This window comes from Vigna unguiculata, chromosome 11, assembly GCF_037176805.1.
Source record: "Vigna unguiculata cultivar grain cowpea cultivar isolate G323 ecotype 2 chromosome 11, ASM3717680v1, whole genome shotgun sequence".
Taxonomy (NCBI): domain Eukaryota; kingdom Viridiplantae; phylum Streptophyta; class Magnoliopsida; order Fabales; family Fabaceae; genus Vigna; species Vigna unguiculata.
In genome coordinates, this window is record NC_140802.1 from 40086092 (window position 1) to 40149548 (window position 63457).

The 63457-nt window shown below is 29.7% G+C and overlaps 3 protein-coding genes across 3 annotated transcripts; 2 read left to right on the top strand and 1 right to left on the bottom strand.

The window, feature by feature from the left end:
- The first annotated feature begins 16277 nt into the window (after positions 1–16277).
- LOC114168695 (GABA transporter 1-like) lies at positions 16278–22982 on the top strand. Its single transcript, XM_028053603.2, has 8 exons — positions 16278–16405; positions 16530–16662; positions 18516–18746; positions 20652–20749; positions 21259–21445; positions 21548–21678; positions 21757–21990; positions 22551–22982. Exons 1-8 carry the CDS (start codon positions 16340–16342, stop codon positions 22929–22931), a joined length of 1461 nt encoding a protein of 486 aa, XP_027909404.2. The 5' UTR covers positions 16278–16339; the 3' UTR covers positions 22932–22982.
- Positions 22983–24959: 1977 nt separating this feature from the next.
- LOC114169093 (Transmembrane amino acid transporter family protein) lies at positions 24960–32126 on the top strand. The gene is made up of 7 exons (XM_028054115.2): positions 24960–25236; positions 27234–27464; positions 28706–28803; positions 30021–30207; positions 30317–30447; positions 30912–31145; positions 31730–32126. The coding sequence occupies exons 1-7, from the start codon at positions 25128–25130 to the stop codon at positions 32108–32110; spliced, it is 1371 nt and encodes a 456-aa protein (XP_027909916.2). The 5' UTR covers positions 24960–25127; the 3' UTR covers positions 32111–32126.
- A 3478-nt stretch (positions 32127–35604) lies between these two features.
- On the bottom strand, positions 35605–39935 carry LOC114168233 (AT-hook motif nuclear-localized protein 3-like). The gene is made up of 5 exons (XM_085668448.1): positions 39417–39935; positions 38117–38169; positions 37874–38005; positions 37161–37325; positions 35605–36320 (listed from the first exon to the last, which is right to left on the bottom strand). Exons 1-5 carry the CDS (start codon positions 39820–39822, stop codon positions 35757–35759), a joined length of 1320 nt encoding a protein of 439 aa, XP_085524574.1. The 5' UTR covers positions 39823–39935; the 3' UTR covers positions 35605–35756.
- Between the last annotated feature and the right edge of the window lie 23522 nt (positions 39936–63457).

A 63457-nucleotide genomic window follows, 5' to 3' on the forward strand; every position in this document is an offset into this window, starting at 1 on the left:
CTTTACAAACATGTTGACCCGACTCATTTAACATATAATCCACAATAATTTTTCTAAAATGTGAAATCAATATACCTTTATAAGTTTGTTATTTATTTTCTTTTTCCAATTTTCTGAAGAAGAAATTAATGTCTTTGAGAAGATGAAATGACATGAAATTTTCATATTTATTTAATTAACGATATAATCCATGTATTATACGAATTTTATAATTTTAATTAACATTTTTTTAAGATGTATTTTCTGATGTGATAAGCATTTATCCTTTAAAATTTTAATATTACGTTAACAAGATTAACATAAATTTTTTTTATTTATAAATTATTAAAATTATTTTATAATTTTTCTTATTAAAATATTCTTCTTGATAAACTTTTCAAGGAAATTTTACTATATCGTATATTTATTATTTGATTGATCTTCTTCCCACGAAAGCTTACACCTTGATTTGTATTTTTTTAATCTGAATATTAGATAAGGTTTTTTCCTTTTTCTCTCTATTTCAAATAAATAAATAACATTCATTTGGGCTTTCATTTTCATATTTTTGGTCCATTTCAATTTGGCAAGACTTCGTGTACTATCCAATTTCTTCGGCTATCAAATTTCTTAGTGCACCCCCTCATAAACTTCTGGAAAATATTATTGACACAGGCTGTAACATCCTATTATGAGAGGGTGCTTATATACCTGTTTTGTTCTTCTTAATGTTTGTATTTTTTTTCTTCTATTTTTATATTAAAACTATTTTTTTTTTCAGGAACTAACTTTCTGTAATACTTTATGGAAGCTGAATTTTTTAATGCAAAATTTTCAGAAATTAACTTTTGTAATATATTAGAATGTGTAATGAATATTAGTTTTGATGGAATCTAAAAAAAAAAGAAATAAAGAGGGGGAGCGAAGATGAAAGGGAATAAATTATCTTGAAATATAAAAAATAATAATGGGAGTATAAAAAGCAAAACATCTGTTATAAATATCACTGGACCAGTCTGTTAGCTTTGCCACTATGGGTCCACCGTTTGGGTCCAATCCTTCGGCCCTGGAATTTCAGGCTTAGAATATGCTTGCTGCACCCCCCATAAAATTTCTTGCTGCACCTCTCGGTACAAGAAAAATAATCAAATATCCTTTGCCATTGCCTAAAATAACTCATTCCAGAGATTTTTTTTAAAAATATTTTATGTATTCCGATAAACTATTTCCAAAACACATTTGATTAAGGAGTGTTTTAAAAATTTCATTCCAAAAGGTGTTATCGTTCTGAAAAGTTTGTTCTTGAAAACGTGTTCAGAAATATATTTTACGCATTCCGAAGAAATTATTTTGATTTTTTTTTGAAAATATTCTGTTTCAAAAAATTTTGTTTCGGAAATTTTATTTGAAAAATTCAAGAAATTCTGTTGCAAAACTAATAATCCGAAAGTCACTCTTAGAAAGGTAAAATGGTGATTTCACAAAAATTGATGGGGTGTAAGAAATAATTGATAGGGTACAGGAGGCAATTGGTTTCAGGCTTTTTTTCCATTATACTTTAATAGACCAAAAACAATAAAAGTACTACTTTGTTAAATAAATAAAATAAGGGTTATTTTTTTCACTTTCACAAAAAATCTTGAACATCTCGTGCTGTTTCGGAATTCATTTTTCAAAATATAAAAATATTTTTGAAAACCCATTCCAAAATAAATAAATAAAAGTCCAAGAATTTCATGGAATGTTTGAAGAAACACCCAGAGTTTTAAGGACAAACAAGCTATTCAAGGTTGAATTTGAATGTATTATACGAGACTCCGAAAGAATTTATTTGTACTATTTTGGATGGTTTTTATGTTAAAAATAAATCATAAAAAGAAAGTAATTAAAAATAACGAAAAATTACTATTATTTTTCTTTTCCGTTTTCAGAAGTTCCAGACTTCTTTCTGTGAATGAAATTGGAAAAGACACTGATAAATTCTTAAATCCAAAAGGAGTTTTTATTTTTCAGTTTTACCTTAACGTAATTTAAAAAGTAAATATGAACGTAGACTTGTTGGTTTCAGAATAGAGTTTAGAAAGTACCTTTCAGAAATTCTATATGAAATAACAATTTTTTTGCATCAAACAAAGAATAAGTAAAAAGTTATTATCTCATAAATTTAATTTAAACATGACCTAAAGTGAAAATTCCGAGGCCTGGCCTTCTTGCAACAGTAGTTAGGATGTGTCCCAACTCCATTTATTTTTTAGTCGAAGGAACATGAAAGTGTAAACATTAAATTTTGTTGAAATTACATTTACTTCACAATAAGTATATTAGATGATACCTACATCATCTTCGGGTGGCAACGTGAATTCATTTAGACCCGTCAAATGTGGATCGGTATAATCCGTTCCACTTTCAAAATATGAGTTCAAAAGTTTGGTCTATCCTACATTGATTTTAGACCGAAGGTTTGTGACCAATTTTTTTTTTTATATATATAAAATTTTCAATACTTTACAAATTGAAAAATATTAATAAGTTCATCAAATTGAACAAAGACTTTCAGGAATTGAATGATAAATTGATAATTCAACATTTTTATCATGTACATATTCGTACTTTGACATGCACAATTAATTCTTGAAATTTTAGTACATTCAAAAATACATAACATTTGTCTTTTTCACTCATATAAAAACTTGGAATGTTCATACAAAAGTTCGAAAAAAAAAAGTAACTAACATATACAAGTGTAATTTTTTTTTTGCGGGCCACGGACCGGCTCATCCTGTCACATTTTTTGCCCGTGCAAACTGCTTGATCTTTGTAATTTTAAATTATAAAGATTAAGTTAAATAAAGAATAAATTTTTTATAATTTTAAAATGTATTTTCTTTTTATTTCTAGAGTTTAAGGTTATTTTTCATCCATTCTTTTATTAAAATGCAAAAATTAGTAAGTGATAAAGAAATAAATTATATTATTTAATAAAAAAAATTGCAAGGTTTTTCTTTTTATATCTCAAGTCTTTTTTTTTCGCAAAAGCATAAACAATTTTCTGGTTAAATACATTATGAGATGTTTTTCGGTACTGTTTGTATTCAGTTCTAGCTGTTTTTGTGCATTGTAATCGACCTGTACTCTCTTATTCAAGATGAGAATAGGCCCCCAACTCGCCTGCATTGACAATAAAGGAAACTAGCAGGATAACTATCAATTGATAAATATCTATCAATAATTACTAATATATTTTTTTCATTGGTAAATTCGTTGATAAATATCATGAGTTGGTGGTGTTCTTCCTCTCCTCATCCTCTTATTCTTTTTTTTTTCTTATTCTTCCTTCTCTTCCATAGCTGTCGTTCATCGACTCCTCCTCTCTCTTATTTTTTATTCTTCTTCTTCCTCCTCCTCTTGCTCCTTCTTCTCCCTCATCCTCTTTTGTTTTCTCCACCTCCTCTTCTTTTGTCATGGTCTCCACTGTCACGACCACCTCTTATTTCTCTTTCTCCTTCTACTTCTTATTATTTTCTCCTTCTCATCCATCTTCATTTTATTTATCAATGAATTTAAAAAAATACAATTATAGCCAAATTTTCAATTCAAATTATTGGCTTTACTAACAAAGTTTAAAAAGAATTCATTACCAACAAATTTCAATGGATTTTACTATCAAAATAAAAGTCAAAATTTTAACACTCATTTTACTCACAAAACTTACTCATAAAAATATCCGCTGATAATAAAAATTTTACATTATTGATAAATTTTACAGATAAAAATATTTGTTGATAATTAAAATTTTAAAATATGTCGGTAAATTATATTTTACCAATAATTTTTTTCATCAATAAAATTCATTGATAATTATTATTTTACCGTTTTTTCACGGTAAAATATTATTCATAGTATAGTATTTTCTTGGATTATGTTAAAGTATTTATATAATAATTATATCATTTTTAGGCCTACTTTCTAAAAGTAAGTTATAACATTTTTGACTTTTTTAAACATTTGAAATAATTATTTGAAAAACATAGTTTTAGGTGAAAAAAAGTTAACGTGAAGGGTGAAAGTAGTTAGTTTTGACATGTTAGAAACCTTTTAAGCTTCGTAGGTTGAAATTGATATTTTTATATTTTTTGGATATTGAAAAGTAGTTTAAAAGGTATAATTGTGATTATAAATGTGATTTTTAATGTTAAGTAACGAAATTGAATAAATAATTATTTTGGATATATGTTGTATGCTCAAGACCTAACCTATTTCTATTACCTAAACATATTAGATTCTTGACGTCACATGTAAAAAATACTTCATCCTAAAATTTGAAGGAAGAATTTCATTAACAAGCAAATATTATTAATAAAGCAAAGGCTACAATAATTGACACAAATAAAATATATTGCAACTAAATTTTGCCATGAAACTCGTACTAGGCACTAAGTCAATCAAAACTATTAATGATAATTTTATATACAAAATTGATATAAAAGTTAGGCAAAACAGATTTAAAAATAACTTCATATTTCTAGACTTCATTAATATATTCTCAATTATACTCAATGTGTTTAAAATTCAAATTGATGTTCAAACCGATAAAATTAATAGATCAAATAATTGTTATTTAAGTTAGTAAATTACTAATTATACTGCATGAATTAATATAAAAGAATATACTCTCTCGCTGTATTAATATTGTCACTTATAAACTAATTAAAATATGTGTAAGAGAGAGAAAATGTGAGATTAATTGGAACAACTTCTAAGATTAATTTGATGATGTAAATATCAGATGAGTTACTTAACATACATTACATTATCAAACATATATAATATTTGGCAAGGTTTTTTTTTCTTCTCAAACTAGTTTAACAAGTAAATTCAACTAAAGTTTTAAGATATCATGTATGTAAGCATAAATGCAGAATATGATCCTATTATTGATTCTGACAATCAATCATAAACAATATCCCATACTATACTGATAATCATGCTGTAAAAAGTAAACGAAGCGTACCTGAATTGGCCATAAGGATAATATTAGAGAGCACTAATGATACACTACCTGAATTGGCCATAACATAATATTAGAGAGCACTAATGATACAATGATCTTCCTCCTGTAGAGCATATTTATTTCCCTTTGATTTTCTCTCTTGATGGGGATAGGGAGAAAGGAACAGGAAGAGTACGTTATGACTCTGTGTGCTCTCAGAAGGGAACCACGACCATTTATAAATTGAATTACTGAGTTTTAGTATTTTTAATTTGACCCCTCATCAAATTAGAAATTACTAAGTGGTCTCTACACAATATTTATTTTCATGACATATGCATTTAGCCAAATCTTTAATTTAGTCAGATCACTTTATTATTTGACTTTATAAATAATGGCCCTGACACATTTAATTATGTATCATATATATGCATGACCTAAAATCACTAACAATCTCCCACTGGTCACAAATATATATGTCCTTACAACCTTATAAACGTGTTAGACTTTATGAGCTCAAACTTGCCATTATATTACTCGAGCATACTCCAAAAGTCCTGTCCATTAATTATATCAGTATGTAGAACCAAACCAGTTTTTCATTGCATCAATCGCAACTAAAACCAACAATGATCACTAATCCTGACACAACCAAATGACATGGATTCATCATGAAATGTGTAGCATGAAAAATTATGTGAAGGTGATTTGTATATACACATATATTTTTAACTAGTCCAAACTTTAACTTGATGAGATCAATATAAAAACTTAATGTACAAAGTGTAAAATTAAAACCACATATATAAATAACCAAATATGTTTGAAAGTTTAATGTATGTATACAAGAAATTAAACATAGAACATAAAAAATATAAAAATGACTATCTCCCACTAAACCTCAGATTCATCAAACTGTAAAACACTCATGTGAGCAACATGCTAATGAAAGACCTTGGGTGGAAGTCCTTTAGTTAGAGGATCTGCAATCATGGAGTTTGTCCCTAAATGTTCTATGGAAATCTGTCCACTCTGTACTCTTTCTTTAACAACTAGGAACTTAATGTCGATGTGCTTCGACTTAGTCGAGCTCCTATTGTTGTTGGAATACAATACAACTGATTTATTGTTACAATATAACTTAAATGGTCTTTTAATGCTTTCCACAATTTTTAGCCCTGTGACAAAATTTCTCAGCCATATCCCGTGATTAGATGCCTCATAGCATGCTACAAATTCTGCTGCCATGGTGGATGAAGCTGTAAGGGTTTGCTTGACACTGCGCTAAGAAACCGCACCACTTGCCAACATAAAAATGTAACCTGAAGTAGATTTTAAGCTATCTTGACATCCTGCAAAATTTGAGTCAGAAAACCCAGTGATCTCCAACTGGTCTGACCTCCTATATGTGAGCATATAACTAGGGATGGCAACGGGACGGGGCGGGTATGGGTATCATGATCCCATCCCCATCCCCATAATAAAAATTCATCCCCATCCCCATCCCCATCCCCAAACCCAACGGGTATACAACTTTTGACCCATCCCCATCCCCACCGGGTAACGGGTATTTTCTTATACCCATACCCATACCCATTTTTTTATTGTTCCATATATCAATTAAATATTTTTTATAAAAAAAAATTAAAAATCATACCAACGGAATCATGATACTATCAAAATATTCAATATTAAAATAACATACTCTTTTTGATTTTCATGATGTCAAATATTAAGAAAAATATTATAATAGTATAAATCTCAAATTAAAGTATCAAATAACAACTAAATAAAATTCAAATAATTATATAAAAGCTAAAAAATTACACATTACTAAAATTTTATAATAACCAAAATATTTATTAATTTTACAAATGATCAGTGGTTTCATTTGCATTCGATCCACCTACACATAGAAAAAAAATGAAAAATTAGATATGATATAATAATTGAAATTGAAAATTTTAATTACTAGAATATAATGTACCTTCTTCATCACATTCATTTTCACTCATGAGAACATCTTTTCCTTTTAATTTTTTAACACCTACAAACACCAAATGTAGAATATTAGATGAGAATTCACAAAAAATACTAACAAAAAATATTAATAAATTTGAGTAACTTACCTAGATGGTTTGAGTTCCATATCCAACTTCTTGTACACATCAAAGCCTCTATAGTAATATGATGAAGTCGACTACGGTGAGAAGTTAATATCTGACCACCAGTACTAAAAGCAGATTCAGAAGCTACAGTTGTTATTGGAATAGCTAAAACATCCCTTGTAATTGCTTGAAGGGTTGGAAACTTTAACCCATTTGTTTTCCACCATGATAGGATATCAAATTCTTGTGTAACCGGCAAATTATCTTCTTCCAAGTAATAATCCAACTCTGTTTTCATAACTGTAGTTCTAGATTTTTTCTTTTTTGCCATAAACTCTAAAAATTCATTTGCATCATTATCAACATCCTTTCCCAACTCCAATGATGTAGCTCTATAAGAAGAAGTTTCATTCTTTTTTGATTGATATTCCAAAACCAAATCATAGCACATTTGACGAATCCTACTAAGTTTCAGATCAAAATCATTACCATACAATTTATAAAAATAATATTCTAACATGTTCATCTTGTACCTTGGATCTAAAACTGAAGCAATTGCCAATATATCATGAATAACACTCCAGTAACTTTCAAATTTCTTTAACATTTGTATTGCCATATTTTGAATGGTTATCTCAGGAGATTTAACCCAATCATTTATTGCAATCTTGATCTCACAAATCTTTGGGAAAAAGATGTTGGCAGTTGGGTATTTGGAGCCAGAAATGATTTCTGTGATGTCATTAAATAATTTTATATGTATATATACTATATTATATTATATTATATTATATTATATTATATTTTATGTGTAAATATATTATTTATTTATATATATTTTTTAGATTATTTAATAAATTATAAATAGTTTAGTAATTTAAGCGGGGACGGGTATTTGGGCGGGTATATATATATCCCCATCCCCATCCCCATCCCCAGTTGAAAATTTCGGGTATTACCCATACCCATACCCATACCCAGTCAAAGCGGGGATTCCCCGTCAAAACGGGGACGGGTTCGGGTGATACCCACGGGCACGGGTTTATTTGCCATCTCTACATATAACCTCTTGTTCTCTTTAAATATCTCATGACCCTTTTTGCTGCTTTCCAATGGTCCATTCCTGGATTGCTTAAGTATCTGCCTAGAACCCCAACTATGTATGCTATGTCTGGATGCATACATACTTGGGCATACATCAAACTCCCTACAACTGACGTATAAGGAATCTTCTGCATTTCCTCAATTTCCAAATTTCCCTTTGGGCACTGATTGAGACTGAACTTGTCTCCCTTAGCAACTGGAGTATCCCCGGATTTACATTCATGCATGCTAAACCTTTTAAGAACTTTATCGATATAGTTCCTTTGTGATAATCCTAGAATACCCCGAGATCGATCTCGGTGTATCTGAATTCCTAATACAAAGGAGGCGTCACCAAGATCTTTCATTTCAAAATTCTTTGACAGAAATTTCTTAGTTTCGAGCAATATGCCTATATCATTAGTGACAAGCAGAATGTCATCAACATACAAGATCAGGAAAATAAACTTGCTCCCCTTAAACTTGTGATACACACAATCATCAACAAGATTCATCTCGAAGCCAAATGAGAGAATTACTTGATGAAATTTATGGTACCATTGACGGGATGCTTGTTTTAGTCCATAAATGGATTTAGTTAATTTGCAAACCATATTCTTTGGGTCTCCCGACACAAAATTTTCTGGTTGCACCATATAGATCGTCTCGTCAATGTCACCATTGAGAAACGCCGTTTTGACATCCATTTGATGAAGCTCCAAATCATAATGTGCAACAAGAGCCATAATTGTCCTAAAAGAGTCTTTTGATGAAACTGGAGAAAAAGTCTCTTTAAAGTCAATCCATTCTTTTTGAGTAAATCCCTTAGCTACAAGACGAGCCTTATACCTCTCCACATTACCGTTAGAATCCCGTTTGGTCTTAAATAACCATTTACAACCAATGGGTTTCACACCTTCTGGTAATTGGACAAGTTCCCAAACCTTATTGTCTTGCATGGATTTATACTCTTCCCTCATTGCTTTAATCCATTTTTCTGAATTAGGATCCTGTATGGCTTGACGGACGGTGATTGGATCATCTTCCATCACACCATTGTTAGGATCTTCATTTTCTTGGAGAAATACAACATAATCATCTGAAATGGCATTTCTCCTTTCTCTCATGGATCTCCGCAAAGGTATTGGCTCATGAAGCATAGGTTGTTGAGGATCTTGAGTTTGTTATTCACGAACAACCAAATCATCTTGAGTATGGGGTTCATCAGCAATATTTTGTGGAGGTTCCGAACTTACTTCATCAAAAGTAATTGTTTGAATCGGTTCTGGAATTATTACTGATTCTTCCTCCAAAACAAATTTCTTAATCTGATTCTTCCCCCAAAACTCAATATCCTCAAAGAATGTAGCAGTCCCTGTCTCAAAAATTGTCTTTAATATGGGATCATAAAATTTACATCCCCTTGATCTCTCAGAATAACCAATAAAGTAACTACTTACTGTTCAGGAGTCCAATTTCTTTTCATTTGGCTTATAAGGCCTTGCCTCAGCTGGACAACCCCACACATGGAAATGGTTTAGACTAGGCTTTCGCCCAATCCAAAGCTCATAAGGTGTTTTAGTAGCTGCTTTAGTTGGTACTCTGTTTAGAATATAAGCTGCCGTCTTTAGTGTCTCTCCCCATAGTGACTCTAGTAAGGTGGAATGACAAATCATACTCCTTACCATATCCTTAAGAGTCCGGTTTCGTCTCTCAGCTACACCATTCATATTGTGTGATCCCGACATGGTGTACTGTGGGACAATTCCACACTCCTCTAGGTACCTGGCAAAAGGTCCTGGACGTTGTTCACCTGATCCATCATACCTGCCATAGTACTCACCACTACAGTCAAATCTAATAGACTTAATTTTTTTGTTGAGTTGATTTTCAACTTCAGCTTTAAAAGATTTGAACACATCCAAAGGCTGTGACTTTTCATGAATAAGAAATAAGTATACATATCTTGAGTAATCGTCTATGAATGATATAAAGTATTGTTGACCATTCCAAGAAGTGTGGGAAATGGCCCACAAATATCCGTATGAATCAACTCTAAGACGTCTGAAGCTCTATATGCACCTAATCTCTTCGCTTTGGTCTGTTTGCCCTTAATGCATTCAACACAAACATCAAAGTTTGTGAAGTCAATGGACTTTAAGATTCCATTTGACACAAGTCGTTCAACTCTATTTTTAGAGATGTGACCTAAGCGCTTGTGCCATAATGCTCCAGATTGAGTATTGTCAATTTTACGTTTAGTACCATGAGATTCTGTATTGAAGGTTTCATTATAGGTGGTCACAGTATCAAGTAAATATAGATTATCATAAGTCAAAAGTGAACCAGTTCCAACAATATTTGAATTAAAAGACAAACTAAATTCACTGTTTCCAAATGAACAAGAATAACCGGATTTGTCCAAATAAGAAACTGAAATTAAATTCCGTCTAAATGACGGCACAACAAAAGTGTCTTTCAAATCCAAATAAAAACCAATACATAATAATAATCTAAAATGCCCAATAGCCTCCACCTCCACCGATTTGCCATCTCCAACATATATCCATCTTTCAGAATCAATTGGCTTCCGGTAGTTTAGGCAACCCTTCATAGAAACACTGATGTTAGTAGTTGCATCTGAGTCTAACCACCAAGTGTTACTAGGTACTAACGCTAAATTGACCTCAGAACAGACCAAAGTAAGAAACATACCTTTGTTTGCACGCCAAGCATGATATTTGACACATTGCTTCTTTACGTGTCCAATCTTATTGCAAAAGAAACATTTGCTTTCCTGAGATTGTTTCTTTTGTTTTGGACCCTTAGCAGCTTCCTTCTTGGGATCCTCCGATATCTTTCTTTTGCCCTTAGCCTTTGAGGTGCTTGCAAAATAAGCACTTTCTGTCTTGTCTTGCTTTTGTCTTTCATCTTCTTGCACACAGTATGAAATGAGCTCATTAAGAGACCATTTATCCTTTTGACAGTTATAAGATACTTTAAACCGATTAAACTGTGCAGGAAGAGAAATCAACACCAAATGTATGAGTAAGTCTTCTGAGATTTCAAGCTTTAGTGCCTTGAGTTTGAAGACAATATTAGACATGCTCATAATATATTCCTTGATATTTCCTTTGCCTTGATATTTCATGGAGATCAAGTTCTGAAGAAGAGTAATTGCCTCCGCCTTACAACTTTTTGCAAAGCGCTTTTCAATCTCAGCAAGGAATTCTTTGGCAGTTGTAATGTCTTCAGAAACAGTGCCCCTAAACACCTCTGGGATGTCGCGCCTAATGATCATTATGCTCATGCGGTTTGAGTGATCCCACTTCTCATGATCTCTCCTCTATTCAGGAGTACTCTCCACCGTAGGAGTAGGGGGTTCCTTAGTCCTTAACGCAAGATCCAGATCCATGCAGCCAATAATAATTTCAATATTCTCCTTCCAGTCCTTAAAATTTGTTCCATTGAGGATCGGAACAGAATTCACATTGGCAGATACAAAAGCAATTGAAGCTATACAAAAGCAATTGAAGCTATATATATATATATATATATATATATATATATATATATATATATATATATATATATATATATATATATATATATATATATATATATATATATATAACAAGAGGAATAACTTATTATGCTCACATAATAAAATAAATCATTATAAAAATATTCAAATAATGGCTTAACCCATCCCAAAACACCCAATGCACCATTAATATCAAGTCTTTTGACAGAAATATCAACTGCTAGAGGTATCTGGTTGTAATGATCAAACATTCATAATAAAGCACGTCCAACAACAAACTAATCTTAGGATTAATTTATCATCGACAAAGCAAATCCTTATAATTATCACATGTTTATCATCACTCATCACAAGTGTGTATGCAATACTCGCATGAACGTACATAAACACCAACATTTAACATTTTTTCACGAACTATCTACTCAAGAGAGGTCACTTTGGTGACTTCTTGATTCAATTAATTTATTTAAAATATTAAACAAAACCAAAATCTGATTATATATTTATTCCAAAACCAAATATATTTATTTTATATATTAAACAACCAAAAAAAAAATATAAAATAAATAAAATTATTTATATTCTAAAATATAAATCCTTATGTTCAAATGTCTTGAACCCAAAATTCAAAATTAATTAAAATAATTTACTTCAATTAGGGTTTTAAGAAACCCTAGGATTCTCAATTTGGGGTTTTTATTTATTCCAAAACCAAATATATTTATTTTATATATTAAACAACCAAAAAATATATAAAATAAATAAATAAAATTATTTGCATTATAAAATATAAATCCTTATGTTCAAATGTCTTGAACCCAAAATTCAAACTTAATTAAAATAATTTACTTCAATTAGGGTTTTAAGAAACCCTAAGATTCTCAATTTGGGGTTTTTCTCCCAAAAACAAAATTGGGATTAAGGGTTTCAGAATTAGGGATTTAGGGTTCTGAATAGGAATTAATTAAATTAGCCAAAGACAAACATGAATCAAGTATGGGTGGCTCTGATACCACATGTAAGCAATAAATGCAGAATATGATCATATTATTGATTCTGACAATCAATCATAAACAATATCCCATACTGATAATCATGTTGTCAAAAGTAAACGGAAATGTACCTAAATTGGCCATAACGATAATATTAGAGAGCACTAATGATATACAGTGATCTTCCTCCTGTAGAGCACCTTTATTTCCCTTTCCCTTTGGTTTTCTCTCTTGATGGGATAGGGAGAAAGGAACAGTACGTTATGACTTTGTGTGCTCTCAGAAGGGGACCACGACCATTTATAAACTAAATTACTTAAGTTTTAGTATTTCTAATTTGGCCCCTCATCAAATTAGAAATTACTAAGTGATCTCTACACAATATTTATTTTCATGACATATGCCTTTAGCCAAATCTTTAATCTAGTCAGGTCACTTTATTATTTGGCTTTATAAATAATGCCCCTAACACATTTAATTATGTATCATATGCATGACCCAAAATTACTAACAATGTAATATTAAATATTAACAAGTACTTGAGTATAACTACAAAATGTGAAACAAAATTTACTAGATTTTTTTTTTGTAAGTTATTATTTACTTTCACTCTTAAAATGCTTCTTCTTATCAAAGGTCTTGTGATAGTTGTAAAAAAGTGTGTTAAAAAAGTATTTATTAAAAGAGGCTACGATTACTTCCATGGTTTCTTCATGCTCAAGGAGAACTTTATTTGTTTTTTAATTAAGTGACTTTTATTTCACGTGTGCACACTAAAAAAAGAACTCAAATATCAAATAATTTTATGAAAAAATTTTGGTTATATTACTTGCTCCAAATTGAAAAATAATAGAACTCGAGATTCATATTGGTTAACTAATTTTCCAATGTGATTTTCAACGAAACATAGATGACTAAATAGGGATTTTAATTAACTTCAATCGTAACAAGCGTGTAACACAATAGGCAACCTATTCTCTTTCACTTCAACATTTCTTATATCTAAACATCAATAAACACATTAACGAAGGAATCATACGACCGACAATGATGACTTTATATTTAACTTAAATTAGTTTGTAAGATGAGAAAATTATTTCTAACTTAAGTTTACAAAACCAATTTGTGAGAAAGAAAGATTGTCCCTTACTTATATATTGTCATCTAACATAATTTTTAGTCGAATGTATAGTGAAGGATCTTAAGCAATAATTTTAAAAGTGGGCAAAATAATAAATTTAAATTAAGGTAGTGTGAACAAGTCTATATAAAGGATAAGACACCACTTTCAACCCAAACTCTTAAGACAATGAGTTTATGGGTTATTCTACTTATATACTAGTCATCATTCTCATTTTTATCCAATGTAGAACTTCAAACTTACATTGAATTTCTAACAATCTCTCCCTTAAGTGGGAATCTCTCCACATTGGAACACCTCCCTCTCAAGTGAGTATCTAATGGTGATCATTCCTTTGTATTGTCGTTCTACAGGACATGCTTTCTTGAAACAGAAGACTTTCGATACAAGGAACCTTTAAATTTTTAGGGTCCTTCACCTACTTTACATTGTACACGTCCGAACTGTCAACATGATGATCCATCGGTTCTAATACCACTATGAGGTTTTCATGAGGGGAGACATTAGGAGATTTGGTGCCAATAAGTTGTGAACAAGCCTGTATAAGAGATCAGGACATCACTTCCAATCCAAAACTTTAAGGCAATAAATTAATGGATCCTTCTACTTATATACCATCTTCCATTATAATAAACCTACTTTACATTGTACTTTAAAACGGGACACGCTTTTTTGAAACAAAATACTTTCAATATAAAGAACTCTTAAATTTGTAGGGTCTTTCACCTACTTTACATTGTAAACGTCTGAACCGTCAACATGATAATCTATCGGTTCTGATACCACTAGAGGTTTTCATGAGGAGAGACATTAGGAGATTTAGTACCAATGAATTGTGAACAAGCCTCTATAAGAGATCAAGACATCACTCCCAATCCAAAACATTAAGACAATAAATTTATAGATCATTCTACTTGTATACATCCTTATATACATATTTTTTATTTTTATTCAATATAAAACTTCAAACTCACTTTAAATTCCTAACAAAATTCATTCCTAACTATGTTCTTAAAGATAAAATTTAAATAGCGGTAGACGTCGCAAGAGAGTTGGAAAACCAAGTTCACTGTGTTTCTTAGAAATTCATATATTATATATATATATATATATATATATATATATATATATATATATATATATATATATATATATATATATATATATATATATATATATATATATCAATATGTTATCCCTATCTACAAAGTACGGATGATGAAAATATAAATATTTTAAGAGTACTAATAAAAGTAGAAATTGACTTTTTTTTTGTGGTGATCTTTATTCTTTTTAATAATCTAAGAAATCATAAACAAATACCACTTAAATCCAAAATTTTGATTTATGACTACCTAACTCTTGTTGACTATAGCGTAACAACGTTGAACTTGTTTACCTACAGTACGACGCAAATCTGTGAAAGGAAAATGAAACTCATTCATCCAACTTTCATTAGGTGACGTCTTCAACTTGGAATCTCTTTCTCCAATTTGGATTCCACAAGTTGCTCGAACAAGTTTTCTTTTTTCAATAAAATAAAATAAAATACTGAATTTGGTACTCTTGAACATGCTTTCCTATTTTAGTAACATATAATAAAAGAAAGATCAAAGCATCCATAATTTGTGTAAACATTTTTCAATTGCATTATATATAACAATAGAGTTGTTAAATTAAGTGTTTAATCTAATTTTTTGGTTGATCCTACGTATTAATTTTATTTAAGCTTGAAATTCTGTTCTGTGTTGTTTTTCTTGCCAATTTTTTAAGCCATACAATTAACTTTATAAAAGAAAAAAGTTGATAAAGGTTTTTTTTTCTAAATTGTTCGTTTTTTTGATAAATTTAAATCATCATTAAAGTTAAACTTTTTCCAAGAATAGTCAATCGACGTTTAATAATTTTTTTTTGTTAAAAAGGTATTTTATAAATTTTAACCATTAATAAAGTTGTAAGTATTCCGTTTCAACCTAGTGCAAAAAAAATATGAGATAGCAACACAACATATTCAATAAAATTTTTATTTATCTTTTAATTTAATTAAGTTTTAAAGACATTATAAATTTAAATGTTTTTAATATTTTGGAATGCGTGATCAAAATATTTGTTATTTTCACCTAAGTACTTATTTAATTTTGCCGTCATGGAAATATTGTGATTATTAGTTTTATCTTTTAATTTTCAATTCGTTCAATCAACATGCATCTCTCTTTTCTAAGTTTTTAGCGATTAATTAATTTCATTTGTTCTTAGACAGATAAGGAACGAATTGACTCACAAGTCAAAGAAAATTAAAAAGAAAAAAAAATATCAACGAAAAATAAAAAATATCAAATACATCATTCATTAACAACAAAAATTAAATATTACAAAAAAAAAATACAAAATATTTAAAACACTTAAGAAAACAATTTTTGAACAAAATCTTACCGTAAATGTTAACGAAAAAAGTTTTTTGTCGTATTAGCATTTGCATATTCATTCTCACTGTGGTGATATATGCACACGCTGAAGCCATTTTTGTCATCTGAACTAGGCTTGGGTCATAATATCTTCTATTTCCAAGTTGGTCATTTCATACTTGTCAAAATTCACACTGCTTTTTCTGTGAAAATACTCAGAGCTTCTGCTATATATATGCATATTGTGTTATATACTCTGTTCTCAATCACTCTCTTCTTCTGTTAAGGCCTTCACTAAGAAGAAACAGAGAATGGGAACTCTGTTTCCTGATGAAAAATCTGAGGACCCAAATGGTGTTCATCAACTTCACCACCAACATGATGCTGATGCAGGAGCTCTTTTTGTTCTCAAATCCAAAGGTAATAATAACCTTTTTCTTCAAAATCTCTTTCTTCTTCTATGCTTCACCTTTTATGGAACACGTTTTTGAACCATACATAGGATTCTGATTCTTCTTTCTTTCCCTTCTGTGTTGCACGGTTTTAAAAGTTCTGGTCCTTCCAAAACCTTAGTAAGTTGTTCAGAAGCAGAACAGCAGATGAATGAATTTAACTTTTTTGAAAATATGTTGATACTATGATATAGACTAAATTTAAGGTTAAATATGTGTAATAATTAAATTTTTACAAAGCAAAATTAAAATTTGTTTCAGTATCAAACTTTAGTATGATTTAACTTACAAAATTTAAAACTAAATAAATATAATCATTCTAATCAAATTATTTTAAATTTTTTTTAATGTTATATAATGTTTTAGTTTATTGTTTAAACTGTTTATGTATCTCTAACACGTTTTAACTTAAATATTAATATATAATATCATTTAATATGTAAAGAATTTTAAAAATTAGATTGATTTATTTTTAAAGTCTAAGAATTAAAATTATAAAATTGAAAATAAAGATAAATTCTAATCTTCTGTTTAAGTCTACGAAACAGGTGAGTTTTTAATCCATAAATTTAGTTAACAAAATTTAATTGTTAGATGAGTATTACCTAATTGATCTTGTTTTTAAGAGTTTTATAACTAAACCAACACTGTACATATATATATATATATATATATATATATATATATATATATATATATATATATATATATATATATATATATAACCATTACTACTGTATAATTTACGAAAACAATAAACTTGATTAAAAAAAGTATTGATTGATGATATATATTTAATAAATATTGTGCACATGGTGTACTGGAATCTCTAAACTTTTAAGCACATTAACATGTGAGAGCTAATAATAATTATATAAAATTGCTGAATTGAATAAGATAGTAACCATTTCAATAAATTAAGTGGAGGTTTAATGATTACCAAACCCTAGCTTTCAATGAATTAATGATTTCATAGTAGAAATCATTTCGTTGTTGTTAATGCTTTCCCAGCCGACTTTGATGAACCAAATGGTTGACTGTTTGGCTTTTCTTTTTTTTCTTTTACAACCAATCGTTGACTATTTGGTTTTTAGTGATGGAAGCACATGGCACGAACAACAAGCACTTAAGATAAGAAAAAAATTCTTCACACCATTCAAAAATGAATATTATCAGTGTTGAAAATTCTAAATGGAATGAATTTATAATGTATGGACGAAATTTTTATCTGATTAATTTTGTGAAGATAGTTAGATTTATATTTTAAGATTTTAAGTGGAGTAGAATCAATTTATAATATTAATATATAAATAAGTATAAACTATATCTTATTTTTATAGAGTTAAATTAAATTTAAAGTTTTCATCTATTGTAAAGTCATTATTATATTTAATCACATGTTTGAGACATGTATGTTTATGTTGGGAATCTAAGTGTGAGTTTAAGTCTCACATTAAATAAAAATGAGAGAGTTGAGTATAATATAAAGATAAAGACTCGTAAATTCATTGTCTTAAGATTTTGACATCAACCCATCCTTTTAAGGTTTTGGATTAAAAGGAATGTCAATTTCTTATGTATGGATTAGACTCATATATCAATGATGTTAAATCTTCCCGGTAATTTTTTTCACGAGAAGAGTGTATTAAGTATTATACATCTATGAAATCAATTAATATTAAGTAAATGTAAATTTTATCCAATAAATCAATTTGATAATATTGGATTAAATTTAAAATCTATTTCTTTTAGTATATTTATTTCCTAATAATTAGTGTTTTTATTATTTGATGAATTATGATATTGTTTGTAATTTTGCAGGTTCTTGGTTGCATTGTGGATACCATTTGACCACATCGATTGTGGCACCACCTCTTTTAAGTCTTCCTTATGCATTCACATTTCTAGGATGGACGGCTGGGATCTCATGCTTGGTGATTGGGGCATTGGTGACTTTCTATTCATATAATTTAATATCTAGGGTTCTTGAACACCACGCCCACAATGGAAAACGTCAACTACGCTTTAGAGACATGGCTCGTGATATTTTAGGTAACTCACCTTAACACTATACTCTTATGTTGTTTCTATTACATCTCTTCAATTTTTATTTATTTTTTGTTTGTGTCTGTTATCACTATAATTTGTAAAACTAAGGATATTGAGAGTGACATGTGGGTTTTATTTAAGGTTTATTACATTAAAGAAAATATAGAATTTCATGAGATTATAATTTATGATTAAATATGTTTTTATTCCTCAAGTTTTCGTGAAATTTAGAATTAGTATTTTTTTAAAAATTTTGACCAATTTAGTCATTTATCTCTAAAAAATGTGTGAATTTAATTTTTTTAACCAAATTTTTTTAAATTTATCTGACGTTTCAAACATATTCTATGATAGTATTTAAATTATTTACACTGTTTGACATATGTCAGATAAACTTAACAAAATTTGATAAGAAGGGTTAAATTTACAAATTTCTAAATATAAAAGACTAAATTAATATAAAATTTCAAAAAAAGACCAATTTTAAAATTCACAAAAATTTAAGGAATAAAAACATATTTAACCCTATAATTTATAAACAAGTGTTCTTAATTTGACTCACCGTGTGCTTTATTTCGTTATTTAAAGTTAGCTGTATTATTACGTTAGTCATTTTATGTTAGTGTGCATATGAAACTTTGATGAATTATCACTCCAGAATAACAACTCAAACAAAAAGTAAAGAATGGGATGAACTAATCAAGTGGAAAATTCAATCTTTAAAAAAATTATTATTTTTATTTCTGCACTAAATAATTAATTAATTAAAGGTTAGATAAAATGAACGTATAAATGAAAAAAATAATACTTAAATAAAGATAAAATTCTAAAAGGATTTCAGTAAAAGAACTGAAGGAATGTTTTAAACCTAACGCCCCCACTTTTCATTTCTTTTTCAATTAGCCAATTAAATTAAGAGTATAATCGTCTTTATTTAAGTTGCTTAATTCTTTTTACTAATTGGTAGTACATAAATATTTATTTTATACAATTAAAATTTACATTAAATAAATGTTTTGAATAAGAAGTCTATATTATAAATAGATAACAACTTTTTAAAATAAAAATTCAGATTTTTTGAAAAATAATTTATAATATGATACTAGTGTATTTTTAATTATAGTTCATTTTCAAATATTTAAATTTAAAAAAAAATAGACTATAAGAAAATGCTTTATTAGTAACCAATTTTAGTGATCAAAAGTTGTTAGTCACTATAATGACCAATTTAGATACTAATTTAAAAAATAAAAAAAATTATTGGTTACTAAAATAGTAATTATTATAAATAAAAAAATTATAATTGGTCACTACATTGATCATTAATTAATTAAAGACCATTTTAAAAATTAAGTCATTTTGGTAGCAAAAATCTAGGTAGCTAATTTTTAATTACTAATTTTTTTTTTTGTAGTTAAAATCATGGTAGCTAATTTTAAAGACCACTCTAGTGATCAATTATATTTTTGTATTCATAATAGTGACTATTTTACTAACCAATATTTTTTACTTTGTGAATTGATATCAAAATTAGTTATTATAGTGACTAACAATTTTTTGTCACTAAAATTGATTACTATGAAATATTTTTCTTTTGTAGTGATAGATGAAAGTACATATATATATATATATATATATATATATATATATATATATATATATATATATATATATATATATATATATATATATATATATATTTGAACAATAGATCTTTAAAACATTCTCAGATAATTGTTATAGTTAGTTCATAAAAATGACTTTTTACTCGTCTAAATAAAGTGTTATTGAGAGAGTGTATTTTTTTCTCTGAGACTATAGTAAAAAAATATTTGGTGCATTTAAGCTTTTATTTTCGTTTATAATTCTTCGTTCTTGGTTTTAATAATGCAAATCCAAACTTGGCAGGTCCAAGATGGGGTCGTTATTTTGTTGGCCCAATTCAGTTCGCTGTTTGTTTTGGTGCTGTAGTGGCTTGCACTCTGTTAGGAGGACAATGCATGAAGGTTTTCATCAACTTTTCATCCCACTTATTCTTCTCTATTCAAGTCAAAAACTATATTTAATATTATACACTTTTCTGAAGAGTACAAATCCTGTCTTATTAATAAATTTTATAAAATTGAGTTAAATTTAAAATATATTTTTTAATATATTCTTAAATTAAATTAATTTAACTTATTTTATTTTAATGAGATTTTTTGTTTGTTAGTTTATCAAGTTACCTATTATACGATCATCCTAGTCTCAAGTTATATATATATATATATATATATATATATATATATATATATATATATATATATATATATATATATATATATATATATATATATATATATATATATATATATATATATGTCTTTAAGGTTTTGATTAAGGTGACATGGATCCCTTATTTATATTAGGCTTTTATCTTTCATTATTATCATGTCTTGGCAAATTCTCTCTCAAAAAAAATATATATTGTTTATATTCTTTGTTTTTACAAAAAAATCATATTGATGAAATGCAGGCAATTTACTTGTTGTCAAATCCAAATGGGACCATGAAACTTTACGAGTTTGTAATCATATTTGGATGCTTCATGCTAATTTTGGCTCAAATCCCATCTTTTCACTCACTTAGACACATTAATCTATTGTCCCTCATTCTCTGCTTAGCCTATAGTGCTGGCGCTACGGCTGGTTCCATTTACATTGGTAATTTCTCAAATCTTCTTTTGGCAATTTAACAATTTACAATTTATGCTTTTAGCAATTGAATCATACCTTTTTGGTTTGGAATTCACAATATTGTCTCAGGAGATTCATCAAAAGGACCAAAAAAGGACTACTCTTTAAAAGGTGACACTGAAAATCGCTTATTTGGAGTGTTCAATGCAATTGCCATCATTGCCACAACCTATGGAAATGGAATTATTCCAGAAATTCAGGTGCTTGATTGTAATAAAAAATAACCCCATTTTGTTTCATTAATTTGTGCTTAATTGCATTTTCTTCTGTGGTTGTAGGCAACACTAGCACCGCCAGTGAAAGGGAAAATGTTCAAGGGACTGTGTGTGTGCTATTTTATACTTATAGTCACTTTCTTTAGTGTGTCTGTTTCTGGTTATTGGGCATTTGGCAACGAATCTAAAGGCCTCATATTAAGCAATTTTGTGGACAATGGAAACCCTCTGGTGCCCACATGGTTCATTTACATGACCAATATTTTCACTATAACACAACTATCAGCAGTTGGCGTGGTAAGTCACATCCTAATTCAATCATCACCACTTAATTTGTTTTAGAGATATAAATCTTCTCGAGGATCTTTTAATCCAAATATTATATATCAACTAAAAAATTATTGTTGGAAGTCTCACATTTGATGAGAGATAAGGTTAATTTAAAGTATACAAGTGGATGCAAACTTTACCTTACAAATGGGATGCAAACCTTACCTTACAAGTCAATTTTGTGGAGTTGAGTTAGACTTAAAGTCCACTTCTTAACATGATATCAATTTAATATTTTTTGATAAAGCCAATTTAGAGTATATAAGTGGGTGCAAACCTCATCTTTATTTATATTACTTATTTTGACATACTCAATAGTTAGTCGTGTAAATATTGATTCCTCCTTTTAACCTTCTAGATGTCTTTTAAGTATAAATTCGTGATGGAATTTCACAATACCTCATATGAATGCAATAATTGACTTTAATGACGAGAGTCGTCCGACTTGAAATAGAAACACTACTTAATTTCTTTTATTTCTATTTAATGTGATTCCTAACAAAAACAATTATTGAATTTGAATTCAGGTTTATTTGCAACCTACAAATGAAGTGCTAGAGCAAGCATTTGGAGATCCAAAAAGCCCCGAGTTCTCAAAACGCAATGTGATCCCGAGAGTGATTTCTCGATCATTAGCTATTACTATTTCAACCATTATAGCAGCCATGCTTCCCTTTTTTGGAGACATAAACTCTCTTATTGGAGCTTTTGGCTTTATCCCTCTCGATTTCATCTTGCCAGTGATTTTTTACAATTTCACATTTAAGCCATCTAAGCGAAGCTTTATTTTCTGGTTGAATGTAACTATTGCTGTGGCTTTTTCTGCATTGGGAGCTATAGCAGCAATTGCAGCAGTTAGACAAATTGTTATTGATGCAAAAGATTATCGATTATTTGCTAATGTATGATCTCTTTTTCATTTCACCATCTAATAAAAATTTGGTAGTTCAATTCTTATATATATACACAGGCAGTGGCAGATCTAAGACCCTAAGTCAGTGAGAGCAAGTTAAGTGATGTATTTGTACACTCTTAACTATACGGAGGTCTATTATAGAGCAACAGTCAGCGGATTCAAGTATATAAGATTAAGAGGAGAAAAATATTTTTTTCAGATACTTAGTTAAAGTTTTAACAAAATTTTAACAAAACCAAAGGGTGCACCTGCACACCCAGGTGTACACGTTGGTCGATTAATCATCGTATTTTTTGTTGTATAAACCTTTGAACAAAATGTTATCTTTATCCTTGAATTATAAAATATAGAAGTCTTTGGGTTTCTTTGACTTGAAATCGGATAATTTGTGTATAGGTAAAATAACCAATTTGCTAAGATATCAATGCTTTTTCGATCCTATGAATTACTTAAAAGAATGAAGTAACAATCTAGAAAAACCATATGAAATTCTTAAAGTGAATCGGGAAAATATATACTTAAGGTACTTACTTAGTAACTATTATTACGTCAATTCTGTATTCAAAGGATAAAGAATACTCATTAATAGGAATACATGGTAACATAATTACCGAGTAAAAACCTATAAAATACACCTGCGGCTAAAAAGTTGCTGCTTGCTTGATAATTATTAAAACTTGTTCATTAAGGTGTTTGATAAAATTATTGGTTGAAGTTAAGGTTGTGAAAGATAAATTTAGTCATTAATGTAGTTAAAACAATGAGTTAATAGTTCATCACTTAGGTTATTTGAACTTGTTATATAGATAATAAAAAATCAATTTAATTAATATTTTGATCCCTATATACATCACAAGAATATTACTACTCCACTGCTTCTAAAGAAATAGAAAGGAGAATAACTATCTCAATTTCTGTAAATAAACTACTTCATTGCTAAAGGAAATATACACATTGAATATTTTTGGCCTAAACATGAACAACTCCATTTTTTGTAAGTTCTTTCATGTTAACTTGCTATGTCTAACTGCAAAACAATGATAAAATATAATTACTTTTAGAGTTATAAAAATATAAATTGACTTTTCTTAGTGGTGATCTTTATTTTCTTAATACTCTAAAAAATCATAAACTAATACCACTTAAATCCAAAATTTTAATTTATAACCACCTAACTCTTGACTATAGCGTAACAACGTTGAACTTGTGTAGCTACAGTACGATGCAAATATGTGAAGGAAAATGAAACTCATTAATCCAACTTTCGTTACGTGGCGTCTTCAACTTGGAATCTCTTGCTCCAATTTGGAATCCACAAGGTTGTTCGAACAAGTTCTTTTTCCTAGAAAAAATGACACAGAATTTGGTCCTCTTGAACATATTTTTCCTATTTTAGTAACATATAATTCAAAAGAAAGATCACCCACAGAGCATCCATAATTTATATAAACATTTTTCAATCACGTCATATGTAACAATATAGTTGTTAAAATAAGTGTTTAATCTAATGTTGTGGATAGATCCTACATATTAATATTTTATTTAAGCTTCAAATTCTGTTCTGCGATGTTTTTCTTGTCAATTTTTTTAAGCCATACAGTTAACTTTATAAAAAAAATGATAAAAGTTTTTCCAAAATTGACCGGTCAGTTTGTTTTTTTGTTTTTTTGTTTTTTATAAATTTTAGTCATCTATATAGTTAAACTTTTTCCAAGTATAGAGAAGGAACGAATTGACTCACAGGCTAAAGAAAATTAAAAGGAAAAAAAAATTATGAATGAAAAATAAAAATATCAACTACATCATTCCATTCACAGCAAAAATTAAATATTACAAAAAATACAAAAATATTTAAAACACTTAAGAAAACAATTTTTGAACAAAATCTTACCATAAATGTTACCGAAAAAAAGTTTTTGTCGTGGTTGCATTTGCATATTCCTTCTCACTGTGCTGATATCAACTATATATGCACACACTGAGGCCATTTTTGTCATCATCTGAACTAGGTTTAGGTCATAATATCTTCTATTTCCAAGTTTGTTTCATTGCATACTTGTCAAAATTCACACTGCTTTTTCTGTGAAAATACTCAGAGCTTCTGCTATATATATGCATATTGTGTTATATACTCTGTTCTCAATCACTCTCTTCTTCTGTTAAGGCCTTTACTGAGAAGAACCAGAGGATGGGGACTCTGTTTGCTGATGAAAAATCTGAGAACCCAAATGGTGTTCATCAATTTCACCACCAACATGATGTTGATGCAGGAGCTCTTTTTGTTCTCAAATCCAAAGGTAATAATGACCTTTTTATCTTATACTTCTTCAAAATCTCTTACTTCTTCTGTGCTTCACCTTTTATGGAACACTTTTTTGAACCATACATAGGGATTCTGATTCTTCTTTCTTTCCCTTTTTGTGCTGCACGGTTTTAAAAGTGTCTGTCCTTCCAAAACCTTAGTAAGTTTTTCAAAAGCAGAACAGTAAATGATTGAGTTTAAACTTGTTTCGAAATATTCTCATATACTATGATATAGAAAAAATTTATGGTTAAACATGTGTAGTAATTAAACTTTGAAACAAAAAATTAAAATTTGTTCTGTTTTAAATCTCAATATAGTGTTCTTATATTTTAAAAACTGTCTAGATATATGATTTTGATACTATTTTTTAAAACGTGTCAATTTCGTTCTGAATGATTAAAAAATATTTTCATTAAATCATTTAAAAAAATATATATTTATAATATACACAAAAATGGATATCATCCAACTAATTAAGTGTGTGTTTAGTTTTGCGTTAAATTGATGTAAAATTGATTAGAATTGATTTTTTAATACAGAATCATTACGTGTTTGCTTTCCAAAAATCAATTAAAAGATAAAAAATCATGTTGAATGAGAAACAACTAATTTTTGCTTATGCGTTAGAGAATTAATTCAACTGAAATCGATTTTTCAATAATGACCGAACAAACCTTAAGTCTTACATTATTTGATATGTTACAATTCAAATGTAAATACGTAACATTGTTACAATTTTTAAAAACATTAACTTAAAAAGACTATATATATATATATATATATATTTATTTTTAAAATTTTGAGAATTAAAATGTGTAGAATTTAAAATAAAGATGAATTTTAATTTTATATTTAAATTAAATTAAATGCTTAAATTTAGTTAACAAAAATATAAATATTAGATGAGTATTACCCTAATTGATCCTAATTTTAAGAGTTTTTTAACTAAACCAACACTATATATGACCATTACTGCTGTATAATTTACGAAAACGATAAACTGTGATTAATAATAAAGAGTATTGATTGATCATATATATTAAATAAATATTGTGCACATGGTGTGTTAGTATCCCTAAACTTTTATGCGTAGTGATGTGTAAGAATTAACTAAAGATTATATAAACCTGTTGGATTGAATGAAATAGTAACCATTTAAATAAATATATTGGTCCTAATTATAATTAATTGGAGGTTAATGATTAGCAAACCCTAGATTTCAATGAATTAATGATTTCATTGTAGAAATCATTTCGTTGTTGTTATTGGATTTCCCAGCCGACTTTGATCAACCAAATGGTTAACTGTTTGGTTTTTTCTTTTATCACCAATCGTTGACTGTTTGGTTTTTAATGATGGAAGCACATGGCATGAACGCCAAGACTTGAGACAAGAAAACAATTTCTACACACCATTCCAAAATGAATATTATTAGCGTTGAAAATTCTAAATGGAATCAATTTATAATGTACGGTCGAAATTTGTATCTTTGTTAAGAAATGAGTTTTAATCTTAAATCAATAACAAAAAACTAATTTATAAGATAAAGTTTACGTTTCATTTATATTTATATATTATAAAATTATTTTATCTTTAATTAGCATGAAACTTTTAAAAATTTTAAAAATAATTTTGTGAAGATGGTTTAGATATTAAAGATTATATATTAAACAAAAATAATATCAATTTATAATATATAAATAAATATAAATTGTATCTTGATATTTATTGTATCATTTGTTATAAAATCATTATCGGATGATTATAAATATAGAAGAAATACATGTTTGGATGTGAGAAAATTATTAAAAATTCAATACGACTCATCTACGAAGTTAATTCATATTATTAGTAAATGTAAATTTTATCCGATAAACCAATTTTATAAGATTGGATTAAATTTAAAATTTATATTTTTTAATATATTTGTTTTCTAATAATTAGTATTGTTATTATTTGATTATGATATTATTGTGTGTGATTTTGCAGGTTCTTGGTTGCATTGTGGATACCATTTGACCACATCGATTGTTGCAGCACCTGTTCTGAGTCTTCCTTATGCATTCACCTTCCTCGGATGGACGGCTGGGATCTCATGCTTGATGATTGGGGCATTGGTGACTTTCTATTCATATAATTTAATATCTAGGGTTCTTGAACACCACGCGCACAATGGTAAGCGTCAACTACGCTTTAGAGACATGGCTCATGATATTTTAGGTAACTTACTCTAATACTACACTCGTACGTTGTTTCTATTACACCTATTCAATTTTTGTGTGTGTCTGTTATTAATTTAAAATTTATATTTACTCTTTATTACTCAATACACCACCAACACTCAATAAAAATATTCTATTATTCAACATGAAATTTGTATCATGATAAAATTGTAAAAACTTGTGTTCTTGCAACTTTAATAAAAACAAAAGGGTTAAATACGTTTTTGGTCTCTTAATTTTCAGTAAATTATAGAATTAGTTCATTTCGAAACTTTGAACCAATTTAGTTCTTCATCTTTCGGATATGTGAATTTAGTCATTTTAATCAAATTTTGTTAGGTTTATTTGATGTATCGTACGGATTTCAGGATTAAATTTGAGTTGTTTATACTATTTGAGACATTTTTGATTTTATGTTAAGTCAAATAACATTATGAGACGCATTTGAAATGTCAACTAAATTTAACAAAATTTGATTAAAAGGACTAAATCTACGTATTTCGATAAATAAATGATTAAATTGATGTAAAGTTTTAAAATAGACTAATTCCAAAATTTACAGAAAATTAAGGAACAACAGACGTACTTAACCCAAAATAAAATCTTCTTAGTTAACTTTTACCACGATAAAATTGTAAAATCTCTCATGTAACTTGTATGCTAATAAAATTATTCCTCTCATATACAACCGTTACATTGATAAGTTGATAATCATCTCATAAACAACAACCAAAGTATTATGTACATCTATATTTTTTTTTTCTTTTTTATATATTAGTCAGTATAGAACTACGATGAATTTTCATCTGAGAACATGTCAAAAATTAATGAATGAGATTAACTAATTAAGTAGAAAATTCAGTATTCATAATATTTTATTTTATTCAATTTTATTTCGGTATTGCAATAAATTAACTAATTAAAGGTTAGATAAAAATAAGGATACGAATGAAAACAAATAATTAAATAAAACTAAAATTTATAAACAATTTCAATTAAAAACTTACTGAAGAAAAAAAACACACTCTTGTTGAACAATAGATCTTAAAAACATTCTCAGATAATTGTTCTAGCTAGTTTGTTCATTAAAATGGTTTTTTACTCGTCTAAATAAATTGTTAATGAGTGTCTTTTGTTTCTATGAGACTTTAGTTAAAAAGTACGTGGTGCATTTAAGCTCTTGTTTTTGCTTATAATTCTTCATTCTTCCTTCTAATAATGTAAATCAAACCTTGACAGGTCCAAGCTGGGGTCGTTATTTTGTTGGCCCAATTCAGTTCGGAGTTTGTTTTGGTGTTGTAGTGGCTTGCACTCTATTAGGAGGACAATGCATGAAGGTTATCATCAACTCTTCATCCCAGTTATTTATTTTTAGGGTTAAATATGTTTTTGTTTCTCAACTTTTAGTAAAAGTTGGAACTTTTAGTAAAAATTGGGACTTTTAGTAAAAATTGAAATTAGTTCATTTTTGAAACTTTGACCCAATTTAGTCACTCAACTTAAAAAATGTGTGAATTTAGTCCTTTTAACTAAATTTTGTTAAGTTTATTTAACGTTTCAAATGTGTTTCATGATAATTTCTTAGCTAATATTGAAGCAAAAATGTGTCAAACGATGTAAACATCTCAAATGTCATCATGAAACGCGTTTGAAACGTTAAATAAATTTAACAAAAATTGTTTGAAATGACTAAATTCACGCAATTTTGAAATTGGGGGAGTAAATTGGGCCAAAGTTTCGAGGAGGAACTAATTTTAATTTTCACTAAAAGTTGAGGGACCAAAAACATATTTAACCCTTATCTTTATCCAAGTCAAAAAACTATATTTAATATAATGAATTATGTTAGAAGATTCTTGATCAGAGATAAGTGAAATTATTATTATTATTATTATTATTATTATTATTATTATTATTAGTTTGTTTTGTACAATTGAATTAAACTTAAAATCCATTTATTTAGATGTTTTTAGAGTCATCCAAAGTATTTAGATTTATTGTTTGTTAATCTATCGAGTTACACCATCCATTAAAGTGATGTTGATCCTTATTTATAGAATTAAATGTTTTTAGTTTCTAAACTTTGACATGAAATTAGAATTTATATTTGTCTCAAACTTTAATACATTTTTATCGGTAAACTTTAAAAATGAATGAATATAATCCTTTAAACCCAATAATATTAATTTTATTGGACTTGTTATATAGCATTTCAGACTCACATATGAGATGGAATGTGTCAAACAGTAAACAACTCAAATATCAATCTTAAACATGTTTGACGCGTCAAAAACATTTAACATAATTGATTAAAAAGATTAAATATTTACTTTTAAAGAATTTGAGGATCAAAATATATCAAAATTCCAAAGATTGACTAATTTCAATTTTGCACTCAAATTTAGGACTAAAATCATATTTAATCTTATTTGTATTAGACTTGTGTCTTTCATTATTGTTGTATTTGCATGGTCAATTATCTCGGAAGATAAATCAAATATTATTTCATATTCTATAATATGCGTTTACAAAAAATTATATTGATGAAATGCAGACAATTTACTTGTTGTCAAATCCAAATGGGACCATGAAGCTTTATGAGTTTGTAATCATATTTGGATGCTTCATGCTAATTTTGGCCCAAATCCCATCTTTCCACTCACTCAGACACATTAATTTGTTGTCACTCATTCTCTGCTTAGCTTATAGTGTTGGTGCTACGGCGGGTTCCATTTACATTGGTAATTTCTCAAACCAATGTTCTTCTTTTGGTAATGTGGAAATTTTCACTTTATGCTTTTATCCATGGAATCAAACCATTTTGATTTGGAATTTACAATCTTGTCTCAGGAGAGTCATCCAAAGGACCAAAAAAGGACTACACTTTGAAAGGTGATATTGAAAATCGCTTATTTGGAGTCTTCAATGCAATTGCCATTATTGCCACAACCTATGGAAATGGAATCATTCCAGAAATCCAGGTGCTTAATTGTAATAAAAAAATAAAATTAAATATGTTTTTGACCCTTAACTTTTGAGTAAAAAATTGAAATTAGTCCCCCTTCTAATCTTTGACCCAATTTAGTCTCTCAACTTTATAAATGCGTGAATTTAACCCTTTTAACCAAATTTTGTTAAGTTCATTGGATGTTTCAAACGTGTTTTATGATAGCATTTGAGTTGTTTATATTTTTTGACGCATTTTACTTTAGTGTTAACTGAGAAACACATTTAAAATGTTAAATAAACTTAACAAAAATTGGTCAAAATGACTGAATCTGTACATTTTTAAATATGTGAGACTAAATTAATTCAATGTTTCGAAGGGAGACTAATTACAATTTTCACAAAAAAGTTAAGTGAAAAAAACATATTTAACCCTAAAACATAACCCCTTTTTGTTTCATTAATATTTGCTTAATTGAATTTTCTTATGTGGTTGTAGGCAACACTAGCACCACCAGTGAAAGGGAAAATGTTCAAGGGACTATGTGTGTGCTATTTTGTAGTTATAGTCACTTTCTTTAGTGTATCTGTTTCTGGTTATTGGGCATTTGGCAATGAATCTGAAGGCCTCATTTTAAGCAATTTTGTGGACAATGGGAACCCTTTGGTGCCCACATGGTTCATTTACATGACCAACATTTTCACTATAACACAACTATCAGCAGTTGGTGTGGTAAGTCACATACTAATTCAACCATCACCACCTAATTTGTTTTTAGAGATATAATTGTTCTCGGGGATCTTTTTATCCAAATATCATATATCTACTAAAAAATTATTGTTAGAAGTTTCATATCAATTAGAGATAATGTCAATTTAAAATATATAAGTGGGTGCAAACCTCACCTTACAAGTTAGTTTTGTGGAATTGAGTTAGACTTAAAGTGCACTTCTTAATATGATATTATAGTCATAGTTTAGAGTCTATCCTAAGGAACATTAATATTTGTTGATTAAGTCAATTTAAAGTATATAAGTGGATGCAAACCTCACATTTATTCATACTACTTATTATGATACACTTAATAATTAGCAATTTAAATACCCATTCCTCCTTTAACCCTTTATATGTCTTTTAAGTACAATTCTATGATGAAATATCACAATACCTCGGATGGATGTGGTGATTAACTTTAATAATGACACTCGTCTGACTTGAAATTCAAACACTACTTAATTCTTTTTATTTATATCATTATGAGACTTTTAACTTGTATTTAGATTCCTAACAAAAAAAACTATTGAATTTGAATGCAGGTTTATTTGCAACCAACAAATGAAGTGTTGGAGCAAGCATTTGGAGATCCAAAAAGCCCCGAGTTCTCGAAACGCAATGTAATCCCAAGAGTGATTTTTCGATCACTAGCTATTATTATTTCAACCATTATAGCAGCCATGCTTCCATTTTTTGGAGACATAAACTCTCTTATTGGAGCTTTTGGCTTTATCCCTCTCGATTTCATCTTGCCAGTAATTTTCTACAATTTCACATTTAAGCCATCTAAGCGAAGCTTTATTTTCTGGTTGAATGTAACTATTGCAATGGTTTTTTCTGCATTGGGAGCTATATCAGCAATTGCAGCTGTTAGACAAATTGTTCTTGATGCAAAAAATTATCAATTATTTGCTAATGTATGATTTCCTTCTTCGTACATTTCACCATCCAATGAAATCTAGTGGTTCAACCAAATTGCTATTACAGTAATCAATGATGATATGCTGAAAGCAAAGTTTGTACTAGTTAAATCTAAGGGAGTTACCATCTTGAAACAATGTTAAGATGAAAAGTAAAAAAAATAGTACATAAGCTGGTGAAGTTGGGTAAATGGGATATATATATATATATATATATATATATATATATATATATATATATATATATATATATATATATATATATATATATATATATATATATATATATATATAATTTTGTTGTATAAAACTTAGAACAAAAGGAAGATAACTTCAAAATTATCTTTATCTCTAAATTATATAGGTCTTTGGTATTTGGCTTGAAATGAAGAATCATGTGTCTTCCTTCTCATCTCTTCATTAAGAGCACCGCTCTTTGCCATCTGAAAAGAAATAACACCATTCGAGGCAGAGTTCGTAATTGAAACCCGAAATACCTCCCAAGACTTTGGTAGAGTATTAAGCAACCATAATCCCATAACTTCATCATCAAACTTTATGCCCATTCCTGACAATTGATCTAGGAGCCCTTGAAACTCATTTAAGTGATCAGAAATAGAAGAATTCTCCCTGTACCTCAAATTCATCAAGCAATTTAACAAATATAATTTATTATTGTCCGACTTAGAAGCATAGAAAGACTCAATCTTCTCCCACAAAGCTCTGGCATGTGTCTCATTAGCAATATGATTATAAACATTATCTTCAACATATTGTCGAATAAAACCACATACCTATTGGTGCTCAAAGTCCTATTCTTCTTCAGACATAGAATCTGGCTTTTGTGTAGTAAAGACCAGAAGATGCAATTTCTTGACAAATAATAAATCTTTCATCATGCCCTTCCACAAATGATAATTTGTACCATTCAAAGCAACCATCTTTGCATTTGTCTCTATCATTCAAGCAAGTAAATATAACCCAACCAAGAGCTCTGATGCCACTCTGATGGGAAAAACAATAACACAAACAATATACCAGAGAATGCAGCGGATATAATTTCCTCTAACTTGCAAGAATCTATGAGGAGCAATAATCAAAGAGCAGCAATAATAAATCACCAAAGGCACAAATAAAGGCACCAAGATTTTTAACGTGGAAAACCCCTCAAATCAAGGGTAAAACCCACGAGTCGTCCAGACCAAAGAAATAGTTCCACTATGATCAACAAGAGTACAAAAGAGTCTCAATCAATAGCACAAATTAGTGTTAATACCCAACCAAATAACAAAGCAACAAAGCTTTCAAAATAGAGAAGAAGAAGAAGAGAGGAAAACATATAATATCACTGTTGCAATGCGAAATTAATATCTCCCAACTTAGACCTCGTATCAACGATCCGACCGGTCAGAATGAAGAGCAATGAGTTCCGAACCTGCGGTAAATTTTCAACCCAATCCAATGGTGAACGAATTCGCAGTGCCGAATTTACGATGACAACTCTGTGAAAAACGTGAACAGAATTTTCCCTCTACCTCTCCCTCTATGTACTGGGGCTTTCAGTGTGTTCTAACTCTATTGTTCTGCATCTCTCTTTATTTTATAGCCTCCTCTCCACTAGGTTAAGTGAGACATAGACTTTTCAAGTTTTAGGCTTTTTCTTCACATAGAAAAGGAGTCCAATACCCAACAGTAACTAATTATTATGTAACTAAATATTCAAAGAATAAAGAAAACTTGTTAATAGGAATACATGGTAACAAAATTAACAAGCCAAAACCTTTAAAATACGCATGTGGGTAAAAGTTGTTAGTTGATAATTATAAAAACTAGTTCATTAAAGTGTTTGATGTAATTTTTGGTTTAAGTTAAGGTTTTGAAAGAGAAATTCAGTCACTAATCCAGTTAAATCATTCGGGTAATAGTTCATCACTTAATATAACTATTTTGTCTTATCTCTTTCCCCATTTGGTAACGGGTGTACCTATGCCTTATCAATTAATTGACTTTTGTAAAAGAATGAAAAAGCATGACAAATGAGAACATTGAGTTAATATATAATTCTCTAGGTTACCTAATAAAGTCTTGGTACTTTAGTAATTTAAACAAGACAATATGAGTATTAGGGAAGTTATAGAACAAGGATATGATATAAATTTATATACCCATCATTGTTCTCATATCTAAAATCGGGTATTGTCCATACCGTATTGTACTCAATCAATGTGGGAGTTCTTCATCAAAACAAGAATAAAAGTTCAGACAATACTCATAAGGACAAATTTATTTCTCATCTCTATTTCCAAGTTTTCAAGAAATTCTGATTAAACTTGTTAGTTCTATATTTTAACGTGCCAAGTTGTCACAATTTAAATTTAAATATCATTATTGTCAATAACATAGAAGGATGAACATTGAAATAAAATTGAGTTAAAAAATATTAAAAAATAATTAATATGTAATTCAAATATAAGGATGAAATTAATAATTCAACCTAACTTTTAATTTGGTTTGATTTTATTGGTAAATTATATTTTGGAACATTTCTACTTTTAGGTTTTAATTAGTTTTAAGCTTTGCAGTTTTTTATTCACATATTAATTACATTTTATTTTCAGTTAATACTTTTTCATATTGTTTATTCTAACAAATAAATATTTAAATATTTTCATTCAAAATTAAAATGAAAAAAATGATTCTTTTGACTACATACTGTATTATCAAAAAAGTTATTCAATAATAAGATTAAGATTTCTCAAAAAAGAAAAAGTGATAAGAGAAAGAAAAATAAATTACTGAAAGATCTAGGAAAGTATAAAAAATCTATTTTATTAACTACAAAATCTTTCAGTTAAATGTGTTGGAAATATTTCTTTTTTAAAAAAAAATAGAATTCCACAAAAATATCCAAAGAATATTTCCAAAATTATTCCTAGAATATTCTCATTATAAAAGAAAGGTTCGTTCTAGAATATGTGTCATTTATGAATCTAATCACCTCATCTATGACTTGGTTAAGGAAGTTACAGTTTCCCTCTTTTATGTGTCAGTTTTTGTTATCATCAATTCTTCTTCCCTCATTCTGGTTTTTAGTTTCTTGCCCATTTTAAAAGACTTCGTGAATAAATGAGAGTTTATTTATATGATTTAAGTGTCTTTATTTAGGTTTGTAGTTATTATAGTGCATTTGTTATCTTAAAAAAAATTCTTGAAGGGATGAATCAACAATGTATTTAACCATTAACGGATCACAAAAATGTACCTTATTCAAATCTTTTCATTCTCTTTCTTCATTCAAATTCTTTTATGTGAGTTGATAAAAAAAAAACAGCACAACATAAGAAGTATCATTCTATCATATCTACTCCTGTTGAAATAAAAATATATAAATATTGCAAATAATATAATGTTAAAATAAATAGTTAAAATATTAAGCAGTCGAATACTAATTTCAAGACATATAGCAGAAAATGAAATCACAGAAAAAAAACCTGTCACATTAATATAGTTACAATGCTGACTAACTAGATGAACAATTCTTCAAAGTCATACACTATAAATACTTAATTAACCTCTGGCATAAACCAGACAACATAAAATTTAATCTCCACATTGAAAACTACAAACAAAGAGGCTATAACAGACAGTTTCATAACTCCATAACATTTGCATTCACTTCTGCAGAAGTCTTCTGATCTGAATCATCTGATGCAGATTGCGGTGCCTGGTGATCCATATCAACACCAATAACACATGCAGAGTGCACATTGTGTGGAGTAACAGTAATATCTGCTACTCTTTTAGGAGTAACAGAAAACACGTTATTTGTTACTTCATTAGGTGTAACAGAGAACACGTTATCTGTTACTCCATTAGATGTAATAGAAAATACATTATCTGCTACTTCGTTAAGTGTAGCAGAAAACACATTATCTATTACACCATTTGATGTAGCAGAAAACACGTTATCCGCTATACCATTAGGTGTAATAGAGAACACGTTATCTGCTACACCATTAGATACTGTTGTTGGACCAAGTTCTGTTGGTGGTGGTGAAGAACAATTTTTGTCTCCTTCTGTCAACTTTTGAACTTTCGTTTTACCTCTTTCTGAATCTGGACTTTCCAGCATAAGGGGGCCATTAGAAAATTCTAACAATTGTTTCCTCTTGAATTGACTGTTGATGTTTTGCTTGAAAGTGGCCATAACAAGCTGATGCACACAAGAGACAGAAAGCTTGAAAATGATCATAATGCAACAGGGTACGATAATACATACATAAATATATAAACTAGGTACATCGAACAGAATTTAAGGACAAACTAATTTTAGTATTATTCTACTGATCTGCATTAAATGGTTAGCATAGATTGAGATAAAACTACATATAATTCAATAACAAGTGCCTAAAAACTACCTGTTCAAAATTAACTTTCTTGTGAATAGTAAACACCAGATTTCAAAAGCACAAAGGTTCCAAAATTCTTGTAGCTTTCACAAAAATTTCTTCTCGTCCTCTTAAGACTCTAAAGTTTAAATCAACATGTGTCGATAAAACAAAATTTACATCTATTTATATACTATAAATTTGGTTTATTTCTAGTTAATGTAAGACCTTTAATTCACGTGGATACATATACATATCAAACGTAAAATCAAATATTAATAGATAGTTCAATAAGTAAAATAATAAATCTAACAATATATGAATATCGTAATGATAAATTTAGATGATTTTGATACTATCTTAAAATATAGATTTTAAATTTAACTCAAGATTATAAAATTGATTTATAAAATGAAATTTAGAATTATTTATATATTATGAATATGTCTTATTTCTAATTAATTTAAGATCTCTGACACATCCACCGCAAAGACACAATTCATACGGTATATGGCCAATACAGCTATAATCGTAAATAACTCCTGAGTAATTGATTGAATCATCTTCCAAATTTACTTTAAATCTCATAAGGTGTTCAATGTTCAATAGCCCTATGTGTGTCAGATAAAAGGATAAATCTCCAGCACATCTTATAAGATTCTTACCTGAATAGGGCAAGATGCTACCAATGCACTCTCAAGAATTCCCCCCAAAACATTTCCATCAGATTTAGCCATTGAAATGCTCAACGATCCACTTGTACGAACTGGACCATTAATACCACCAACGAAGGTGCAAGCTCCTGATAATGACAATATCTCAAAGGTACCCTGTGTGCAATAAAAAAAAAAAAAATCAGAAAATGAAACACAAGCACACAGAAAAAGAAGTGACAAAACTTGTCTAAATATTGATGGTTTTTTTTTTTTTTCAAAATGCAAGATTTATTAAGAAGAGATATGAGCCAAACATATATATAAAATTAAGAAAGATTATGTAAATGTGATTTGAATTTAATCTAGATAAGAGATTAAACACTTCTAACCTAATACATAATAGGTTTATGAATTTTGTTTTTTTGACATTAGTATTTTGACACCAGAGTTTTTTTTTATTACTATTTGACACTGTCTTTCATTACTATTTACTTTTTCTTTCTTTTAGAAATATAAAAATTAATTCTTGTAAAGAGTATTTTACTTTTTTAAGAATTGTCAAAAAGTCGTCAACTGATGTCAAATATTCTTTTTCCTTTTTTTATATAATATTTAACTTTATCATTTTTAATCGATAATTATTTTCAAATTTTGTCAAGTGAAACAAAATAAAGTAAAGATTCATGCAGTATTTATATGGGAGATTTTTTGTGTATTTGCACCTCAAATCTCATAATATGATTGGAACCAGCATGTTCACGAATGGTGACGTTTGAAATAGCACCAGTAGCAGAAAGTATGCAAACCGATAGAGGGCCTTTCTCAAAAAATGACATTATCGTTCCAACCAAATTCTGAAAATTACCAAAAACATGTTATATTCAGTTGATAGCACAATTATAAAATAGTTTTATGAAACTAAGAGAAATCTGAAACATGAACCAATCTTTTAGGTCTTTCATTACCTCTCCAATTTGCACAGTGAGCACGTGAGGTATGAAGCTTCCCCCTGCTGTTTCTGCCATAAACCCACCTGTGATAAACAAAGTTTCAAGCATAAGAAACATATCAAAACATGTTTAAGCATGAGATTAAAACATAGTGATTTGTTGTTCCTTAAGAAATGGTCGTGCCAACAAAATAAACAGAACAAGTACATGTTTAGTTTCAAGTTGTAGAAGGTCTTTTTTTTTTTTTAATTTCGGTATAAAATTATGCACCCCAGTACAAAATTGAGAAGGAAAATTTGATTGCTTCCAGAATTTTAGTGTGTTGTGACAGGTTTTACTGACACTTTCCGTAACATGGTTTTGTATTTTAGTGTTTTGAAAATCCAAATTAAAAGAATTTGTTTCATACCTTTTCCAATTTTATTAATAAGATAAATAACCAGTGAAATACAATAATAAGTAAAATGTTATAGTAGTAAAATACAATTATTTATCTCCGTAACGCATCTTGGTCTGGAGAAAAAAATCTGTATATATAAAAAACGCATGTTTAATTTCAGCAAACTTCTGTCCTTGTTTTGTTTATTTACTCAATTAATTTTTTTGCCAGGGGAATATTTTAAACTTTTTCAGAAAAAATTGTGTTTTTTTTACTCTCAAACACCTTCCCAATTCAGATTCAATTGCGCCCTTCTGTTTAAAAACTTCATTTGTCAACAAAAAACAATTTTGTCAAACAATACTTATGTGCAGAAAAATTTTCTTTAATCAGATTAAAATATAAATTTTATGTGACAAAAACTCTCTTAAAGATTCTTGGTATCGTTATAGATTCATACATATCATTGTCCTAGTTTATAAAACTCTCTTAAAGAAAAAAAAAATTATTTGATGACAAATTTTTTTCTTGACAAACATGACAAAATTTTTATAAATAAAATTAAATAGATTAATATTTTATTTTTTAATTAAAATGAAGTAATAAAATAATATCTTTTTACTTAAAAAAATAATTTGTTAAATTTTATTTTTCAAAATATGATTATTTTTAAAAAAAATTTACTATGATATTATTTTTATTTTTTATTTTCTCATATCTTCTCTAATTCTGCAAAAAAAAAAAAAGAAACACAGCATGCAAATATAAACAAGGAAAAATATATATTTACACCTATTTAACTTTAAATAAAAAAAAGTTAACTTTTATTTTTTTATTTAATTTTTTCTTAAATTATTTGATATTTTAAAATAAAAATATAATTTCATTAATGTTGTGTATATCTGTCACCTGAAAACAAGTAATAAGAAAACTCACCAATGGAAGCTATAACCTGCAGTTTCCCAGAGCCACGAGGGCGTCCCCTGCCTCTCTTGGTCTGATCGGAAAATCCTGGCGGCGGCGGCGGCACCACCGCCTTCAACGGAGACGCCGTGCTCCCGACTGCCTCGCTCTTCCGAGGCCTCCCTCTTCCTCGCTTCACCACCAATGCCGAACCTACAGCCTCGGAGTTTGCTACGGCCACAACGAGCTCCGAACCAGAACCAGAACCTGAACCAGAACCAGAACCAGGACCAGTTGCAACGTTAACTGCGCCAACAACATTGTTGTTATTGTCGGCGGCGCTGACATGCGGCGTTGATTCCTTGGGACTCTGTGAGTCGTCCGATGTGGCGCCCAGAGTCAAAAACTGATCAGTGTCTGAAAGATTCTGTTGTTCCATGAAATAGAGAGACACCTTTTTTGTTTAGTAACAAAGGAAACAAATTTTATGTGAGAAAAAGAAAAATAATAATGAGAGAAGAAGGTGATAATGGTGAAGGTGTTATGAAGAAGGTGACAGAAGACAGAAAACCAGTTTTTGAGGGTCTTTCAGAAACTGTTAAAAAATTTGGATGTTTTTGAAAACTTTTCCTAAAAATATGAAAATAACTCTTCTCACTCACATGATAAGCTTTTATTTATCATGTGAATTTATAAATGAAGAAAATTGGAGATGGACTCTTATTTTTGTTTGTATATGTTACAATACCTTACTTGGATTTTAATTTTGAGATAAAAAAGGACAAAATAAAATTATTATTTGTTATTATTATTTCATATTGCATTTGATTTTCTTTTTATTTTTAATTAATATAGGGTAAAAGAAGGAATCTCGTGGATTATAAAAATGAAAATAAATAAATAATAAATGTTTTTTATTTATTGGCAACAAAATTTTTAATTGCCATGAATTAAAAATTAATGTTTTATAATATTTAAGCAGATTTTTTCCTATATATTATTTACCGTGTAAAATATTTATTAGTTTTAATATGGCATTAATTTTTTATTTTTGGAAAAATGTTTCTCTCTCTTAAATCTTCAAGAATTAAAAATTATAGCAAATTGCCTTCAAATATTAGTATTTTTAACATTGAAAAAAAAATAATACTTTCCTGATACAAATTTAATAGTAATTTTCTCTTTTTTAGTATAAAAACTTCTTAAATAGGTTTTATGTTTTATAATAAAAATCATTTTATTCTCTTTTTTTAGAAAAAAATATTTAAATTTTCCAATAACTTAATATAAAAATAAAATGTAAGGTTATTTTTATCACGAAAATAATTTTATTCTTTCTTGGGGGAAAAGTAAAATTTGAATATTTAAACAAATCAATATTAAAAGTGAAAACAAATAGTTTACGGAGGAGTTAAATAAACACAAATCTGAATTCATAATTAATACTTTATTTTATATATAATATATATTGTGGAAAAATCCTATATTTAAAAAAATAACTGATTTCGGTCTTTATATTTAAAATTGTTCATTTCATACTTTAAAATACATTGTTTTCAATTTTTAGTTTTTATATATTATTTTTAACTCTCTTAATCTTTATAATTATGAATTTTCTTTAAAGGTAGGAACTAAAAGGTTAGTTTTATTCAATTAAAAAGATCACATAAATAATTTAAAAGAAAGAAGAAGAAGAACAAGATAGAAATAGACTTAAAGTAAAGAATTTGCACGTGAAACCAGAGGACTATACCTATTGCAAATGGCAAAAAGACCATACAATGGCACTATTAAATTTTAGTATAATAAATCATCTAACAAAAATTTTTATACTATAATAAAACGTACGTAATTTATATATTATGCATTGAAAATGGAAAAATGTTTTATAATATCCCTTAAGATATTACATAACTATAACGTAGACTATGATAAAAACAATTAATTATTTTATGTATGATAAAAACGATTGATTTATTATGGAATAAATTTAATAGTTACAATTTCATTTACATTAATAAATATTATTTATTTTTATAAAATATTTTTTCTTTACGTCATATATATATATATATATATATATATATATATATATATATATATATATAATAAAATAGCATTAGTCAATGGCAAAGTCTTTTTCAAACACAGTATTTAAAGGTAAATGTTATAAAACTATTTAAATTTAAATTCATGAAAAAGTATTAATGTTTGACACGTTAAAAATTAAAAACATTAAATGGATTTTTTAAATAATTAAGATATATCTTTAATTCAAATTATTTTAAAGAGTGGTTGATAATCAAACGTTGGCTAATTTAATTGAGAATAATCGAAACTATCATGTTTAACAGTTTACAACGTACGTTAAGAGAAATATTAAATATAATGTAACAAATTATAAATTAGTTTAAATATTAAGTTTAAAATAATTATTATGAGAATTATTTTTATATAAATATAGTGAAGCAATTTGTTACTTCGCAAAAATGTTGGTATAGTACGTAGTGGTTTGAAGTGCTAGATAGTTTTTTATTTTCTTAAAAAAATAAAATCGAAATACTTCTCACGTCACGTGGCATTATAAGAAAAATAAAGCTAAGTAATTAAATATCAATATTAATATAAAATACAATTAAAATAAATTAATCAATAATTTAAAACTGAGTAAATTAAGAAACATAAATATAAATACCAAATTTAATTCAATTAAATTATTAAAACAATTCAATTAACTTTAAAAGAGTATTATAATAAACTTAAAATTAATTTTATTTAATTATTATAATTAATTAATTTAAAAATAAGTTATTTAAGTATTATGATTAATTAATTTAAAAATAAGTATTAACTAAAATCAATTGAAAACTTAAATAGAAATTTTAAATTAAAATAATCAATAAACGTAAACAAAATTTAAAAATAAATTAATTAATTAAATTAAATATTAATTGTAAAAAATAAATGAAGTTATATATTAAAATCAATACATAAAACTTAAATAAAATATTAATTAAAATCAATAAATTAAATATTAATAAATCAATAAATTAAATTAAAATAAATATTAATTAAACTCAATAAATACACTCGAATAAAGTATTAGTTAAAATCAATAAATATAGTTAAATAAAATATTAATTATAATTAATTAATTATTAATTCAAATCATTAAGTAACCTATGACATGAAACAAGAAATTCATGTTTAATCTTATTATTATATATAAAAATTTATCATATGAGTGATAATTATAATATTAGGAACAAAACTGGTCTCTCAACGTGTGATAGTAAAAAAAAAAATCCATGTTTCAAAATATAAAAAAATAAATAAAAAATCTACAAAATATTCCTTGCATTAACTTTTTTCTTTTTCATTTAGCATGGTATTTGAAAAGGATGTGAGTTTAGCTTAATTATTTTCTTTCTATTTGTGAGCTTTTGATTTCACATATATTTGATCAGTTCAAAAGTGAAAACATTTTGTTATATTAAATTAGTGGTTATGCTTTTTACTTTTAGGTTCGTTTTCGAAGCTTAGGATAAGTTTTATATGTTACGGGAGTTGAGGAGATATTATATTACCATTTTCTGCATAGCATATACAATAAATGATCTCAATTTGAATTATGGAATTTGAATTCTTGTATGGAAATATTTGCCTTGTGTTTGGAAGAAGGATTTTAACAATTTCAAAAAAATTAAAATATTTAATAATTGAATTATTTTTATTTTTAAAATTTTAAATTTGGATAAAGTAATTGAAATATATTGTATTTTAATTTTTTTGTTTAGATAAAATAATTTAATTTATATTTTATAACGGACTCAACTCTACATTTGAGTTTAACCTAACTTAGTTTAACCTTAGCTAGTTCGACTTAGGTCGATTTGACTTCAACACAACTTAACTTGGTTCGACCTACATCATATGCAACTAGGCTCAGCCTTCAACTAGGACTGACTCGGTTCAAAGCCATCTCGTCTCAACTTTCGGTTAGAGCCAACTCCCTCAACATTTGGCCAAGGCCGACCTAACTCGATTTGCGACTCAAGTCGACTCGGCTTCCAACCATCTCGTCGCGACCTTCATCCTGGGCTAGCTCAACCTTCGGCTTGGGCTAACTCAGCTCAACCTTCACCCTACCCGACACGACTCGACCTTTGGCTTGGGCCGGCTCGAGTGGACTTTTGCCCGAATCGAGTCTTGACAATCTGCTCGACTTGGCTCAACTTTTTGGACATGTGGACTTTTTTTGTCCTAAGCAATTAGAAATTTTACAAATTAGGAAATTTCAATTTTCTCTTTTTTAGTGAATTTCGAATTTTACTATTTTAGTTATTTGAAATACTTTCTCAAAATTCCTCAATTTCAATTTTCTTTTAATTTTGGGTTAAATATTTTTTTGGTCCCTTAACTTTCAATAGATTTTGGGATTAGTCTATTTCGAAACTTTGAACCAATTTAGTCCTTGATCTTTCAAAATACGTGGATTTAGTCATTTCAATCAAATTTTGGTAGGTTTATTTGATGTTTCGTACGCATGTTAGGATTGTATTTAAGTTGTTTATACTGTTTGACACATTTTTGATTTAATGTTAAGTTAAATACTATTATGAAACGCGCTTGAAATATCAAATAAACTTAACAAAAAAAATTTTAAAGGATCAAATTCACGCATTTCAAAAGATGAATGACTAAATTGCTCAAAAGTTTCGTAATGAATTAATTCTAAAATTTACTACAAGTTAACGCACCAAAAACATATTTAGCCATTTAATTTCCTTGTACAAATATGTCATTTTCCTTAGAAGAATTTCAATTTCTTCAAATAAATGAATTATTCTATTAAATTGTTTCATCCAAACAATTCGTTAAGTTTATAATTGTGTAGAATTTGAAATCTTGTGTGGAGTTGGATAATATGTTTTTATATTAATCTGGTATATTTGATCGTGATCGTGGGTGATGAATTTATTTGGAAAAAAAAATAGACTTTGTAATGGGAGAGTTAGAATTATATTTGGTTAAAAATGAGAAAAAAAATATATAAGAAGAAAAACATTCAAGAAATAAATGTTTTAAAATTTTAGATTAATAGTGGTAGTATGGATTTGTACAGACTTGGAAAACTCAAGCGGTTCTATATTTAATCATGGACTCAAATCAAGTTGGTAAGTCCAATTTCAAAACATAAGTTAATATAATGGAAAATCAAATCTACAAGGTTATTTTACAAAGTTTCAGCAAATTTATTTAAACTTTTAAACGTAATTGGTTTTAAATTCGTGCTTACTCATGAGTTGATATTTCTTTATACGTGTTTTTTATTTCAGTAAATATATATTATATTAAAAGATATTTAGATATATATTTATATTAAATTATATTTAGAGATTGAGAAAAAAATAATAATATTTTGGTTAAATTATTTTTTTGTTCTTGTTTTTTGTTAAAAAGTGTCAAATTAGTTCTCCAAAAAAAATTTTGTCACAACTTGGTTTTGATTTTTTTAAAACTAATTCAATTTATTATTACCGTTAGTTTGATCAAACGGTGATATAGTTAATGTCATGTTACATTTTGTGGTTTTTTGAATTTTTTTAAAATTTATTTTTTTAGGTTATTTTATTTTCTTTTACACATGTCAGTTAATTGGTCCTTATATTTGTTTTTAGTTTCAATTTAACCCCAATATTTGGATAAATGGAATAATATTGTTCCTCCATACTCAATTTACTTTTTTTTATAAATCTTATGGTGATATTCTTACTAAAATTAACATTTTCATTAAATAGTTATGAAAATATTTTCAAATTAACTTTAAAATATATAAAATACATGTTTGAAATCATGTTAGTTAGAGTTTGAAGGTGATTATTAAATCTAACGTGAAACGGAACCCGAATTATGCAACTAAAAATACATGAACAAATTAAAATTAATAAGTTCAATAGTGGAATTATCATGATTCAAGTATTAACTTCATATCAATTTATCCATGTTAGTTGTCCTAAATATTTTGTATAGATTTTAAAGTTTGTTTAAAAATATTTATACAAATATTAAATAAAAATGTCAATTTTAGTAAGAATATTTATACAAAAAGTATATTGAGTCTCAGTTTAAAAAGACACAATATTGTTTCATTTTTACAAAAAATGAGACTAAATGAAACTAAAAACAAATATAGGGACCAAACTTAGACTTTTTAACATGTGGTACAACTATTAAGTGACATTTGTAAAAAATAAAAATAAAATTGAAAATTATTTTAAAAACAATTAAAAATAATCCAAAAAACCGTAAATTGACACGTAGCATTATCTTTAACGGTGTTTGATCAAAACTAACACCAAAGACCAAATTGAATCATTTTTTAAAAAAACTAATACCAATTTGAGACATAAAAAAGAGCTAAATGATCAATATGACACTTATTGACAAAAATAATGACTAAATGAGTGATTTAACCTAATATTTTTTAAGTTTATAATTAAACTTTAAATAGAATTAATGTGAAAAAAAATATTCATAAGTTTAGAAAGTCAATAAATATATGTAAAAATGTAAAAAGTAGATTTTGCAAACATACAAAGGATATAACATGTGAAGAAGTATAGAGTAAACTCTCTAAAAATACAAAGGATAAACTATACAAAAATACATAAAGTATATTCGTTATAAATGTGAATTAGTGTATGGACATATTGATTTAATGTGTATGGCTAGACTCGTATAATCAATGAATCGACAAATTTGTCTAATCTATGTACTGATAGACTCACCTAATATGCATCTTAGACTTATTTAATTAATGCATGGAATGACTTGTTTTCTCTTTTATGCACAAAATACTTGTCTAATTAGTACATGGATATACTCATTTAATGTATACTGCTAAATTCGTTTAATTAGTGTATGAATATACTCGTCGAATGAATATTGCAATATTCATCTAATATGTGAATTGACATACTCATCTAATGTGTATTAATAGGTTCGTATAATCTATGTATAAAAAAGCTTGTGCAATGCATATTCTTAGACTCGTCTAACCAATATATGAATGATTTGTCTAATGTGTATTGCTAGACTGGTCTAGTCAATTCATTGATAACTCGTCTAATCAAAGTATTCCAAAAGTCATCTAAACAATGTATGGATTGACTTGTCTAATATGTTTTTGTTATACTCTTCTAATTAGTGTATCTATAGTCTCGTCTAATGTGTATTGTTAGACTCGTATAATATTTTTTTTATACTTGTCTAATAAGTGTGTGAAAAAACTTGTTTGTTTTGTATTCCTAAACCCTCTTAATCAATGAATCGACAAACTTTTCTAATATGTATTGCTAGACTTGTCCCATAGATGCACATGTGGCAGCAAAATAAATATAAATAAAAAAAATTAAAAATGTCAAATGACTAAAAAACTAATTCATAGGACATTTGTCAACATAATAAAATAGGTAATAAAGTAAATTTTCTTGTATCTTCCTTTCTTATATTATTATAGATTATAGATAACTTTTATGGCACCTGTCAATAAAATAAAACAGGTAATAAACTTGGATGAGTCGGGTCAAAAATTAATCCGTACTGAAATTTATAAAACCAATTTAATCCAACCCAACCCAAACCCATGATGGATCGAGTTGGCCCGCGGGTTTCGACCCACTTTGCCAGCTCTACTTTTACCCCAAGTACACACACACACACACTTTTCAAAGCAAGAATTTAACCCAAACCTCACAACACTTTACTACAAGAGTATAAGAAAAGTGAATACAAGCTTAACATGTCTTTGATTTGGGCAAGAAACGCCATGTATTAGAGTCCATTATATAGTCACTAACACTCACTCCCTAACTTATCCTAGGCGATGTGAGACTTTTCATGACATTATTTTCATCAGTCCAACATTTTCCACCCTGATTAAAATAAAAGCATCTTCATTGCCTATACCAACAATCATACTCAACCCTAAATAGTATAATCACTTTGAATTAAACCATCCTAAGAATTTCCATGCACCCTGCATCAATGTTAACCAATATATGTGTATGTAACACACCCTGCATTAATATAAGCAAATACACGCGCATAAACACCATACACCATGCATCAATGCTAACTATGCTTGTGTATAATCACCACACATCTTGCATTAATATTAGCAAATGTTCGCACGTAAACACCATACACCATGCATCAATGCTAGCTAATACTCGTGCATAATCACCACACACCCTGCATCAATATTAGCCAATGCTCGTGCATAAACACCATAAACCCTACATCAATGTTAACCAATGTCTGCATATAGCTTTCACCCACCTTGCATCAGTATTAGCCAATTCTTGTGTATAAAATCACCATTAGAAAATATTGATCCTAGCACTCACGATCTGTCCAACCAGGAGCTGCCATATCATCTAATTTTTCCTCAAGTAGATCTGCAAACACAACCAACGTTATTCTTCATCACACAACCACCACTGTCATTGAACACATGTCACAAAAGAAGCCACTGCACCTCACAACCTTCATATGCCTCGTCGAAAAGCATTAGCCACTACGCAGATCCACTGCACGCAAATCATTGAAACACTAAGCTTCACCGTGTGTAGATCCACGAACACAACAACCAAGATACATGTGCTACAACACACGAACAATCGGAACAAATATGTAAATCATAGAGCACTTCCTCCATGCACATGTCGCTAACCGCTACTCATACAAATAAGATCTCCATCGTGCATCACTTACTGAGCCACGCGAGCACGGACAACGACATCTTCTCCAGATCCAGCACAACTCACAGACCTTGCACCTCCACAAACCCAGTTGCAAATTCATCGTGCCAACACGACGTTGACATTGATCCTTCCATCAAATTTGTTATTGCAACTTCAGGAAACAAGGATGATTCTTCAATAACAAAGATTTGATCTTTTCTGGATGTGGAAGATTAGACTACGTTACAACCATAGAGCATAATAAAAAAAACTATCGAATCATAGGCTTTAATACTACTTGTTGGAAAAAACGCATCATCAATGAAAAACATTATTGTATTTACCCATAAGAATCACCCTATTAACATAGAAATAAGATCCACACAAGGAACACAATGATATAACATGGAAACCCTAAAATCGAAGAAAAACCACAATTGTTTCCTAATGACAACCAAAAAATAAGATTATGTGAACATTTGTTGAACACATATATCACTTTCTCATTCCCTTTAACCCCAAGTACATCCACACTCTCCAAAGCAATAATTCAACTCAAACCTCACAACACTCTACTACAAAAGTATAAGAAAAGTCAAATACAAGTTGAAAGTGTCTTTAACTAGGGCAAGAAACATCATGAACTTAGAGTTCATCATGAACCAAAACTCACTCCCTAACTTATCCTTAACGATGTGGGACTTTCAAAAACATATTATTTTTATCAGCCCAACAGTTCCATAGAGTCTTAAAGGAGTTGGTACCGGTGCTTGCATATTTTTGTAAGCATATCGAGTTCAAAGTTTTTGATATTTTTCATGAAAAAAATCATTGTGTTGATAAGTTAACTAATTTAGTTTCTATTCATGAAAAATAATATAAGTTATTTAATGTTTTATCTTTATGTATTTATGTAGATTATTTTTCATAATAGACATAGTTTGTTTATATTTTGTGAGGTGTAATTTTTTATTATGGATTTAGTGTAGTCCTTTATGCTTTATATTAGTTTATTATTTTTATTATATTAAATTTTTATGTGATGTGGCAAATGATTGATAAACTTTGGGGTATGAGAATAACTTAATATTAAAGTTCATAGGGATACCTACCATGAACTTATTTGAAAGTATGAAAATAAAATGCTAGATTTAATGAAATTGAGTTATGGTTGGCATATTTACAACAAAGATCTACAAATTTAGTGTTTTAATATTTTAGGATTGATGTAATGTCAAATTTATTATATAATTAATCTTAATTAGTAATTTGGTCTTATATTTAGACATTTGATTTGTTGTGGTCTTTATATTTATTTTTGACTTGATTGAATCCTAATTTTAATAAAAGACCGAACGTTACAATTTCTATTAAATTGATGTTAGCATTGTTTAAAATTGTAATATGTCAAAATTTGAATTATTTTTCATCTTGAAATCCTCTGGTATTGATATGTGATACCTTTAATTTGGATTCTAATATATGACTTCGACTTTGATTTTGACATGTGGTTATAAACAATGATAACTTCATTGAAATTTTTACAAAAATGTGGATTTAATTTGTTATTATTATTTTAATTAAAAGCTCAACTGAATAAAAAAAATTTAGAAACCAAAATAAATAAAAAATCTTAATAGGTAAACTAAATTACTAATTAAGCTTGTTAAACAATGACTCATCAATAGACTGTGTATAAACTTTATGTGTAGCGATTAAATATTTTAGTATCTAGTAACAAGTTTATGGGCATGATTGAATATTTGCATATATCTTTTGAAATATGAACGATAATAAAAATAAATTCTCACTTATATGTATAACAATTCAACATCTCTATTAATACTTTCTAATAGTAATATTTATTTTGAGAAAATATCTAGAATGAATATAAATAAACAGATAAAAATAACAAAGTAGTATGATAAATATTCATGGAACAATAAAAATTAAATACTGAGGAAAAAAAACCCAAAAAATTGCATGACGGATACACTGTATATGAAATGAAACCATTTATTTGAAGAAATGGTAGCAAACCTAATTAAGCGGGAGGATTGTTCCCGCCAATATTTTTCTGTAATTATTAACTTTTTCTGAACCAAAAGAAAACAAGGAAAGGTTCTTTGGTGCAACATGCAGAGTCATTACGCTACCTGAGTTGACTCATCATTCATTGCGAGTTAACTCATTTTCTCATTTTTTAAATGTTTAAAAAATAGAATGCTTATAGGAGAAGAAACTATTAGTGCCCATAAAAAAAAATACATTAACTACTATGATATAACGGAATTATTAGTCTGATTGAACTGAATTCTATGAGAAAGGCAAAATATTAATTTATTTGCAATAAATAATACATTATATTTGCAGTTTTTATTATTTATGGTCAATTACTTGGTATTTGTGTGGATGTACTTGAAATACTCACAATTTAAAGAAGTTCTACTGAAAAATAGTAGTGCAGAATAGGATGTAAATAGGACGCTAGGATACACATAATAGCTTTTTCATATGATATAAATATTTGTTTTGTATATGTATTTATATTTGTTAGGTATATGAGAGTATTTTATTTAATTAATACAAAAAATAAAAGTAAATATTCAATAACATATTTTAATTATAAATTTAAATAAAATAAAATACATAATATTCATAAATTTTAAACAAAGTTTAAATAACTCATTTAAATAGTGTTGAATGTCAGATTAAAAAAATGATTTTCTTAAAACTAATTGATAAAAAAATAACTCATTCAAAATCAATATCTTAATATTTTAATCATTTTTTAATACCTGTTAACATGCTAGTATTAAAAATTCTCGTAGACAGTATTCGCGGGTATCCATTCACAATATTTATTTTCTATTGATTACGAATTTTATGCACGGATTACAAATTTTTTTGACATTTCTAAGATATAAGATTTTATTTTATGTTTGTGGAAAATAAAATTAAATATGGACATTAAATTGATATGTGAATGAATTAAATAAAATAATAACAATTATTTATTTTATTTCTATATTAATTAAGGCATTTTACTTTTAAGTCTTCATATTTACAAATTTGTATTTTATATTTTATTCATGTCTTTAATAAGCTTTAGCTTTAATGAGTTGAATAATAGAAACTAAAACAAAAATTAACAGTCTATGCATAAGAATAGAAAAGTAATGAACAAGACCAATTAAGAGTTGTTATATATATAAAAAAAATGAAAAACCTACATTAGTATGTAGTTATCATAAAATGTAATTAGTCGTAGAAGGTTCTGGATAAATAATTCACAATTAGACCAAGTGGCATGAAGAATTATTCGTACTTTTTTTTGTTTGAGATAAAATAATATTCTCTATTAACAAATAATCTTATTTCAGTGTAACACATGCGCTAACATTATTTCTTTATATAATAATAAAATTATTATTTTTATTATTATTATTATTATTATTATTATTATTATTAATAGCACAAAAGCAAAAGCGTTTGTGTCTTGCACCCATGTGTATGTATTTTTTAAATATGTTTGATATTATATTAATAGATAATGATAATGTAATATTACTAAGTTAACATATAAAATAAAATTATATTTATTAGAAATAAAGTGAATAAAATGAAATATTTCAGAAAATATGAAATAATAATTGTTGATAAATAGAAAAAAAAATAAGAAAAAAGCAGAGATAAACGATTTTATAGAAGAGTTTGTAAAAGTAACAATTAATTTTAAAAAATTTAATAAATAATTATGTTTTAAAGGATAAAATTGGTATTTTGAAATGTAGATACAAAAGAGAAAATCATGCCTATATATTGTTATAGATAAAATTAAATATAAAATTTTTTACTATAAATAAATTTTATTTATTTTATAGTAATTTTATAATTTAAAAAAATTAAATTTTAAAGAATGGTCAAATAAAAAAAAACAGTTAAATTAAAAAAAAACAGTTACTTAAAAAGTAAAATTAATAAAATAATTATTTTAATTTAAGAAAATATTTATTTAAAGGATAAAATTGAAAAAACAATTGTGAAAAATAAATGAGAATCACTTTTATATATAAATATAAATATTTATAAGGTTCGCAACAAAAATAAAAGCCATGTTATCCAAACTTTTATATATATATATATATATATATATATATATATATATATATATATATATATATATATAACTTATTCTTGTTTAATAATTTTTTTTTGTGCTAGCGTTTCTTAAAATATATTAATTTGACAAAAAAAATTTAAAAACTAGTAAGAAATAAAGAAATTATTTGTAAGAAATATCACTATATGTTTCTATACTTTATTTATACAATTTAACTAGATTGCTTTTCTTTTTAAAAAAATAATTAAATGCAAGTTCAACATGTTTAGAGAATAACGTTTTCAAACATAATATATTTCGAAATATTAAGGGGAATAATAATGATAGCAATAAACTATTGAGATGAAAGAGTCAAAACTATAAATTCCAACTTTGTAAATTGTAACGATGAATTAGTAAATGGAAATCTCATTGAATTTTTTTTTTTTTTATAAAAACTTAAACTTAAAATCTTATTTAAAGAAATAGAAAAAAAATGTTCGTTAACGCAAACTCAGTCTTTATGCAAGACCCCTCTTTTTCCAGAAACAGAACCAAACTCACCCTCATTTCTCTCCTTCTCTGTATACTCAGCTCTCCCCTCTGTCTCCCTCTTTCTGACCTCACCAACCTTGCTTCTTGATCAGGTCCTGGAGAAGAAGCCACGCTTGAGCCTTCTGTTGCCTCCATTTATAGTCTCTCATCCCCTAGGTAAGTTTTCCTTGCAGCTTCAATTCTGAATTCGAAATTCAACTCGAAATTCTGCTTCCATTCAGAGTCTAACCTAGTACTCATGCTTACTGTGTGATTTGATGATAAATTCCCCTAGGTTCAGTTGAGGAATTTTGCTCCCCTCTCCTAGGTTGCCTTCACTCAAACTTTAACTCAAGAATAGGTAAGGGAAGCTAACTCTGCAACTCATTTTGATGTGGATTGTATTCGTGAGTGTTTCAATTGCATGATTGTTTGTTTAATTGATGTTTGAGACTACTGGTGTGTGAAATTGAGTGGGAGATGTTCTTGAGCGAGTTTGCATGTGCAGAACAGGGAGGATTTCCTGGTAGTTTCGCCTAGGCGAGTTGGTCTCGCCTGAGCGAAAATACCAGAAACTCACCCCTGTCAATTTTGCGAAACCTCGCCTAGGCGAGCTGGGGTCGCCTGAGCGAGATGACGTCTCGTCTAGGCAAGCCAGTTTAGCCTGAGCGAGAGTTCGCCCAGGATTTGTAATTCACCACTGTATGGTGTCTCGCCTAAGCGAGATCAACTCGCCTAAGCGAGATAGACTCTCTAGCTTAGGCGAGACTCTCTAGCCTAAGTGAAATTCCCTGCAAAAGTTAGCTTTCTCCCTGTTTGGCTTACATGAGGCTATGTTGAATTGCTTTAAGATGATGATGGTTGATAATGTATGTGATCCTTATGCATGTTAGGCTGTGTGAAGGAATTGAGTGTGCACTTGATGTGAATGGAAGTATGTTAGAGTTAGGATTTCAAGGGAAATCCTAAGGAATGTGGTTTAGTAAATGTAAGGGCATGAGGACTCGGATTGGTGATATCCTGACGCTTCCAGTAACCATCAAGACTCAAGTAGAGTGTGATGAATTACGTCGGGGGAAGTAGTAGGAGGTCTTGGTCTATGAATCCGATCCATCATAGAGGTGATGGGATTTACCTTGAGAGTGGTTGGGTGAATACCCCTTGCGCCTAAAACTCTGCAGAGTTTAGGAACCATCTCAGGTGCAAGTCACCAAGAGCTCCAATGCCACTTACATAATCCGGATATCGAGTCTAGAATGGCGTGTGGTATTATAGTTGGAATTGGTTGGATGATTTTTAATAGACTGTTAAATGAATCCTGTTTTTTTGCATTAACATAAAATAAATTGCATGGTTACTCCTTATTCAAGTTAGCTTACCCTTCTAGTTTCTATGGCGTGTTTGTGTTTGTCTTCTACCTTGCAATGATCGTCTCGATTGGATGGCGTGAGCAGATAAACGTGTAGGTGAGGATACACCCTCCGGGACGTGAGATGATTGCATTAGACGTATCAGTAGCATATGTGACTCCCTTTTATTTCTTTTGCTTGAATGATCGGGTATTTTGTAATCCCTTTAGTCGTGTACGACCAGTATAGGTTGATCAGTGTATGTATAGTTATTTTTGAGGATGATTGTATTGCATTATACTGGCTCATGTCATCATTTGCTTCTGAATTGCAAAAAAATTTAAATCTTTTGTTAAATAGTTTAAAAACTATGAAAACGGGATGTTACAATTTTGGTATCAGAGTAGTGATTCCTTTAGGATCTGTAGGTATGAACTTGCTTAGCTTCTGTTGTGTGTTCCTCGTAGCGTGTTTGGTATAAGTTGTTGTACCTGTCGACTAATCTGATGGTTCCTTCTTTGTGTGATTAGAGCTATGGCACCTAGACCTCCTCCACCTCCTGTTCCAAACCCAGATAATCCTCATTTGGTGGGAGCAATTGAGGCGATGATAGCAGCCATGCAGCAACAGAATGCTAACATGGTGAATCAGCAGAATCTAGCCTTGCAACAGATGGAGTCTGCAAGACTAGCAGCAGAAGCAACTCAGCAGAGGCACTTGGAAGCTCTACATCAGATAGGGGAAAACCGTTCAGCCGCTGGTTCTTCCCAAGCTTCGCTGCCTCGAGTGCAAGAGTGGAGTTTGGAGGATTTCCTACAACACCATCCATCCCGCTTTGATGGCAAAGTTAGCCCGGATGGAGCTGATCAGTGGATGCGGGACATGGAACGAATATATGATGCTAAGAGATGTCCTGTAGAGAACATGCTCGCATACACCGAGTATCTTCTTGCTGGAGAAGCCGTGCATTGGTGGTCCAGCATGAAGATGATGTTCGAAGATAGTCATGAGACCATCACCTGGGAACTGTTTAAGAAGAAGTTCTATGCTGAGTTCTTCCCAGATAGTGTGAGGTATGCGAAGGAGGTTGAGTTCTTGCAGCTGATGCAAGGAGATATGTCAGTGTCAGAGTACGCTGAAAAGTTCAAACACTTGGGTAGATTTCACACTCTGAAGATGGTAGAAGACTGGCAGTGTAGAAAGTTTGAGAATGGATTGAGAGGTGATCTCAAGCTCATGGTGGCCCCGCTTTCTATCAAGGAATTCCCTGCCTTGGTAGAGAAGGCAAGAGTGATGGAGAAGCTTAAGGCCGAAGTTGAAGCTCAGCAGAAGTCTCAACTGAAGGTGGGAGGACCATCTGGGTCCACGAGCAGACATGACGACAGAAGGAAGCCATACTCTAGGCCTCAGTCCCAGGGGCCCAGGAGATTCTCGCATCAGCCCTAGTAGTCCCAGCCTTTTAGACCACAGTGCCTCCACTGTAGGGGGGCCCATCTGAGGAGCGCCTGCCCCCAGCTTTCTGAGAGGAGGACATGCCATAGATGCGGCCAGGTGGGCCACTTCATCAAGGATTGCCCAGTTGATAGGAGCACAGTGTCGAGGCCTTCATCACAGCCTTAATCACAGCCGTCGAGGGGAGGTGCGAGACCACAGGCAGTGGGCAGAGTGTATGTTGTGACGGGTGCAGAGGCAGCTGGATCAGGTAACCTTATCATCGGGTCTTGTGTGATAGCTGGTAGGAGCTTGCATGTTCTGTTTGATTCGGGGGTGACACATTCTTTTGTGTCGGAATCTAGAGTGGTGGAGCTGGGTCTTCCGGTGAAGGAGCTCCAGTATGACCTGGTGGTGTCCACACCTGCTTCGGGGTTGGTCAGAACCTCGACCATGTGTGCTTGGTGCAAGATCAAGGTTGAGGGCCGCAAGTACAGGGTAAACCTCATCTGTTTACCCTTGGTGGGGCTAGATGTCATCTTAGGGATGGATTGGCTATCTGCCAATCACATTCTCATTGACTGCAACGAAAGGAAAGTGTTGTTTCCTAGCTTAGAAGATGAAGACTGGTTGGTGTCCTCACAGCAGGTGGACAAGGCCATAAAGGAAGGGTCTCAATGCTTCTTGATTCTGACTCAGCTATCCGTGGAGAATGAGGCTGGACCCTTGGAGGCGCCTATAGTGGGGGATTTCTCAGATGTGTTTCCTGAGGAAGTGCCTGGCCTACCCCCTACTAGGGAGATAGAGTTCTTCATTGACCTGGTGCCAGGAGCAGGGCCAGTGTCTATAGCACCCTACAGAATGGCTCCTGCTGAGCTAGTGGAGTTGAAGAAACAAATTGAAGAGCTGCTAGAAAAACAGTTTATCAGGCCGAGTGTATCGCCTTGGGGAGCGCCGATGTTACTGGTTAAAAAGAAGGATGGTAGTTCCATACTCTGTGTGGATTACAGGCAGCTGAATAAGTTAACCATCAAGAACAAGTACCCTCTGCCAAGAATTGACGACTTGATGGATCAGTTGCACGGTGCTGCTGTGTTCTCTAAGATTGATTTGAGATCAGGATACCATCAGATTCGAGTCAAGTCTGATGACGTGCAAAAGACCGCTTTCAGGTCCAGGTACGGACACTACGAGTATGTGGTGATGCCGTTTGGAGTGACTAATGCCCCCGCTTTGTTCATGGACTACATGAACCGAATCTTCAGGCCATTTCTAGACAAGTTCGTGGTGGTTTTCATAGACGACATCTTGATTTACTTACGGACCCCAAAAGAACATGCGGAACACCTGAAGATAGTTCTGAGCATACTGAGGGAGAAGCAGTTGTATGCGAAGCGGTCAAAATGTGAGTTTTGGATGACCTCGGTTCAGTTCTTGGGGCACATTATCTCGGCTCAGGGCATATCAGTGGATGCGTCTAAAGTAGAAGTTGTGCTAAACTGGGAACGCCCTAAGTCAGTGACTGAAATAAGGAGCTTTGTAGGGCTGGCAGGTTACTATAGGAGATTCATTGAAGGATTCTCCAGGATAGCAGCACCCTTGACCCAGTTAACCCGCAAGGATCAACCGTTTGCTTGGACCGACCGGTGTGAAGAGAGCTTCCTAAAGCTAAAACAAAAGTTGACTAGCGCTCCAGTGTTGGTAATTCCTGATACCGGTAGACCCTTTGAAGTTTACTGTGATGCTTCTCATCAGGGGTTGGGATGTGTTCTGATGCAAGAACGGAGAGTGGTGGCCTACGCCTCACAGCAGTTGAAGAACCATGAGAAGAACTACCCCACGCATGACTTGGAATTGGCAGCAGTGGTGTTTGCACTAAAGATCTGGAGACACTATCTGTATGGTGCGCAATTTCAGGTTTTCAGTGACCATAAGAGTTTGAAGTATCTGTTTGACCAGAAAGAGTTAAACATGAGGCAGAGGCGGTGGATGGAGTTCCTAAAAGACTTTGATTTTGAGTTGTTGTACCACCCGGGGAAGGCGAACGTGGTGGCTGACGCCTTAAGCAGAAAGGCAGTTCACGCATCTCACATGATGGTCAGAGAGTTAGATTTGGTGAAACAGTTTAGAGATATGCGGTTGCAGGTGATTTTAGATGAGGGAGTCATTAGATGTAACCATCTCACAGTGTCTAATGATTTCCTTAAGCTGATAAAGGAGAAGCAACCGTCGGACCCCAAGCTACAGAGGACAGTAGAGTTACTTGGCACTGAGAAGGCCAAAGATTTCTTGATGGGAGGTGATGGGGTACTGAGATTCAGAGGCAGAGTTTGCATACCTGAAGATTTAGAGTTAAAAGGTATGATTCTTGAGGAAGGGCACAAGAGTCGTTTTAGCATGCACCCAGGCATGACTAAAATGTATCATGATCTGAAGGAATCATTCTGGTGGACGGGCATGAAGCAAGATGTCGCCCGATATGTATCGTCATGTTTAACCTGTCAGAAGGCTAAGATAGAACACCAGAGACCAGGGGGAATGCTTCAGCAGCTTGAGATACCCGAGTGGAAATGGGATAGCATTGCTATGGACTTTGTCACCCATTTACCTCGAACTGTGAGGAACCACGATGCTATATGGGTGATAGTAGACCGCCTCACCAAGAGTGCTCACTTTCTAGCAGTAAACTTGAGGATGTCTATGTCGAAGCTAGCACAGTTGTATATCAGTGAGATTGTGAGGTTACATGGTGTGCCATCGAGTATAGTCTCTGATAGAGACCCACGATTCACCTCTCGCTTTTGGCAAACGCTGCAGGATGTTATGGGTAGCAGGTTGGCTATGAGCTCTGCATATCACCCTCAGACCGATGGGCAGTCCGAGAGAACTATCCAATCTCTTGAGGATCTCTTACGGACGTGCGTGCTGGACCATCTGGGTGCGTGGGATGAGGTCCTGCCTTTGGTAGAGTTTACATATAATAACAGCTTTCACACCAGTATTGGCATGGCACCTTATGAGGCCCTCTATGGCAGGAGATGTAGGACGCCTTTATGTTGGTATCAGGATGGGGAATCAGTGGTGGTGGGACCAGAGCTCCTGAGGCAGACTACTGAGAAGGTCAAGCTCATACAAGAAAGAATGAAAGCATCTCAAAGCAGACAGAAATCATATGCTGATCAGAGGAGAAGACCTTTAGAGTTTGAACCAGGGGACCATGTTTTCTTGAGAATTACCCCGACTACTGGTGTGGGAAGAGCAATCCGCCAGAAGAAGTTGTCTCCTAGGTTCGTGGGTCCATACCAGATTCTGAGAAGAGTTGGACCAGTGGCATATGAGATTGCCCTACCTCCTCCCCTGGCCAACCTCCATTCCGTGTTTCATGTTTCCCAGCTCAGGAAGTATATGCCTGACCCTTCCCATATACTCGAGATGGAAGATCTGCAGATTAGAGGAGATCTTACAGTGGAAGTTCAACCCGATAGTTTGGGAGATGTTCAAATGAGGCAGCTCAAAGGGAAATCCATCAGACTAGTCCAGGTCATCTGAGACAAGAGGACAGGTGATTCCACTTGGGAATTAGAAGAAGATGTGAGAAAGTCATATCCACACTTGTTCTCTGGTAAGTCTCGATTTTCGGGTCGAAAATTTTTGTTGTTGGGGAGAATGCAAGACCCCTCTTTTTCCAGAAACAGAACCAAACTCACCCTCATTTCTCTCCTTCTCTGTATACTCAGGTCTTCCCTCTGTCTCCCTCTTTCTGACCTCACCAACCTTGCTTCTTGATCAGGTCCTGGAGAAGAAGCCACGCCTGAGCCTTCTGTTGCCTCCATTTATAGTCTCTCATCCCCTAGGTAAGTTTTCCTTGCAGCTTCAATTCTGAATTCGAAATTCAACTTGAAATTCTACTTCCATTTAGAGTCTAACCCAGTACTCATGCTTCCTGTGTGATTTAATGATAAATTCCCCTAGGTTCAGTTGAGGAATTTTGCTCCCCTCTCCTAGGTTGCCTTCACTCAAACTTTAACTCAAGAATAGGTAAGGGAAGCTAACTCTGCAACTCATTTTGATGTGGATTATATTCGTGAGTGCTTCAATTGCATGATTGTTTGTTTAATTGATGTTTGAGACTGCTGGTGTGTGAAATTGAGTGGGAGATGTTCTTGAGCGAGTTTGCATGTGCAGAACAGGGAGGATTTCCTGGTAGTTTCGCCTAGGCGAGTTGGTCTCGCCTGAGCGAAAATACCAGAAACTCACCCCTGTCAATTTTGCGAAACCTCGCTTAGACGAGCTGGGGTCGCCTGAGCGAGATGACGTCTCGTCTAGGCGAGCCAGTTTAGCCTGAGCGAGAGTTCGCCCAGGATTTGTAATTCGCCACTGTATGGTGTCTCGCCCAGGCGAGATCAACTCGCCTAAGCGAGATAGACTCTCTAGCCTAAGCGAAATCCCCTGCAAAAGTTAGCTTTCTCCCTGTTTGGCTTACATGAGGCTATGTTGAATTGCTTTAAGATGATGATGGTTGATAATGTATGTGATCCTTATGCATGTTAGGCTGTGTGAAGGAATTGAGTGTGCACTTGATGTGAATGGAAGTATGTTAGAGTTAGGATTTCAAGGGAAATCCTAAGGAATGTGGTTTAATAAATGTAAGGGCATGAGGACTCGGATTGGTGATATCATGACGCTTCCAGTAACCATCAAGACTCAAGTAGAGTATGATGAATTACGTCGGGGGAAGTAGCAGGAGGTCCTGGTCTATGAATCTGATCCATCATAGAGGTGATGGGATTTACCTTGAGAGTGGTTGGGTGAATACCCCTTGCGCCTAAAACTCTGCAGAGTTTAGGAACCATCTCAGGTGCAAGTCACCAAGAGCTCCAATGCCACTTACATAATCCGGATATCGAGTCTAGAATGGCGTGTGGTATTATAGTTGGAATTGGTTGGATGATTTTTGATAGACTGTTAAATGAATCCTGTTTTTCTGCATTAACATAAAATAAATTGCATGGTTACTCCTTATTCAAGTTAGCTTACCCTTCTAGTTTCTATGGCGTGTTTGTGTTTGTCTTCTACCTTGCAATGATCGTCTCGATTGGATGGCGTGAGCAGATAAACGTGCAGGTGAGGATACACCCTCCGGGACGTGAGATGATTGCATTAGACGTATCAGTAGCATATGTGACTCCCTTTTATTTCTTTTGCTTGAATGATCGGGTATTTTGTAATCCCTTTAGTCGTGTACGACCAGTATAGGTTGATCAGTGTATGTATAGTTATTTTTGAGGATGACTGTATTGCATTATACTGGCTCATGTCATCATTTGCTTCTGAATTGCAAAAAAATTTAAATCTTTTGTTAAATAGTTTAAAAACTATGAAAACGGGATGTTACACTTTATATTTAGTAGGAATGATTTAAAAAAATAAATAAATATTTTCAGTTATATTTAATATATAAAATATAATTTCAATTATTTGGTATTGATTTTGTAAATTTTATTATTTCTCCAAACTTTTCCCTCTCTATTCTTTTTAAATTTTGAAATTGTTTTTCATTTTCTTCTTCAATAATGAGTGGTTTAGTAGAAGATAATTGAATTTTTTAAATTTATTTTAGAATTCTCAAGGAGTAAGTTAAAAAAAATGTTTAAGTTAGTATTTGGATTATCTATAGTGGAGTTTTGAATGTGAAGTAAGGGAAGGTAATAAGTTTTATTCAATTAAGTTGTTTTGAATTTGATGCTACAAATGGAAACACATAAGAATCTTGTGCAGAGTGAAGTTTAATTATAATGAAAATCGTATTTTATTTATTTAGGAGTTTAAGTTGGTATTTAGTTGAAGGAGTGTTTTAAGCTGTGAATATGTTACTTTAAAACTTTGAGATGTAGTATTTTTTTGCATTTAAAGTAAAAGTTTTACTATCTATGTTGAACAGAAAATTTATGGAATTAGAAAACGGTAAGTTATGTGGGAAATTAAAATGTCGGTCTTGGAACTTGAACTTTGAGTATGTTTATTATGTTGAAAATAGCTTGATGAAATAGTGAACAAAATGTTGAAAATTAAAACTATGATTTGATGGAAATTGATACAGATAATTAAGTTTATTGTATGTAAATATTTATATTTGTCCAAATGGTTAAAATTCGAGAGCTAATTCAATTCAATATGATTTCTAGTTAAATTGGGTCAGAAGAGATTTGTAGATTTTAGTACGAGTCAAAAATTAATCCGATCTATTAAGAATTTATCATGAGTTTAAATCGAGTTAAGTTTAAAAAAATGTGCAAATTTCAGTACGAGTTAATAATGAATTTGATCATCTAAGAACTCGGCTCATTTGAGATGAATCCGAGTGAGACAAATTAATTCACCAACGCAGACATAAAAAAAAAGAAGCTCACCTCAGTCTTAACTTACGGGTCTAACTCAAAACACAAACAACTTTTATTTTTTTTAATTTGTAGGGAAAGAGGTCATGTCTATGACATTTCATTCATTCTCTATCTTTGTCTTTCATTAATCATTCATTTCCATAGACTTCATTCTTACGTATGTGTTCTTGTTAGTCTAGAATCACACATACATGTCCCACTCGTACTCTCTCTCAATATTGATATGTCTTTTGCTAGGTATAATATATGTTTTTGATAAGGAGTCTGCAAAGATACTTTGACACTCAAATTAATAATTTTGACACTAATTTATTCGATAATCAAAATTTTAATAAATAATATTAGTGATTAATTAAAAATTTAAATTATAAATAAAATATAATTCTTTATTTAGATTAAATACTATTTTAAATAATAATTTTAATTTTAAACTTATAAATTGATATTTAAACTTATCTCTAAAACGGATTGTTATTTAAAAATATTTTTATAAAGTGTCTTCTTGTAGTGTTCATGTCTAACTTTCCTACTAACTTTACTAATTTTGGATTTAGACCTATCAATATATGTTTTTATGCTAATTATAAATTATCAAGGTTCCAACAAAACACATTAAGATAACTAATAAGAATTTATATAAAAAAATTTCGTAACATTCAATGTTTCTTATTTTTAAACAAATGATCTAGTTTTTTTCTCAAAAAAAAAAAGATAATACATACTATTTAAAAAATATATTAAAAAAATATTTTTTTAAATAGAAGAAACTTCTTTATAAAGCTTTCGTTTTTGTTTTTTACAAGTTTAAACTTTAATTCTTCCGCTCATTTATAGCCAGTGAAAACATATAGCGTATGTGTTTACGTTTTTTATAATAATAAAAAATAATAAAATTATTACTATTGTTATTATTATAATTATAAAATTAAAATATTTTTTATAAATTTATTGTAAATAGTTTTTATTTATTTTGTAAACAGTATTATCATTAAAAATAATAATTATGTTTTAAAAAAATATTAAATTTAAAGAATTAATCACTTCAAAGTAAAATAGATAAAATAATATTTTTAATTATTTTTTTAAGAGTATAATTAAAAAATAATTATGGAAAAAAAAGAAAAATCTTCTTTTTATATATAGTATAAATATCTACTCACCTTTTATACATTTAGATAATATTTCTTTTTGTCCCTTTCACAATAATTTTTTCATTATTATCTCTTAAATTACTCATATATTTTCTTTACTTAAAATAGCGAAAATAAAGGCACTGTCTTTGTGTTTTCATTTTTTAATTTCATACAAATTTTGAGTTAATATAATAATATTCACTTTCATAATTAATTTTTAAAAGAGTTAAACTATTTATAAAATAATTAATTTTTAAAATAATAAATAAAACTAAAAAAATAAAATATATACACAAAAGAACAAAAGAGGTTTTAAAATAACTGTTAAACATAAAAAAAAATTAGAATAACGATTGAAGTAAATTATTTATTAAATA

Excerpts from the sequence above, each read along its gene's own strand:
- LOC114168695 (XM_028053603.2), top strand. The coding sequence starts at position 16,340 with ATGCACACGCTGAAGCCATTTTTGTCATCTGAACTAGGCTTGGGTCAT. Across the intron at positions 21,446-21,547 it reads GGCTGGTTCCATTTACATTG|GAGATTCATCAAAAGGACCA; the intron begins GTAATTTCTCAA and ends ATATTGTCTCAG. Across the intron at positions 21,679-21,756 it reads GAATTATTCCAGAAATTCAG|GCAACACTAGCACCGCCAGT; the intron begins GTGCTTGATTGT and ends CTGTGGTTGTAG.
- LOC114169093 (XM_028054115.2), top strand. The coding sequence starts at position 25,128 with ATGGGGACTCTGTTTGCTGATGAAAAATCTGAGAACCCAAATGGTGTT. Across the intron at positions 27,465-28,705 it reads CATGGCTCATGATATTTTAG|GTCCAAGCTGGGGTCGTTAT; the intron begins GTAACTTACTCT and ends AAACCTTGACAG. Across the intron at positions 30,448-30,911 it reads GAATCATTCCAGAAATCCAG|GCAACACTAGCACCACCAGT; the intron begins GTGCTTAATTGT and ends ATGTGGTTGTAG.
- LOC114168233 (XM_085668448.1), bottom strand. The coding sequence starts at position 39,822 with ATGGAACAACAGAATCTTTCAGACACTGATCAGTTTTTGACTCTGGGC. Across the intron at positions 38,006-38,116 it reads TCACTGTGCAAATTGGAGAG|AATTTGGTTGGAACGATAAT; the intron begins GTAATGAAAGAC and ends GGTAATTTTCAG. Across the intron at positions 36,321-37,160 it reads TAGCATCTTGCCCTATTCAG|CTTGTTATGGCCACTTTCAA; the intron begins GTAAGAATCTTA and ends TGTGTGCATCAG.